The sequence below is a fragment of the Nicotiana attenuata genome, chromosome 8 (genome assembly GCF_001879085.1).
Source record: "Nicotiana attenuata strain UT chromosome 8, NIATTr2, whole genome shotgun sequence".
Lineage (NCBI taxonomy): Eukaryota > Viridiplantae > Streptophyta > Magnoliopsida > Solanales > Solanaceae > Nicotiana > Nicotiana attenuata.
Genome location: NC_031996.1, coordinates 42,545,851 through 42,617,939, shown reverse-complemented (window position 1 = coordinate 42,617,939; position 72,089 = coordinate 42,545,851). Strand labels below are relative to the sequence as shown.

Sequence of the window (72,089 nt, the reverse complement as noted above, 5' to 3'; positions counted from 1 at the left end):
ACTATATATTTTCTTTGCATCAAAATCCCACAACTTTGTTTATCACATAAAGTTACAACACTATCATCTTAGTGACAAAATGGTCACAATAATATAAACTTTCGAAAAAATTATATTTTTTTTTTTGCTGAAGTGATACCTCCCATCCTTCTTCACCTTAAAAAAACAAAAGCAAATAACCTTTGAAAAAAATAAACAAATCAAGACATCGACTATACACAATGAAATCTCCAAGAGGCATTTCAGCTCCGTGACAATTCTGGAAGTTTACAAACACGACAGTAGATTTGACTTCGAGTTCGAGCCCTGGGTATGAAAAAATCCTTGATAAGGAATGCTATACTCCGAATATTTTTTTGATTATAATCGGACTTCAATACCGGCACCGGTCACTTGGTGTGAAACAATAAAAAAAAATTGACCTTTGTCTCTTTATCCTATTAAAGAATTATTTTTTTAGAAAGAAAAATAATTTGATGTCATAGTCTCCTCAATTTAGGCACGCTACTATAATTAGTTCTGATTGGTCACAAGTTATCTGTTCACCATAAATTGCCACGTTGCACCAATTGTGACTTAACAAAGACCAACGTGCCACCTTATAAGGCAAATTATGAGTTGTGAGCACCTAATTAAGGTTATACTGTTTAATCATTCATCAACGACAATACTTTTGAAAGAGCATCGAAGAATATAGTCTAGGCGTCAAATGAAGTGAGTAAAAAAATTATGAAATTTCAAATTTAGTGGAGATAAATTATTTTGTATTATTTTTGTCTTAATTTTGTACTATCGAAAATAGTTTCTTTACCTTCAAAAGCTACGAGTAAGGTTGCGTGCATACTATCCTCCTCAGACCCCACTTGTGGATTACAATGAGTTTATTATTGGTGTTATTGTTGTTTAAGTTTTTGTGGACAAGGTTATCCTACATTTTTGTGGTGGAAGATAGCAAGTATCAAGTAAAATTAATTGAGGAACATATAAGCTGACACGGACAACATCGTTTTGGAAAAAAAGTAGTTTTAAGAGACAATAGAAAATTTCACCAAAGCTCTTCAATAACTTTAAAAATACCCAAAAATCTCATTTACTTTTGTAAGAAACTCTTTAAAAGTTAATAGATGTCATGGCATACTTAGGACACTTAAAGATGTGAAGGGACACCATATTACAAGGCAAATTCTGACCCTTAGCATGACCATTTTGGTAAATATAAATTATCCAATATATTCCATTATTTTTTATATCGAAAGGAAAACAAAACAACAATAAACAAATTAGCTAGAAATTGAGCGAGAGAAGGATATTCTAAAATTATCTTTCGCAACACGCGAATAAATGTTAGAAGACGCAAGCATATGCTATTCAAAACGAGGCTCTTGATTAAATGTCAATTGGCTAAGCCATCAGCTATCGAATTAACCTCCTTGTAGATATAAGCAATAAAAACCGCTCAGTTCTTAGCCAAGACAGTATCACCATTCCGATAATACATACCAGACTACAACACATGAATGACTCTAGAATAATCAATTTGCAAGGAAACTTGACACCACCCCCGTCCCAAGCTTCTTGAAGATCGCATTTTATATGACATTATTATAATCGGGACCCAAACAATTGTTTTTCTACCACAAGTTTCTTCAATATTTCCAAATTTTTAGATTTTAGAATTAAAAGTTATATGACTAAAAGTACACTTTGTATTGATGTTAGACAAGCTAGTAATATTTATCTCAAAGAAATCAAAGAATCCATTTCCAATTTTACAGACAAGATATAACGGACCAGTTTTTTAAACAAGTAGTGCTAAATGTATGAAATTTATTACTATTTATTACAATGAATAAATGCAACCTTTTGAGTGCCATAAGAACACAATTCTTTTACTAATATTAATTAAATTCAGTCAAAAGAGCTAGAGACCGTTTCTTTCTCAATCCAATTCCAACAGTGAATCAAATTGACCGTGACATTAATTTTTAATTATTTCTTCTTAAATATAGTAGATGTCATTTATCGAAAGCATTAAATAAACATGTTTAATTCAAATTTAAAATTTCCAATTCATTTTATTCGAAAATTTGAGGTAGAGGGAGACAAAAAGAGAATCGCTTTCGAAATTCTTTAAAGTCCAGATGTCGTGAATTGGCTTTGATTGGTCACAAATCATGGATGCCAGCGTATATAATACGGCAAAATTGTGTTATGAATATTTGTTCGTACTCAATATTTGTAAGCAATTTAGAAATATCAATTTTCTATATAATATTTCCCATTTTTGTGAGCTATTTTTTCAGTTAGAACATATTGTTAGAGGCATACCGAGGTAAACGAGGGAAAAGATTAAAAATATATCATTTCAATTTAAAAAATCAGGATATCATAAATTAATAATACCAATTATTACGCCAGTAAATTCGAGTCAATTATATATATTATCGCGGAACATGTTGCTCCATATAATTTCATCTTAGACCCATTCTATAATTTTTACATTTTTTAGTATAAATCTTAAATATACTAAAAGACTCTAGAAATTTTTTACATTTAAACATACTAACATAACTAAAACATAATCCCAAATTATATCTATCAATCATATAAATCTTTTACTTTCATTTTGTCATATTTTTTTATGATTCTGCATGGATTCTTAGATATTATAGGTATTCCTAACAATTTTCTATCATGTGATATTCGGTATATCGTGTTCCTTTTTAATATCTTCAATCGCCATAGTTTGTTACCACAAATTTTAAAGTCAGTGCCAGTGGCGAAGTTAGAAATTTCTTTAAGGGTGTTCAAATTTAAAAAAAAGTGAAAAAAAATTTACGACAAAGGGTGTTCAATATGTGTTATATACCCTAAAACCTAATATTTTACCTACTTACACAGTACAATTTTTCGACGAAGGGTGGTCAGTTGACCATCCTTACAAGCATGTGGCTTCGCCACTGCGCAGAACATGAGACCGAACCATCTCCAACGATCTTCTCTCATTTCATTTTTGATGTGTGTGGCTTGCAAATGCGAGATGTAATTATTTCTAATCTTGTATGGTCGTCGTATATTTATTTTGACATTTGTATCTCAAAGTCACCGTCTTGTGTAGGGTGTTCATGGTTCGGTTTGGATCATGTTTTCCCTAAAAAGAAACCAAACCAAGTAAGTCGGTTTTTCAAATATTAGAACCAAACCAAACCAATTAAGTTGGTTTTTTCTCGATTCGGTTTATATCGGTTTTTCGGTTTTTTTTGGTTATTTGTCGGTTTTTTCTTAAATATAAGACATACACTACCGAACACATATTCCGGCAATCACATTTTCAACATAACACTATCAAATCAATTGCCCTTTGAGAAATCTATTATTTACCAAGATATATTGACGATAATTGAATCAAATTGTGATGAATAATTTAAGGACTCAATTAAAAATATATAATTTTTTAACACGAAATGGATTCTTACACTTAACAAAAGAAAACTACCAATCAAACTAGAATGTAAAGGTAAAGAACTATACTAAAAGTGCAAACTATTAACATTTACCATCAAAATTTTTGAAACTTTGTATATATATATATATATATATATATATATATATATATAGGTGTAATAATAAATTTGAAATAGCTACTCCTATAGTCGGTTTTTTCGGGTTTTTTCTGATTAAAACCAAAACCAAACCAAATTTGGTTGGTTTTTAAAATTCAAAACCAAAACCAAACCAAACCAAAAAGTATCGTTTTTTTGGTCGGTTTGATTTGGTTTTCGGTTTGGTTCGGTTTTCGGGTTTTTATGTTGAACTTTAATGGCTCAACATTCATTAACATAAAATATTATTAACTTTTTTTTTTTTTACTATTCCATATAAGTTGCACATCTTTATTTTGAGCTATTATAGATTAACATGGAGAAATAAAATATTTTAACCTTTGTACTCTAAATGAGTCTTTACTAAGGAGGAAATGCGTAATCTTTTCAAATCTAAGGATAATATTTAAAATTAAAATATATTTTATAAGGCAAACACAGGTAAGCCAACGAGAAAGAATAATGAGGTACAGAGCACGTGTATCCACACGCATGTCAACATCCAATTAGCTGATCTGTTTCTTATACGTTTAGATGAAATAATAAAATAGGAAAGAAAATGATTATTTTCTTTTTTCATGAAAGAAAATGATTTCTGATTCTACGTTTTCTTTGCTTTAAAAAAAGGAAATAAGAAACATTAATTACATGATAAATAATAAAAAAAAAAAATTGACAATTGTGGGGCCGTGTAGCAGGTAGATCAGAAATTGTAGGGTCCTTTTGAACTTTCGCAGAAAATATGTTCCATAACTGTTCTGTTATAATGTTTGTCTTCTTCCATAAATACCCTTCTTCTTATTCCTAATTTCGGGTTTACACCACCGCCTTTCTTTTCATTGTGGTGTAAGATTATTTGAAGTTATTAATTAGGGCCAATTTAGCAAAAAAGATAAATAAAATAAAATAAAATGACATGTTTGACAGACGGGAGTGTCTCGTTTTCATGTCGATAGCATTACTATTAATTTCTTATTTTCATACCTTTACATTCATAAGTTTCTTTTACCTTATGTTCATCCTTTCGTTCGATTATTCTATCACCTCGTCTCTGTATCACCTTATCTTGTTGATATTACTATGTATTGTATCTGCTTCTTTCAATTTTATTTTGAGCCGGAAGTTTAACGAAAACAGTTTCTCTACCTTCATAAGGTAGGGATAAGGTCTGCGTACATTCTACCCCCTCCCCTTCCCTCTATTTTATGGGATTATACTGGATTTGTTATTGTTGTTGTTGTTTGATTCGTTACAAAATATATAAATAGAAATATTTTGAAAAATAAATTGAGCTTAATGTTCATTTTGAGAAAGCTAATTACATAAAAACAATATTGCCATATAAATATTTTGCATCACCACTAATATGTTAACATATAGATTTCGTTTAAATACGAACATTTATCCTTAAGCCTTTTTTATGCAATCATTTTCATAAATAACGAGAAACGTGGTAATCTTGAGCAGCTTCGTGTTAAAACTGAAATCCAGATTATGACGTGACATATTTGTTTAATCACTTAATATAAGACTAATTAAGGTTTTGGGTGAAAATCATTTACACCCGAAGTTTACTTTAAAAATCAAATTTCCTCCTCTACTTTGAACAATTGTCATTCTCCCCTTCATTTTCAATTGACATTTAAAATACCTATTTTACCCTCTATATTATCGACATTTATCTCTTTTTATTTTTTATTTTTTTCCCTTTTAGTGTCATGATATTTTTCTCTTTTATAATATTTATGTTATGAACTTACCTATATAATAATAAAATCTCATGTTCAAAATGAAAAATAAAATAAAAAATGGTAATCAAGCATATAAATGTAATGACATTAAATAATAAAAAGATGCACAGAATAATAATAAAATAATTTGCTCATATCAGTAATTTTATAAATGGCAATTAAATTTCAAAAATCTATTTACACAATCGAGAATAAAAGATGGTTTAGAACCTTATAAACATATACTCAATCTGTGTAATATAAAAGGTTATAATTATTAAAAGTAAAGGTAAACTTTATAATAAACTCATTAATGACTATCTATTTACCACTGAAAAAATGTAACCTAAATATATACTTAATGCGCGTTATATTAAAATAAAAGTCATAAAATATGGTATATTTTTGTGACAAATTATAAAAAGACTATTCTATTTATAATTTTAATAAATTTAAAGTATAATAAGATATAATACAATACAATTTATAGGTAAAATCATAAAAAATAAGTAGCATATAACAAAAGAATTACATAGAGGAGGAAATTAAAAATGACAAGGACAAAATAGATATTGTATAGGATAAAGGAGAGAGAATGATAATTGTTCAAAGTTTAGGAGGGAATTTGATATTTAAAGCAAAATTAGGGGGTGTAAATGATTTTCACTCTTAAGGTTTTATTAGTTAACATGTTAAGACGACTATAAATTAATTAAATCATGTGGAATATGACGCGTAACGTACATTATGGGGAAAATTGTATATTGTGTTCATCAATTTAAGAGCACAAGACAAGTAGTGTGGTGGACTGGTGTACCAATATTTTGCAATTCACTTTGTCTTCAATCATTTCTTACTATATTTATTAATTTCTCTGATAATTATGGGCCATATTTGCAAATATGAATTTACTAGATCTGGCCAGCTATGCATGATCAATAAATATTATATTTCTTTTTCTATAAATGTATTTATCATGATCTTGTTTCTTCATACAATCTTGCCTTCTCTTTTTCGTTTTTCTGCATGATCTTATTGCCTTTATATTGATATAACAATAATAACAATATACACAGTATATTTTCATAATATCAGGTCTCGATAGAGTGATATATACATAGATTTATCTCCTACTTTGTACAGATACAGATATCGTTTATGATAGACCCTTACCTTTATCGTTGATGTTAGTTCTAAATGTGACATAATATTTATTTTCTTTGAAAAAGAAGATGGCATTCTTACAATAAAAGTTTGTAAGAAATTAAAAAAAAGAAAAAGGAACCGCGTTACCTTTTTAATCTGGTTTTCAAATTATTAATTAGAATGTTATTTTAAGAAAAATTTAAAAAATAATTATTTGAATGCACACGAAAAGTTAGATACATTAAGCTTCGTACTTTAATTCCATTATATTTTTCTCGGATAAAAGGAATAATTTATTACCTTATTCAGGAAAAAAATGTGTCACATTGTCATTATAGCAATCACTACTAGAAATTCGCTAAATACCGATCAATTTTGGTCGGTTATGGCTAATTGTCGACCAAAACGCGGCCAAATACGCTTGGACGATATTTTGATGGTCGTTCTAATATACCGACCAAAGTTGGTTAGTGAATTTAATTTATGTTTTTTTATTAATTATTAAAATTTTAAAAAAAAAAGCGACCAAAGTTGGTCGGTAACTAAAAATATATATATTTTAAAAATAATTAGAATTTAACATTACCGACCAACGTTGGTCGGTAACCTCAATAGTGCAGGTAACATACCGGCCAAAGTTGGTCGGTAATGTTGAATTCTGGTAATTCCTTGTTCATTAACCGACTAACATTGGTCGGTAATAGTCAATTAATTTATTTTTTTAATAAATACCGACCAACTTTGGTCGGTAATTTGCAGTAATTTTTTTTTTTTTTTTGTTAAAAACCGACCAACTTTGGTCGGTTTTTCTGGGTTTAATATTGGCATAAAATGCCTGTTTTGGTAGTTACACCACCTGCCAGCATACCAATACAACAACAACTACAACAACAACAACACAACAAATATATCTATTTGTAAATTGATTCATCGACTTATAACTTACTTAGATGCATTATTGAATATTAAAATAAAACGTTTCATATATATATATATATATATATATAAAACACGCGCTTTGTTGTACTACCTTAACTACATATATAGCATGTTATAGTATATGTTAATGTATTCATTATTTGTATTACAAAAGTGTTAACGGATTACATTTATATTATTTAGATAGTAAATTAAAAAGTGATTCATAATTTTGATCAATGTTGACCTAATAACCGACCAACTTTGGTCGGTTATTTTCCAGAAAATAAAATATACCGACCAAAGTTGGTCGGTAAATGCTTTCCCTGCATTAACTGACCAACGTTGGTCGATAATTTGAAATGTAAATTCTTTAAATATTATGAAAATTGGGTCCACATTACGACCAAAGCCGGTCGGTAATGTGAAAGTTTCTTTGACTAAGCAAGTCTAACTAGTTCGGTCAACTTGTTGACCAATTTACCGACAAACTTTGGTCGGTATTTTTTTAAAAACAAATGTAAAATATTTTTTTCCAGTTTCCATCAAAGCTGGACGGTTTTTGGACTGACCAACATTGATCATAAAATTTTGATCGGTTTTTTGCGTATTCTAGTAGTGCACAAATTTTTTTCCCTATCAAATATATATGGATTGATACTCGATATTCCATTTGCGAATTAAATTCATTGTTTGAAGAACTAGCTAATGGTAAGTGATCGGATTTGAAAGTTCAAGATTCGAGAAATGAAAGAAAATACATAATACTTACTCCCTCTCCGTTCCAATTTATGTGAACCTGTTTAACTGGGCACGGAGTTTAAGAAAAAATGAAGACTTTTGGAATTTGTGGTCCTAAACAAGTTAAAAAGGGACCCAGAGTGTTTGTGTGGTTATAAAAGCTTCTCATTAAGGGAATAATTGTAAGTTTAAGCTAAACTGTTTCCAAATTTAGAAAGGGTTCATTCTTTTTGGAACGGACCAAAAAGGAAATAGGTTCACATAAACTGGAACGGAGGGTGTATGAGTTATGTCCTGTACAATAGATTGCCATCGAAAATCTGCTTTCTCCAAATATATTGTGTTGAAATTTTAGAAGAGAAACATCATGTTTTCACAATTTTTTTCAAAAGACTCCACACCATAATATCACTATATTTTATATATTTCGTTTTCTTTTCATCTTCCAATGTAAAATTTTTGTTCACATACGTTGTAATATGGTTAGTAATGAAACTCAATACTTTCTACTTTCCAATTTATTTTTGGGATAATGCATAAAATCCCCCATGAATTATACTCGAAATTGCCACGACATACCTTAATTTTGCGGGTGTCCTATTACCCCATAATTTTTTTCTCTCGTTCTTTGCACCTTTATTACTGACGTGGAGAGCTGCGTGAGAACATCTCTGATAGTAGCTTACATTATGCGATGTAAATGCTATTTATGCTCTAAATTAACCATACCTTATTGATGTTTTAAGTGTTAAACGATAACAAAATGCTCTAATTGAGGTTTTATGCTTTGCAGGAGCTACTCTGAGTTAGGAGGAGGATATAGAGTGTTTTGGGGTCAAAAATGAAGATACAAGGTCAGTCGAAAAGAGCCCGGATGAAAACGAGCAAGAAAAGGCGAAGAAAAGCTAGGCAACAGCCCACCGCGACTGCAGTCGGGCCGGGACTGGAACGCGGTAGAAGAAAGCAGAAAACAGAATGGTTGTAAATCACCGCGGTCGCGCCGCGGTTGTCCCGCGACCACGGTCGATCTGGAAAAAAGCCAAGAAGTTTAAGGGCTAAAGTGTAACGCGTGAGAAACTTATCCTAACACTATATAAACTCAACAAACTCGCCCAAGTCAAGGTTAAGCTTGTTTTTAGACTCAATGGGATGCAAGAACAAGTGTGAGAAGATCAAGACACCATTAGATTTTTTCATTCTTCTTCTTGTTATCATTATTTTGTGAACTATGAATTATTTTATGTTTTTATCTTCTTTTCCCATGAATAGATAAACATAAATCTAGGGTTGACGGAACCAATTTTTAGATGAAGTTTTGACTCAATTTTATTATAATCGAGCCCGGTTTATTATATGACTGTTCAACTATTTTTTGTACGGTGATCAATTGAATGGGCCCTCGATTAATTGTGTCTAATTGCCTTGTGTTGCTTGAGAAAGAATACTAGGTTAGATTGTTGTTGAACAACACCACTTTTGGGTAATTGAAGAGATTCATTACTTGAATTTAAAAGTGGTCTAGAGATAACGAAACTTTGGTGGGATAATTCAGAGCTGCATAAATTATCAGCTAGAGTAGTTCGAGAGAATGCTCTAGTAAATTATCGTAGTTGATCGAGAGATAATTGCGGTAACCCATAGCTCATAATCCTCATAGAGTATTACGGCGAGATTATAGCAAAAGAGTTAAGAATTAAGCTAGCAATTGGGGAAATCAATACCCTAGATCTTTTTACCATTGAATTATCTTTAATTTAGAATATTGTTAGTTTTAATATCTTTTTACATTAGTTAAACAAATCTCACTGTTTATTGATAAAAATCTTGCTACTGAAAATTGTTTGAACTTGTACTAGCATCACTAAGAGTTGTAATAGATAGGTTAGTTCCCTGAGGATTCGACTCCGAACTTGAAAAACTGGATTATATTTGCAACGACCACTTTGTCTTTTATAAAGCATAGTTGGGCGTGATCAAATATTGGCACCGTTGCCGGGGAATTAACGGTGTTATTTATTGCAACTTAGAAGTAGTGCTAGAATTATTAGTTTAGATCAATTTTCTACGGTGTTAAACAAATTTTCATTGAAATTCTCTCATTTGAACTCTTGTGTGATTCAGGTGTATGCCTAGAAATTCTTCGAGGACTGGTGAACTGTTTGAAGGACTCTCAGACCTCGAGAAAACATTCAGGGCATTAAACTGTGCCAACAAGAAGAACAAACAACCACAAGAAACACACCAACTACCAACTGAAATGGACAACAGGGAAAACATCAATGTGCCAAACGAAGCAGTAGTGACACCTCTTGTGCCAGAAGATGCACTTTATGATTGGGCACAGCCAACAGCTGACAACCTGGTCACCGCCATTGTTGTGCCCCAAATACAGGCGGAGACATTCCAAATCACCAACAACATGCAGCATCTTTTGCAGAATAATGGATTGTTCTCCGGGTCACACATTGAAGACCCTCAGCAACACTTGAAAAATTTTCTGTCAATTTGTGTGACCCAAAGGCTGCGAAATGTGACCCCAGAAGCCATCAAGTTGTTACTGTTTTCGTTCTCTGTGACTGGGGAAGCTTAGACTTGGCTGAATTCGCTCCAAATAAATTCCATTGCCACTTGGGAGGAATTAGTCAAGCAGTTCCTGAACAAGTTTTACCCTCCCAACAAGACTGCAAGACAGATTGATGAGATATTGCAGTTCAAGCAGCAGCCCACTGAGACCTTGTAGGAAACTTGGGAAAGATTCAAAGGGATGCTAGTGAAGTGTCCCCATCATGGTATTCCAGACCAGATGCTCGGCCAGAGATTCTACATGGGATTAGCAGACAATTTAAAGGCCAATGTAGATGCTTCAGCTGGGGGTGTATTCGTGAGCAAGACATTCACAGAGTGTAAAATCCTTCTTGACAAGATGGCCAGAATTCGGGATGGATGACGAGAGGTACGACCTTGTCACCAATAGTGCATTCAGTTCCTCTTGACCCAAATAATTCACATGCAGAGAACATAGCCACACTCATGACTCAGATAAGTATACTAACAAAGAAGATTGATGAGATGGGTACAAAGCAAGTGCATATAGTTGACCCAACAAATGGAGGATTGTGTACACCCTCCGTTAATCAGTCTTATGTGTGTTTATGGAGTGGAGAAGGTGACAACCAAGGGTTAAGAGAGGATATGAATTATGTCAACAATTTTGGGAGTCAGAGGCAAGGAGGACAACAATGGGCACCAACACCCAACCAGCAGTACAGACCGAACATGCCACAACCCGGAGGTATGCGACCCCAAGGCCAAATGGTGCCATATCAGAGACAACGGGGCTATCAATAGCAACCACAACAACAGCAGACATATCGGCCACCTCATCAACAAGACAACAATATGGTAGAAATCAGGGGTATGTTGCAACAACTCATTGGAACAAATGGTAAGATGTAGGAAAAGTTGGCAGCGCATGACTTAGCAATTAAGGGTATTGAAACTCAACCGGGGCAGCTGTCTATGGCCTTGAATAATTGCCCCCAGGGAACATTGCCAGCCGACACAAATATTAACCCCAAGGAACAAAATCCGAATCAGTTGATGGTAGTAAGTCTCCGGAATGGGAGAGATTTAGACAAGGAGCAAGAAGTTGCTCAATCCAGAAGAGAGACTACACCAGCCACTCCAGTTCCAATAGAGATAGATGAATAAGCAGAACTCACTGAAGTGGTGGTTGAACAGGCTCAGGTTGATAAGGGGAAGGCTAAAAAAAGTGAACTAGTTGCAGAACAGGTGGTGCCTCTTGTGCCACAAAATTCCAACAGAGAACAGCCAGCAAGAAGTGGACAAAGAGTGATGCCTGCACCATTCCCTCAGAGACTGGCAAAACAAAAGAAAGAAGATCAATACAGGAAATTCATGGAGATGCTTCGTCAGATTCAATTGAATATCCCTCTGATGGATGCTTTGAGGGAAATGCAAGGCTATGCAAAGATGATAAAAGATCTGATGCCACGGAAATTTGACTTTCAGGACCTGTCCACAGTAACTCTGACACAGACATGCAGCATAGTAGTGACACGACCCATGGCTCAAAAGATGTCTGATCCAGGTAGTTTCACTATTCCGTGTACTATTGGGAGTTATGCTTTTGCAAAAGCATTGTGTGACTTAGGAGCCATCATAAACTTGATGCCTTTGGCAATATATACAAAACTGGGCATTGGCAGAGCTAGACCGACTTCGATGCTGTTGTAACTGGCTGACCGTACGGTTAAAAGACCGACGGGGATTCTTGATGATCTGCTGGTACAAGTGGGGAAGTTTGTATTCCCTGCAGACTTTGTNCCATTCACTCGCACCATTATATCGGGAGACTTAACCAAGAACACTCAAGGCATAGCAATCACAAGGATTCACAAATAGTTCACATAGGCATCACATACCAAGTATTCGTACGCCAAACAAAGTGACTTTACAAAGGTCAAGGTTAGCCATACATACCTGGAGCTGAATTCCCTTCTTAACTTCTACTTTCGACTCACCAAATAGTCTAGCAACGTCAATCTAGTTCACAAGTTGACACATATAACTTAGAATTTAAGCTCACAATTACTACCCAAACTTATTTAGGTTATCAACCCTTCTTTTACAATTCTTTACTCCTACCCAATTCTTCTTACTGGATTTTGGTTTTAAAGGCCATGCATGTGTATTTCAACTTTGTTTTCAAGAATCAATGCATGATAATCCCCCTTTTTGTTTAAATATGAAAACCAATGAAAAAGGGTTGGAGATTTTACCTGCAAGAACGGAAGTGAAGATAATTACTTGAAATTTCCCGGGCCTGGGTGACTTTGAAAATCAAATTGGTGAAGATGAACTTTCTCTCTCAAGAACCCTCTCTTCCCTCTCTCTCATTTTGTTCAGAAAGTATGTTAAATGAGGGATTGGGGTGTTTTATTGAAAAGGGGGGCGGGTTTAAAATTTAGAATAATAGGAGCCCCGAGTCAGGTATGCGATCGCAAAGATGAAATGCGGTCCGCAGAATGGACCGCAAAAGTGCTCCAAAAATCTGATCCTACTGTTTGGGTTAGCGGCGGAAATGCGGTCCGCATACACGATTTGCGGTCGCATAATGCACCGCATTTTTGACCTCAAATTTGACTAGCACATGGACTCATTTTGCGATAGAAATGCGGTCTGCATATCAGTTATGCGATCGCATAATGGACCGCATTTTGACCTCAATTTTAACCAAACCACTGACTCAATCTGCGGTAGAAATGCGGTCCGCATACTTGATTTGCAATCACATTCTGGACCGCAAAATAGCACTTTTCTGGAAAACTTTGATTCTTTGATTTTTGAATGCTTAGATCAATACAAAGGGTCCGGACCGCGGCGAGCAAGCTCGCCGTGAAGAATTTTACACATTCCTAGCATATATCCGGAACTTAACACTATGAGCTACTAGGTTTTGAGCTCAAATTTTTACGGGGCCTTACACCTACGCACGTCAGTCAATGACCTGACTGCCAGAGTTGACACTTTGGCCACTCAAAATGCGAGGTCAGAGAAAAAGATCATGGGCTGGCTCCGGGCGCTAGGACGAGCGTGTCACCTCGATCCTGGCACCATCTCCGATCAGGACTGAGCACCAGGGAAGTCCCCTTACCTTACTTTGCTTTAATTTCTTTGACATGAGGACATGTCAAATCTTTAAGTGTGGTGTGGGGGATGATTGTTATTGTTGTTGTACAATTGTATAAATTTGTTTGGTGTTTTTGGTTGTTTTTAATTAACTTCGACTTGGCCCGAAGACGGACACCTCTCGACGAGTCTCTTGAGGGACTTAAGTCGAACAAAAAAAACAAAAAACAAAAAACAAAAAAAGATTTTCTTCTGTTAGGTAGTGTATTAACTCCCCCTTGATTTTTCTTTAAACCACAATTCTTTTCCAAGGGTTTCCATTTGAACCGGGTGTAGTTAGTTTTTTTTTCTTTTGTACTTTAGGAACTTTTGGGCGAGGAAAAATTAGAAATAGGATCCCTTGACTCCATGGTACCTTGAATAGAGATTGCTTTAGTGTGACACTTAGGCTCATTAGTTGACTCTAGCTAAAAAGCCTTAAATTGTGTGTTCTTGAGTTGGCTTAAGCACTTTGAGCAGAGTGTCGGATGGTCCTAACCGAATTGAGTCATGTGCCATGTGTGAGTGAGGCTTTGTGTATTCTATGCTAACACTCAATGCCTAGAACTTGCCCTGTGTGTGTACGAAGCGAAATGGTAGTCTTAATTGGTCTGAAAAATGATATAGGCATTTCCTTGTTGAACCTATCTACATATGTTTACCCACCGGAGTGTATATATCCTAGTTAACCCCTTTGAGCCTATAATCCTGTTTTCTTGGCAACCACATTACAAGCCTTACCCAAGTTTTGAAGTACCGATCTCTTTGAACTCTATCACCTCTTAGAAGCACTTGAATTATAATGAATATAGAAAAGTTAAAGTGTGGGCTGGTTGGTTGGGCTTTCGAGTGGAACCAAGAAGACATAAAAATAAAAGGTGTGCACTGTGTGATAAACAATATAGAAGCCACCGGAATCTTAAAAAAAAAGAAGAGAAAGAAGAGACTGAGCTGAATAATTTTTACAAGAATAAGTCTCAAAATGGTGGTGGTCTTCAAAAGAGAAAGTGTGCTTAAAGAAGTAGGGGGTTTAACTCAATGATGTAAATGTGGAATGAAGGTTTGATAAAGGTATGAGCTTAAAAGTGGAAAGTGTATTGAAGTGCTTAGGGAGGTGTAGTCACTATACCCATATATATCCTACCTGTCCCGCAACCAACATTACAACCAAATAAAGTCCTACTTGATTCTAGACCAAATGGACTCGATTAGTCGAGTATTACACTACGGGCAAGCCTATGGTGCGTTGTTTGTGGCATAAGAATTTATTTCTGAGGATGAGTGAAATTTACATGTTTGAATTCCTCAGTGTGTGAATTATAATGACATGACACAAGTCTCTTTTGTGGTGAGTAGCCACGTGATTCATAAAGGAAAGGTAAGTCTGGACCTCTGACTGAGAGTATGAAAGCCGGTTAGAGACATTACGTGGCTAGAGAGGGAGTCCACTCTTGAGGTTAGTACGTTACGCTAAGGCAGTCTATCTATGCGAATTATTCTTGGTATAAGGAGCAGGGAAGTGACCCTGAGATGATTAGGCTTATAGAGTGTGATTTTGTTGCTAGAGGACTAACAACAGTTTAAGTGTGGGGTGTTGATAGTAGCCTATATTATGCGATGTAGATGCTATTTATGCTCTAAATTAACCATATCTTATTGATGTTTTAAGTGATAAATGATAACAAAATGCTCTAATTGAGTTTTTTACGCTTTGCAGGAGCTACTCCGAGTTAAGAGGAGGATATAGAGTGTTTTGGGGTCAAAAATGAAGATACAAGGCCAATCGAGAAGAGCCCGGATGAAAATGAGCAAGAAAAGGCGAAGAAAAGCTAGGCAACAGCCCACCGCGACCGCGGTCGGGCCGGGGCTGGAACGCGGTGGAAGAAAGCAGAAAACAGAATGGGTGTATATCACCGCAGTCGCGCCGCGGTTGTCCCGCGACGGCAGTCGATCTGGAAAAAAGCCAAGAAGTTCAAGGGCTAAAGTGTAAAGCGTGAGAAACTTATCCTAACCCTATATAAACTCAACAAACTCGCCCAAGTCAAGGTTAAGCTTGTTTTTAGACTCAATTGGAGGCAAGAACAAGTGTGAGAAGATCAAGACACCATTAGAGTTTTTCATTCTTCTTCTTGTTATCATTATTTTGTGAACTATGAATTATTTTATGTTTTTATCTTCTTTTCCCATGAGTAGCTAAACATTTAACTTAGGGTTGATGGAACCAATTGTTAGATGAAGTTTTGACTCAATTTTGTTATAATCGAGCCAGGTTTATTATATGATTGTTCAACTATGTTTTGTATGGTGATCAATTGAATGGGCCCTCGATTAATCGTGTCTAATTGCCTTGTGTTGCTTGAGAAAGAATACTAGGTTAGATTGTTGTTGAACAACACCACTTTTGGGTAATTGAAGAGATTCATTACTTGAATTTAAAAGTGGGTTAGAGATAACGAAACTTTGATGGGATAATTCAGAGCTGCATAAATTATCAGCTAGAGTAGTTCGAGAGAATGCTCTAGTAAATTATCGTAGTTGATTGAGAGATAATAGCGGTAACCCATAGCTCATAATCCTCATAGAGTATTATGGCGAGATTATAGCAAAAGAGTTAAGAATTAAGCTAGCAATTAGGAAAATCAATACCCTAGATTTTTACCATTGAATTATCTTTAATTTAGAATATTGTTAGTTTTAATATTCTTTTACACTAGTTAAACAAATCTCACTGTTTATTGATAAAAATCTTGCATCTGGAAATCGTTTGAACTTGTACTAGCATCACTAAGAGTTGTAATAGATAGGTTAGTTCCCTAAGGATTCGACTCCGGACTTGAAAAACCGGATTATATTTGCAACGACCGCTTTGTCTTTTATATGGCATAGTTGGGCGTGATCAATCTCTTTCAAGCGCTTGAGAACTTAAAAAAAGTGCTCCAACCTATACGAAATGGCCACGTGTCAATTCCAAAGCTGATTTTCAAGAACCCCTCATAGTTTATCCCCATTTTATCACCCATTTTCAAGAGCTCCAAATCTAATTTTTGGTATCAAAATTCAACAAAAACTCGGCTAAATCCGTACTAATCAAGCTCAAATTTCAATTACAACTTCGCAACAACGTCATCATCATACCCCCAGTGATCAATTTGGCCAACAACCAAGAATTTTGACAAACTCATTTTTTTGTTCTTTAAGTTTTTTTAAGGTTCAACAATAGTGAATTCGATTTTTTTTTTTTTTTGAATCTCATCTATAACTATAGATTTCCAATGAATTTAGTACTTGAATCTCAACTTTAAAACTTCAACGACGTCCGAATATGCTCAAAACCTCTAATAATTTTTCAAGTTCATACAAAAATAATTATCCTTTTATTTTTTCTAAATATAAAATAGTATTTCCATCACATTTCGAATTAAAAAGAAAAGATAAAGGAAGAAAATGAAATAGATTTAAAAAAATACGAAATTACAAGTGGCAGCGTGTGTATTTCACTGCTTGCCAAATGTTTGGTCCTGTATGCCACATCAGCAATAAAGGTGCAAAGAATTACAGGAAAAAAAGAGTTTAGGGGGTAATATGGCCCCTGCAAAAGTAAGGTGTATAGTAGCAACTTCGGGTATAGTTCATGAATAATTTTATGCATTATCCCTTTATTTTTGTTGGCACATATATTTTACCTAAAAAAAGGTGTGACCCTCTTTTATTTTTAAACCAAAGTCCTGCACTAGAACTAGAAGTTAGGAAGCTTCATTATCCAGTCTCAATAAGCTCTTGTCTTATCATTGGAACATTTAAATATTAATCGATAATGTCAAATGATCACCTAATACCTTTAGTTAATTTATCTCATTAAAATAATTATTCTTTGGGACCAAAAACGAAATTTCACCTAATGCATTTGTGGTTTTGAAATGAGAATATAGTACTTAATTTCATCAATTTTAGTAAAAAATATATCTTCTTTTTTTCCCTCTTGGCCCCTCATCAAATGATAATGTTTTGTAACTTTTCTCAACCTTAGACGCCAAAACATCCCTCCTTGTCACTTGGTAATATTCTGTTCAAATGGCAGCAGACCACCTGTTTTAAAATTAATATAGTATAATATATATATGACGAATATGTATAAATTTTTTACAAGTCAAGTATAAAGTAATATTTTCATGAATTATTCCTTTTTGTTTGTTTACTAGTTAAAATATTAAGTTAACAGTACTTACTTCTAATAAAATATATTTGAATGGAGCTGACTTATAAAAAAAGAAAGAAAATTATATACTCGACTTCGGCAAATTCAAAATTGAACTATAGTTGATTGATTGATTTACAATCCTTTTCCAAAAAAAAAAAAAGAAAAAAAAGAGATGTTTAACCAATTCAACTTTACCATGGGTACTCGAGTTCATATTGTTTCCAATGTATCCATTTTCATTCGAATAGAAACTTAAGCTTTCAAAGAAATGCCAATCCATACCCTTCATATTCACAAAGTTAGAGTTTGTTGCCAAGATCTTTTGTGAAGTTTAAGTGGCGGTCTTAGGTTCGAGCTGATATGGCAAAATTTTTGTAAGGATACGTTTATGCAGCGCAAATTCGGATATAATCGAGTTTCAATGTGGATATCGGACACTAAATAGATAAAGTCAATCGAATAAAAGATTTTTGTCAAGCATGGACTATGTTTACTTTATATGATGAGAAATACTACAATATTTATTACATAATAAGGTTCTCTTAAAGTGTTTGCGCTAATTACTAAGACCAAAATTAAGACAAAAAGATAAAACTTGCAAAATAACAAAATTTATGAAAACAAAGATGTAACGTTTCGTACTTGTTTTACCCAAACAAACGGTAAAGGAAAGATATCGATAGGAGTATAAAATAGGAATATATACCATTAAAAATCTTTGCCACTAATTTCATAGATACCCAATAACTTAAAAAAACAAAAATAGCTAAATAGAATCTCTCAAATGCAGGAATATCTCTTTATAAGGATTTTTCCACAATCCGCTAATAGAATTATAGTCATAATTTACCATATGCTATAAACTGATTTATTTAACCATAAAAGAGAATTTAAGTTTTATGCAATGAAAGTATGGTTAAATTTGTTGTCATATAGCTTTCTTACTTTTTATTTATTAGGCTACGAATCTTCATCAGTTACTATAAACGGTTATATTTAAATTTTAGTTTTATGGATTAAATGATGTAATTTTTTTTTACACAAACCTAATAAATTAACTAGTTAAATAGCTTGTTTGGCCAAGTTTTTAAAATGCTTATTTTAAAAAGTGCTTTTTAGACAAGTACTTTTGGTGAGAAACATTTTATGTTTGACTAACAGCTTGTTCGGATGGTTGTTACATATTGTATTATATCGTATTGTTATTCAAATACAATATTTGTTTTGATTGTTATTTAAATTTATCGTATCGTACCGTTAAATTCGTCGTTACGTAACGATGAAAATGTGTCACTTTATGTAACGACCGATTTGGTGTGGTTGCATGTTACCTTGTCTTTTTCGCTCAATCTCACCCTTCATTATTATTAAATAGTTTTATTTTATCATTTACCCTACCTTTTTATGTACTGTATCATAATTTTTCTTTATAATATTGCAAGTTTATTCATCATATTACTGGTGTGTGATACCATGAAACGACGGCAAAACGACACAATCCATCCAAACATTATATTCATCAAACGATACAGTACAGTACAATACAATACGATACGATACGATACGATACATTATGAAACGACATGTAACAACCATCCAAACAAGATGTAATCAATTTGAAAAATACTTTTGAGCAGTAATTAGTGTTTGACCATGCTTTAAGAAGTAATTTTAAGTGTATTTCCTCTAAACAGTTTTTCAAAAAAGTATTTTTGAAAAAAAGCTATTTTTTTTGCTTCTCAAAAAGTGTTTTTGCTTATACTCAAAAGTATTTTTCCCTTCTAAAAGCTTTCAAAATCTGAAAAAATATTCCAGCATAAAATAATGGAGTTCGAATTTTTTTATATGTGAACTTCCAGCATAATATACTGGAGTTCCATAACACATGTGCTCCAATTTCCAGTATATTATGCTGGAATTTTCCGTGTGCTGGAGTTGGCACAATATGCTGGAAGTTCATACACAAGTGCACCAATCTCCAGTATATTATGCGGGAACTTTCCGTATTGCAGTAAAATATTAGCTATTTTTCAATAACTTTACAAACGTTGACTATTTTTCAATTACCAGTCCGAAAATGGCTAGCGGTACTATTTTCACTATAATAAGTGTGTGTTTGATTTTCACTACCCTCATTTTCCTCTTTCAATCCGCTATGTAATTTATTTAAAAAGAATCTGTAGACTGAAAATGGCAAACTGGGGCTAGTGCTTAGCTGTTAAGGTAGCAAAGCAATGGCATTTCCGAAGTTTAAGGCAAAAGGAAAGGTGAAATTTGTAACGATGAGAGTGGATCTCAACGGGAGTCCAGCTCACACTCAAATTCACCTTTCGCTTCACTTTGAATGCTAAAACTCTCTGTCTCTCTCTCTCTCTCTCTCACACACACACACAGTGACTCTCTTTCTCTCTCTTTGGGGAACTCTTCACTTCACTTTCACTGCTCCCATACAAACAAAACAAGCAGCCATCAACATCTGCTCCATCATCATCCACCATTACCCCATTCACAGCTAATAGCTAAACTTTCGAACCAAAATAAATTGGAATTGAAAAACGCCAGTGAAAGCTACTTATACACTAATTTTGCTTTACTTTACTCATATTTTTATCATTCACAGATTGTCCAGAAATAGTTGCATCATTTCAATTGTGGAAATTTCTCCTGAATTTTACCTTCTTTGGTTAGTCTTAAACCCTCCTTTTCTTAATCCTTTTTTGAACTTGTTTAGTCTTTAGTTAGTATATATAAATGTGTTGTATACAGTTGATGTTTCACCTTTTTTTTTTTTTGTGTGTGATCAATTTGTTTTTTGAGTGTATCTTAGTGAATTGAGGGTTTAAATTGAGTATATAGTATTTAAATAGTGATCTGCAGGTGGGTTTTCTTTGATTCTGTATTGAAAATGATTGTATGAATGTTGTCAGTAGATGTTGGACTATGTAGTGTAGTGTGTGAGAATTCTGTGTGTACATTGTAGAAAGAATTGAATTTTCAAACTTTGATCTTCAGCCCTATTCATTGAATCTTGCATATATAAGATATAAAGGCAGCAGCTTTATTATTGATTTCTGACTGAATCTTCAAGAGTTACTTTTCAATTTGTTTTGGATTGATGTTTAGTTGTTGGCGCTCTAAGATGAACAGTGTCTTTTTTGCTGATGATTGTTTGAGTAGTTTTTTCCTGGTTGAGGAGAATTAGTTTTGAGAAATGTTGATGTTAGAAACAAGTATCATTATTACCACAACTTCACAATACAAAGGGTAGTCTTTAAAGCAGAGTACACCATAATTATTGTGCAATTTGGTTTACTCTCGAAGTATGAAATGTCAGTTAGTTTAGTTACTTTCAGTTTGTAATTGTAGACTTTCTGATTATTCTCCCTTTGGTCAATAGTAATTGCAACACATTGTGATTTGGAAATGCAGGACATCAGGGGCTTATGTAATTTTTCTCAGGGTGGAGGTACTAAAGATTAGTCCTGTTTTGGGCCAAAAGAGAGAAAATTGAACAGATAAACAGCATTTGTGGAGATAGTGTATTTACATTGCTGGCATTGACTTTACTGTGCTCGTGAGCTGAAACTCTCTTTTGTGCTGAAATGAAGCAAATTGGATGAGATAAAAACTGATTGAGACGATTGAGCTTGTGTATTGTCTGCATTTCTGGCTTTACCAACACAACTGTTCTGAGTCCAATTTCATGCTTTGAGATTATAAGTCTATTTTGCCTTGGGCGGTGATGCGTCCAATGCTAAAGAAATGCTTTCTCAACTGGTGCATTTTATCTGGTCAGCTCTTCATAATTGTGCTTTCCGTTGGTTTAGGGGAGTATAGAGGTGAGCCTGTTGCATTTGAGAAGCGAATAGATCATTATTCTGGATCACCTCTGATTCATTTGTCCGAAATCAATATCACGTCCTATTATCAAGAATCAAGAATTCAAGTTTTGACTAACAATTCAGTCTCTTGTGAGGACCTTGAAGGAGTTGGATCATTTGATACCACTTGCTTGCTGAATTCAAACCTGTACATAAATTCTGACTTGTATGTGTTAGGTACTGGAAACTTGGAGATACTTCCCCAGGTTTCTATTTACTGTCCGATAGAAGGCTGCATTATAAGTTTCAATTTGTCTGGCAATGTTAAAGTTGGGCAAGATGCAACTGTGGTAGCTGGTTCTGTTATTTTTTCTGCTCTTAGTCTGACGTTGGGACACAATTCTTCTATAAATACTACTTCATTGGGAGGAGCACCACCTTCTCAGACTAGTGGGACGCCAGTTGGGTATGATGGCGCTGGTGGAGGGCATGGTGGACGAGGTGCATCCTGCCTGAAAACTAACAAGACAAATAATTGGGGTGGTGACGTTTATGCTTGGTCTTCTCTGTCAAAGCCATGGTCTTATGGAAGCAAGGGTGGTGGCACCTCTCGTGAACACAAGTTTGGAGGAAGTGGAGGTGGACGTGTTTATCTTGATATGAAAGATCTCCTTTATATAAATGGATCCATACACGCAGACGGGGGAGATGGAGGATCAAATGGTGGTGGGGGTTCCGGTGGAAGCATTTTTATTCATGCTCAAAAGCTGTGAGTAACTTTCTGCTTGGACTTGCAGTATAAATCAGCACTTGTTTGTTTCCTTAATACTGCGTCCAAGACTTACTTCTATAACTTTTCTCAAGCAATCGAACATTCAAAGCCCATGCATAACCATATAGTCTGGATATTGAATTTGAGGCTGCAAATTGCTAAAGCTATTGACTGAAAAGTATGCATTAATAGTTACCATCCCTCTTCTTAATTTTTAAAATGTGATAGCAATATATTTGTATTTAAGGTTTTTGTTTTTAGCTGCTTGTGCATTGTATGTCTGCTAACTAACAATTTTTGCAGACATTAAATGCGTGTGCATTAAGCTTCTCATCTTTCTACTGGATATGCTTTACTATGCTCTATACCGTAGCCTAGGTGCTGTTTCGGAAATACACCTTGGACCTAACACAACCGAAAAAACTAGCTAATGAGGTGAGGATTGTGCAAGTCCCTATCAGTTGTTGCGTATTCGTTCAACCAACTTAGAACACTTAACACACTCCGTACGCCTAGGGCTGGACAGTTGGAACGTGAACCTTGCTATGGTACCATGTAATAAGTTCCCTTGAACTTAAAGTCCCTCCAATGAAGGATCATAATCCACAATGAGTACGACTAAAACAAGCTAATTATAAGTTATAACCGGTTCTTTAATACAACATATCAAATCGAGTGGCTCCTTCGCAACTATGTGGCTCAGATCCTCCAAGAATGTTGCCGCACTCGTGTCTGATCCTCCAAAAATGAATAATTTTAGGAGGATTTGAGACCCCTCTCCTCCCCCCGGGTTGGGAAGACATTTTTGAAGGATCTGAGCAACATAGATTGACAACTCTATTGACTCAGAATCCAGTGGTGATCACTCTCCTCGTGCACAGGAAGTGGAAGATTCTTCGGACATACTTGAACCCTATCGCTCGAAAAATGAAATCATGTTATAAAGAAAAAATGTACTTAACCTTCCAATGTATGCTTGAGTTATAATGACTGACGAGGAAAAATAATAAAAGCATCTATTGGGCAGTAAACAGCTTTCAGTTGTGAATAATTCCTTGAGGTTTTGGTAATTGGTATAGCTGCTTCAAACAAAAAATAACAGAATCTGTTCGAGTCCATAAGAAGTTAGTATCTGTTTGAGGGCTGTGGCTGAAGTATCTCACCTATTCCTTGAAGATAGGAAGATAAATGGTTAAGAGTGATAAGGTTGGTCAAGACATTAAAGTTAGTTAAGAGTATTATTCAAAAAAAGAAAATTGGTTGTGTTAAAGGTGCAATAGCTGGTGGTCTAAAAAGTTGAAGGGTACCTCGTGTTTGGTCCATTGAATGTGCTTCTATTCGGCACCACAATCAGAGTGTGCTGTGATAAAAAAGTCAATTTTGAAGCTTGAGCTCGTCCTAGCAAGAAAAAGATTGAGATGCAGGTTTTAATGAAACCACTTCCCAAAACTGAAATCGGGCAAATTCTCCTTCCTTAAAGACCAAAATTCTTGTTCTGCAGAACATGAGGATGAAGTCATCTACCAGGACTTAGATTGTAAGACGTGAGAATCAGAAAAAAAAAACCTTCTATTGCTGGAGGTCAATCATGTATTCACTTTGTCATTGGGTGCCCAAGCTACGTGAAGCAGTGTGTAGTTTCGGAGTAACATTGGAAGCTGAAGCATCAGTCTGAATATTTGCTCTCCCAGGCTTAGCAATTTCTGTAGCATCTATTAATTCTGTCGTTGGAAACTGTCAGACTTACAGCTAGTCTTGCTTTGCAGGGCAGAGAAAAAGCTATTTCAGTTTCCAACACAATGTTCTCCTTAGTTGTTTGAAGTAGTATGAACAGTATGACTTTTAGAAAACGGAAGATACATGAATTGGTGCAAATGCTTTATAGCATAAATTATGATAAGGTAAGCAATTTTATTTAATATGGCACCGTATAGATGCATATGGGTATGACAAAAACAGTGTGTATATCCCATTACTAAATTCGGCATACTGACATCCCTTTTGTATAAATGAAGGGAACTAGCAAAAACTAAATACTCTAAATGACTTTTAAACACTTTAAGTTTCAGGCAGGAATAAGAACTCCTTGAAGCCTTCTTTGGTTCCTCTTCGTCAACAAGACCACAAAATAAAGCCATGGACCGATGGTTATTATGTCTTCTTAATGGACTTATTGTCTTCCTTCCATGCCAACTTATAAAATCAGGCCTGAGTCTCTTTGACAGTGGTACTTCATCTAAATAAATTCAGGAACAAGTCCTGCACTTCCTTAGCTGTTGCACAATGTAAGATCAAGATTATTGGTGTTCCATATCCCTTCGCTCATGTATCACCTTTACTGAATCCGTTTTTCCTCAAACTATCCTGTGTAAGGTAGGATCCATGCAGTGCTATTCCATCCAAAACAGAAAGCTCTGTGAATTTCTCTTCATTCCAAAGCAATTTTCACGCAAATGCACATCCATTATTAGAACCCCTTGAACTCCTCATAATATTGTATTCATATTGCATGTTTCCTTATTTATGTTCTGGGATGTTTGTTCTTTCTTGAAATTTTTATCTGGTTACAGTGATAAGCTGTTTATTAAGGTTGTTTGCTGGTTAAAGTATTGAATCTCTGAATCCCCTCATCAAGAAATTAAGAATCTTAGGGGTTGTTGGTTACCGGGATAAGAACATTAGTCCCGGTATAAAATTTGGGTTTATAGTTATCCCATGTTTGGTTGTGGGTATTAGCTAATACCGGTATAAATTTTATACCAAAATGGTGGTATTGGCTATCCGTTTGGTGATACTCCTTCTCATCCTCCTCCTCCTCCTCCGTGGTGGTGGTGGTGGTATTAGCTACTATCCCATATATGAGTTGGGATGGGTAATCCCATGGGATATCTCATAACTGAACCAAATGACCCCTTAATTTATTTTATATTGGCCACGTTTATTTACCAATTGAGACATCAACATTCTCCCTCTCGTGTACATGAGAATATGTTGATGTGCAGTGGAGTGAGGCTTGAAAGCAAGAATTGTACTTGCTCTACTGTCATATTAAAATGTGGATATTTGGGGACTTAAAAGTCTAAGCTATTAGATAGGCGCATTATTTAATTTAATTAGGTATGTAACTTAAGTAATTCGTTTGTCTGACAATGTTCTCTCACAGATTCACTGTCATATTAAAAGGGTACTTCTCTTTCTCTTTTCACCTAGATGATGGTATCTAGTAAAACTTTTCTAGTTAACCCCACCTTGCATCTGATTTTGCATAGTCAATTTGCAAGTTCTTTTAATCATCGCATAACCTTTCTCATCTCCCATTCAACCTTTTCATTTATTTAATATCTTCTCCTTATGATGGATTAAGTACTGATAGCTAATAATTGCATCAGAGATTCATGTGTACTCAATTTTTGGCATTGTTAGTTTGTTACTTTAGCATCTGTCGTTTCCCCCCTGTTTTCTTGCTTAGACTATGATTAGTTGTTCCCAGTTGTCACTTTGTTTGTTTTTTAATTGGAGTCTGTAAGAACCTAAATATCCGAAAGTGCTGCTTTTTCTCATTCTATTGTACAATTTGAATAGCTAGTAACAGTACTTGCCCTGTATCTAACTTCAATACTGGATACCTGGACAGGAAAGGATTTGGAGAAATAAGCGCAGCTGGTGGGAGCGGATGGGGTGGAGGCGGGGGTGGAAGAATCTCATTGAACTGTTACAGCAGACAAGAAGATGTAAAAGTTACCGTGCATGGTTTGTGTTGATCATACTTGTTTTTGGCACATTCTACTAATCTGCAATATTTTAACTGCTAAGCTTTTCAATGTTGTGTGGATAAATGGGTTCTCTATCTGATGCACGCTCTACAATCTTATGTTGCTTTCTCCTACTCACAAGAATAGGATTCAGGCTTTCCAAACAAAAAGTGGGTCAAGAAAGGGAAATGGTGTATAGATTAGGGTTCAGTGTTTTCTAAACTCTTAAAGCCATCACAAAATGTTGTCTTTGGTATTAAAAAAATAGTTTTATCATTCAAATGCATTCATATAGATAAACGAACCTACTCTTCCCTCCCTTTATATATGGAACTTAATGGAACTAGTTCCGCGGAATACCTTGACAACCTATAGACCCTCTGACCTATTAATTTGTGGGTAGCTTGAGAAGAACTGTGGGAATTCCAGAAGTACCTAAGCTGTTCAGAAAATTTTCATGGGTCCTGCTGCAACGCCCAATGGAAGTGAGAAACAAAAAACTCTGTTTCCATATTTCAAAGGTTCATTGCAGTTCCCTCCATACTTTTATACGTGTCTCAGTCCACAACCTACATTGGCAATGCTGAATGTACGTAATCTCTCACCCCCTATGTTAATATGATCTTGAACCTGTTGAGTGGGTGTGAGGGAACTTTTAAGTTTAATGGAGGAAAATGGGTATTATTCCCACTGACAGTAAAGTTACCCTTGTCCTAGTGTTTGATGCCTCTTGTCCACTTTTGTGATGTCTCTTTAAGCTAAATAATCTATATTTGGTCGTTTGGCAGGTGGCTGGAGTGTTGGTTGTCCTCAGAATGCCGGGGCCGCAGGTACTTTCTATGATGCATATGTACTGAGTTTACGGGTGGACAATGACAATATAACAACAGAAACAGAAACTCCTCTGCTGGATTTTTCTACTTCCCCTCTCTGGACAAATGTTTACGTCGAGAACAATGCTAAAGTTTTGGTCCCTCTACTTTGGTCACGAGTTCAGGTCTGTATATTGTTCTTCCCAAGGTTATCTATTATTTGTGTGTGATGTTGAAAACGTGGACTCGGATTTAAATGATTCTTCGTATCCGATGACTTCCCAGAGTCACATCATTCTTGCTATATCACTAGTTACAAGTATTCTAACTTTCAAGCAAATGATTGTTTTTCTTTTGGTGAACAATGTATTAATTCTGTTCATAATTTCTTTAAAAAGGTGAGGGGCCAAATTAGTTTACTTTATGGAAGCAGCATCATCTTTGGGTTGTCTAATTATCCAGTCTCTGAATTTGAGCTTGTAGCAGAGGAACTTCTAATGAGTGATTCAATAATAAAGGTAAAGCTTCATGAGAGGATCTTATATGCTCTCTAAAATTTCATAGTTTCCCTTTTCTCTCAGTAGTCACTGGCTAGCAAGTTGTTGGACAAGTTCTGTGACCCCTCCTATTTAATTGCTAATATTCTATTTCTTTTCTAAAAAAATCTTGTTGAGATACACAAACTGTATTAACTGTCCTCCTCTCCCTGCTTCAAATCTGACAATACTGTATTGAAGGTTTATGGTGCACTTAGAGTATCTGTGAAGATGTTACTCATGTTGCAATCTGAAATCCAAGTAGATGGTGGAGGAAGCACAGTTGTTACTACGTCTGTCCTTGAAGTCAGGAATCTTGTTGTTCTGAAGGTAATTATTAGAGGTCTACCTGATACATTGATACTGACATAGTTAGATTCCTGGTAAATTAGCATAAACACTTCCGTACATTCCTCTTTTGCAGGGAAAGTCTGTTATCAGTTCAAATGCAAACTTGGCTTTATATGGTCAGGGACTTCTAAGGTTGACTGGTGATGGTGATGCAATCATAGGCCAGAGGCTTTCCTTGTCACTATTCTATAATATTACGGTAAGATGTTGATATTTGAAACATCTTGTGCCAAAATTAAGAGGGAGTAAAAGATGAGAAAGGAGAATCTTCATAAAACATAAATAACATGGGTAAACCGGCATTTTCTTAAGACTTGGAGCTTGACAAAACATACCATCGTGGTGGAATTTGTGCAATTTCTTGTTCCAATTGGACTTTAGTATGAGAAAGCAAGTGCTTTTTTTCTCCAACATTTTCCTTGGATTTAATTGCCTTCTCAGTACTGTTGTTTCCCCCCAAGCTCTGAAGGCTTTCTATTTTTATTTTGATTGTTATACTTCTGCGTAATTCTTTTATAATCATTTAATTGTTAGGTTGGCCCAGGATCTCTACTTCAAGCCCCCTTGGATGACAACAGAAGTAGAAGCAAGTATGATGTCTTACTTGCTCTGCTGTATTGTTTTGTGTGCAATTTATTTTTGTTGTTTCATTTGTCGCATTTTAACCTCCTTGACTCCAAATAGGGTGACTGAATCTCTGTGCGATAGCACGAGCTGTCCAATGGATTTGATTACTCCACCTGATGATTGCCATGTCAATTACACGCTGTCCTTTTCGCTACAAGTAAGAGAAACTTATATTGTACTTTATCTACTGCCAATAATGTGTGTGGCTTAGATGTATGATTATACATTAAAAATGTATCTAAAAAATGCATCTTTTTATTGATTCGAGATTCCCCCTTTTCTTGCATGATTGAGTTATAACTCATAGAAGATTGATTGGAGAGATGACCATGAATTAGAAGGTAGAGCTATGAAATGGAACAAAATTATTGAGAGGATTCACACTTCCTTTACTTCTTTAAAATATATTTCTTTTTGGATTATGTCAATATTTCATATTTTTGTTACACCCAAGGGTGTGGCAATGAAGTGGGTAATAACCTCGGAGACCTTCAAATTCCAGAAGAGACAAAACATAGCTAGGTAATTTCTTTCCATCTGCGTAAGCTTTGGTGGTTAGAGCTATTTAGTACTACCGAGGTGTGCACAAGCTGGACAGCACTATACACACACACAGTCACACACACACACATATACAGCAACAATTCAGTCCCATACAAGTTGGGGTCGGCCATATGAATTCTCTTTCCCTTCATTTAACTCAACTCATATACACACACACATATATATTTAATATTTTTGTTGTTCTGGTATATCACACAGTTTTCATCTGTTACTCTGCTTGATAAAGCTAACAATGGTCATTTGGGATAGATGCCCTGTTTAGGCTCATAGAAAAAGCCAGCTGAATTCTGTTATGCTTTTGCCCTCTTCGATTTCTTAGGCCCCCAAAAAAGTTGCACATTTCTTGAGATTGATTGTTCATTTCCTTGTCTTAGTATATTAATATTTAGGATTATAGAAAATGGGTTAAATGAATGTTAGTGATGCTTTCACACTCCTTGATTATTTCCTGTCCCTAGGAAATGAATATTAATCATTTCCTTGTCTTGCTTGGGGCTAATTTTCATTTTCTTGTCTGCTAATGGCAGATTTGTCGAGTGGAGGACATTCTTGTCACGGGCATCATCAGGGGTAGCATTATTCATGTTCACAGAGCCAGAACTGTCATTGTGGACAATGATGGGGCCATAACTGCCTCTGAATTAGGTCATGACGTTCAAGCATTATTGGCATTTGCCAGTGATTTTTCATTTTTCGGCTTTCTTTTTTCTTGGGCGCTTCAGATTATTTGACTCTGCTCCTGTGCTGAGCCCCCGAGAGCAGGAGAGAGGATTCTAAAATGTCTCATCTTGTGGTTCACTTTCAGGTTGCAGTAAAGGTGTTGGCATGGGAAACTACTCAAATGGAGCAGGTGGTGGTGCTGGACATGGAGGAAGAGGTGGTTCGGGATTTTTCAATGGGAGGCTGAGTGAAGGTGGTCAAAGATACGGCAGTGCTGATCTTCCCTGCGAGTTGGGCAGTGGGAGTGAAGGTCCAGGCCAGTCCTACGGACCTGTTATTGGAGGGGGGATAATTGGTAACATATTTTACTTATTACTAAGCTTATCTTATGCTTTATGGACGCTGGTATATCAGCACATTCTTCTACATTTTTTTTTCATCAAATTAACAAATTCTTTTTTGTTCACTTTTTCTTGGTTTCTGAATCACTAGTTTACTGTTTATCTGCTAGGTCATGTGCAGCGAAATTGAATTATGATGCTTAGATAGTGGACTCCAGAATTCCAGCTTAATTTATTTTGGGTTATAAGTGCTGGGGGTGGAGAGTAGGTTAGGTGTCACTTATCAGTAATCTATTTGAAGAACCCAAGTGGTGGAATGCGTCAAATATCTGGTTGAGATCGACGACTAAAATAGAATGCAATGAGAAATTAATGTATAGCTAAAAATAGTTTTACTCCGCAAATCCCACATTATCCTTTGCAGATTAATGGGTATTAAGTACTTCTCCACTTGTCTTTTCCCTCTTCAATCAAGAAAATAAGTTCTTCGCATGCTAGTGTTATGGGACTTTTCAAGTTTTTTTTTTTTTAATGTATATGGGTTTCCATACTAGTTATGTGGTGTAGTTGGTGTCTGCCTTGGCGGATTATGCGATGTTTAAGTTGGTGATTCTATAGAAGGCATCCCAATGTCATACTCTGAACTTGGGGCTCTTAACAGTGAGACAATGTAGTCAGATTCCAGCATGAATCCTTCTTGGACTGTTTTCGAAGAATGGGTTCCCAGTAATATATTTCAACTTCTTATTGCTTTCTAATTTTGTATTTCAAGTTCAAATACACCAAATTTTGCTAAATTTGTTGTCTGCAGACTCCAACTATTCTCTCTATCTGTTTTAGTTGGTTAAAAAAAGCATGTAGACTTATGGTCCCAACAATAGATTAGATAGAAAAGAAAGGGTAAGAATGGATGGTTAATCCTCCATTTTAAGAGTAATTAGCAGTTCAGGTTACTACCTAATCAAGTTCTTGCCTAGGCTGGTTAATACCAGGGGGAATCACAGGGTTTAGCACCATTTTCTCTAGTAATCCCTGCATATTCACTTATATAATGTTGCCAAGTGTATGTTTTCTTTTTTAATAGTTTGTTAATGGAGACTAATAAAAAGTAATAATGCACAAATGTGTATAAAGTTCTCAGAAATGACTGAGATGTGTATGGTCTGTTATTCACAAGCTTATTTTTTGAGTGTTATTTTCGTCTTTGCAGTGTTGGGATCCAGCCAGTGGCCTCTTTTCAAACTTGATGTTTACGGAACCATGAGGGCTGATGGTCAAAGTTGTCGTACCCCAAGCAGAAACAGTAATGGTACTCTTGCTGGTGGAGTTGGTGGTGGTTCTGGAGGAACAATTCTACTTTTTCTTCAAGCTCTTGCCCTTATGGACAACTCAGCTATATCAGTTGTTGGAGGCTGTGGTGGCCCACTGGGTGGAGGTGGTGGTGGTGGTGGCAGAGTTCATTTTCATTGGTCTAAGATAAACATGGGTGAGGAGTATGTCCCTCTTGCAACTGTAAATGGAACCATTGACCATAGGTAGGTTGTGTTCATGGGTACTTGTGCAATTTACAGTTTGTATTTCTTAAGTTCTTTAGTCTTCACGTGAATTATTTGCCGGATGTTCCGTTTCCTTAGCTTTTCCTTTTTCTTTTGAGTATGCATGTCGTATCTAGATGTTTGATTAGAGATTCATTTAAAAAAAAAAATTCCTTTTTCTCCTTAGACACTTTGTTTTAGTTGTGCTTTTGTTAAATATTCCTGGTTCTTATCCCATCAGAGGTACGTGAAGAAAAGGAGCTGACATACCCTTTCATATCCTATAGAACGACTATTCTTTGATCTTGCAACTTTTACTAGTCTTCCTCTTGCAGGAACTGAGTTCCATAAATTTGCATTAAGATTCTCGTCCTGCAACCAATAATTTCTGTAGATCCTTTTCACAGGCTGCATCCTTATTTAGTTCCCATCTTCGAAATACTTTCAAATGACAAATATGAGATACTCATATTTTCTCGAGGCCTATATTTAAAGCTGCCTGGACTATCTGTAAAAATGAAAATCAGCAGATGTCGCTTACAATAGTCCCGCCTTTAAGTAAATTGCTTTCATATCCAACCAAGAGTTTCCTATTTATTGGCCAAGTTTCTGCTCATACACATTTGCCTGATAGTTGGTAGAGCTCTATGTTTGGTAGGGTGAAAAGAGGAGTGTCAGAGGGGTGGGATTAAATGTGGAGGATCATGTTTTATTCCCTTTATTAATAAGTCATAAAATTGCAAAAGTGGAGCAAAGTAAAATTTGAGGGGTTGGTGTACCCCTCCAAGTCATCTTTTTCAATCCTTTCAAAAAAAAAAAAAGAATATGGGAATGAGGAAATATCAATTTACTTACAGGTAGTATATCATCAGTACTTCACATTGAGAATTAAAACGTAAATCATTTTATCATATTTTACAGAATTAGACCAGATATGTACTCTCTTAATTCAGCCTTCCCCTCCCCTTAGGTGGAGTAAATTGTAGCCATCCAAATATTGTCATTAAGATAAATGCATTTGACATGCATTGTCAATATTCATCAGTTTCTCGATAAGTTGATGTCTTTGCAAGGTTGTACTTCAGAATAAATTTTTTGAGTTGAATGAATTATTTACTCTAGGACGCTCGGAAATATAACGTGCTTGGTTTCTTGACTTGTAACTTTTTGGAATCATCTTGGTGCAGTATTAAAAATATAAATTTTTAACCTATAAAGATTGTAATGTTCTTCAATAAGTAGCATGATTTTGTCAAAAAAGCTATCTTAATGAATATAAGAGAGGTGAGTCTTAAACCGGCCAAGAAAAGAGACGTGTCTTGAGTATTACTCCCTCTCTCCCGCTTTATGTGACACGATTCAGAGTACGAGGGTCAAACTATCTAGTTTTCGGTGTAAAGTTGGATGTAGAATCTTCAAGTTTTTTGAAATAAAATTTATATATTTAGAAACTACGTAAAAGTACTATGAGTCACAATAATTAATAATCCAAATCATTCAAAAGGTAAATGAAAAAATTGCGGTCAAAGAAAATTCCTTTGATTCTCCAAATATTAACTGTGCCACATAAAGTTGGACAGAGGGAGTAATGCAACTCCTTTTTACAGTATACCTGACTACTCATTTTTCTAAAGGTGGAAGATGTTGATACTACCTGGTGATAGGTTTTTCTGGCTGTCCTGATCAGCCAAATGCTCTTTCCTGCTACAGTGTCCTCCAATTTTAACTGGTTTTTATATAAATGTTATGATCAACCGATCAAAAGAGAAGTGATGTTATGATTTAAAAAGCTGCGTATGATAAGTTTGCAGATTTTGCTTCAGTAAATAGTCTGTTGGCATTAAACTGGTGTATTTCTCAATTTATTACAGTGGAGGTACAGGTGATGGTGGTGGTCTTCGTGGAGAGAAAGGCACAGTAACTGGAAGGAAGTGTCCTAAGGGCTTGTATGGTACATTCTGTACGGTAATTTTCATACTACATTGTTTTGTTATTGCTTTACCCTATATTTTTTAATCAATACCTTTTACCCTATCTGTTGCTTACTTACAATTTTTACTCTTAATAAATTAATTGATCGGTAGATGAACCAAGTGTGACCTGTTAGCCCATAAGTAAGTACTGTGACGAAGCGGCTGTTGCTCACCCGGCACGATCCTACAAAGTCACAATTCACCCAACACGATCATCCGGGGTGAACAAGAATTGGGGATCGGATGCGGGCATTCCCGCCGAGAATTGTGCCTTACCCTATTATATTTCTCCTGAGGATATAGATCTTGTTTGGCCAGTGAAGAATGTTTTGGCATCTTGAAGCGCTTGACCATGAATTTATGACTTGGCTTATAGTCCTTTTCGACCTTTCCTTTAGGATCCAAAGCCTTCATTGATCTTCTCTCTTAAGTCCAGTTGATGAAGGCCCCTAATCTACAAAATGGTTCTCTCTGGACATGTTAGTGCCTTGAAGAGGTTGGAATCCTGCAGCTCGTAAAGTGTAGATCGGACCAAGTGCAAATGTGAAGTGTTATCAAAATTATTCAGCTTTATCTTACAGTTCTCAGTAGCAATCTGTTGTCATAATATTGTTGCGATTATTCCATTAGTATCCCCTATGAAAATTAGATATTTTCCATCCGGTCAATTGTGATTATATCTATCTTCCCCATTAAATTTAATCAGGAATGCCCTACTGGAACATACAAAGATGCTGAAGGATCAGACCCTTCCCTGTGTATTCCCTGTTCCATGGAGCTCCTTCCTAGACGTGCTTATTTCATTCATAGGCGAGGTAATGGTGTTGTCTTCTTCAGTTTCTTTTTTTAAATGATTACTTGATATAATGTTGCTTGCTTTCTCAAATATTTTGTGAGTATGCTGTATTGAAGTTGATTAACAGGCTCAACTGCTGCTGCAGGAGGAGTAACTGAATCACCTTGCCCCTATAAATGTATCACTGATAAGTATAGGATGCCAAACTGCTATACACCTTTGGAGGAGCTCATATACACATTTGGAGGCCCATGGCCTTTTTCACTGTTGCTGTCGTGTATCGTTGTGCTGCTGGCTCTTTTATTAAGTACATTGCGAATCAAACTAGTAGGATCAGAGAGTTCTTATAACACTTCAAATTCAATGGACCATCACAGTCATCACCATTTCCCTCATCTCCTATCCTTGTCCGAGGTACAAAACTCGGAGCATTTGTATGTTCTTTTATCTTTTGTCAAAATCTCAAAAGTTGTATGTTCGCTTGGTAATGTTCTTCATCTTCTAATTTATTTTCTTAATTTCAAGGTCCGAGGTGCTAGAACAGACGAAACTCAGAGTCATGTCCACAGGATGTATTTTATGGGCCCCAATACCTTCCGTGGACCCTGGCATCTTCCTTACTCACCCCCTGATGCCATTATTGAGATTGTGTAAGAATTAATATGTACTTGATTCTGAATAATCGTAAATATGAAACTCCTATTAGGCCATATTCCTATTATAGGTATCAATCAATGATCACTCAACATACTTAGTATATCACTTGAGCTGATACATATATCTCTCGTAAGATGAACTTTATTCTGAAGCTCTGAGAGTATTTTGACTTGTTAGCGAGCCATATCAGATAGGGAATACTCAATAGCTCCCGTCACTAACTCAGCATTTCTTTGTTGACATGAAATTGCAGGTATGAAGATGCTTTTAACAGATTCATAGATGAGATCAATTCAGTTGCTGCATATGATTGGTGGGAGGGTTCAGTGCATAGCATACTTTCCGTCGTTGCATATCCTTGCGCATGGTCTTGGAAACAATGGCGGAGGAGAAGCAAAATTCATCGCCTTCAGGAGTATGTTAAGTCAGAATATGATCATTCTTGTTTACGGTCATGCCGTTCACGTGCTTTATACAAAGGAATGAAGGTTTGTCTATTAACTTTATTTTTATAGTAGCCTTTATTGTGACTATCTCAAGTTTGATGTGGTGGATTTTGGTTTTCTTTGCATTCTTGTTAAGAATGTTTTCTCGTCCTTCTCAAGTCTCTGTGCGGAGTATCAGATTCTTATTGCATCTTGTGTTTTGGACAAAATGCGAACTTTTTTTAGTAAGAGGTTAAGGCCCCCAGCCCTCTAAATTTAAAAAAAAGGATAAGGAACTGGACGGGCTGGGAGAGTATACTGGATATGGTAGATTTGAAGCATCCATTTGTTTGTGGCTTTAAACCTCCATCATGTTAATACTTTACAGGAAGTAGGTTGTAGGACTTCTTGGAGCATCTAATTCAGATAATCAAGTTTTAGTTTTTCAAAGAACTTAGCATGAAATAAAGATCTGTTGATTTAATACTTGTAGATGTGCTATGTCATGGAAACCTCAGTCCTCCCAATTTGGTGGACAGGATTTGCATTTTAGCTGCAAATTATGTTGCATGATTTAATGAGTGTGTTACAGGTTGGAGCAACACCTGACTTGATGGTTGCTTATATTGATTTCTTCCTCGGTGGTGATGAGAAACGTTTAGACATAGTAGCAAGTATACAGAAGAGATTCCCCATGTGCATTATCTTCGGTGGTGATGGAAGTTACATGTCACCATATAATCTTCACAGCGACACGTTATTGACAAATCTCCTTGCTCAGGTCTGTTGACATTCTTGTGCGTTGATTTTGTATTAGCAGTTGCCACAATCTGGTTTCTTGATTGTTAAGACAAGAAATCTTATTTGTTTCCAGCATGTGCCTTCAACTGTTTGGAATCGGCTGGTAGCTGGTTTGAATGCCCAGTTGAGAACTGTGAGGCATGGGTCAATCCGCTCTGCGCTCCTACCTGTCTTGAATTGGGTTAGAAGTCATGGAAACCCCCAGCTTGAGTTTCATGGTGTTAAGATCGAGCTTGGGTGGTTCCAAGCAACCGCTAGTGGGTACTACCAATTGGGTATTTTGGTGCTGGCTGGTGATCATTCTCTCTATGATCTCCCACAATCTGAAGTCTCGGAAAGCTGTGATGACTTCTCTAGGTAGTCTTGATGAGACCCTGAATATTGCTCTTTTTTTCCTGTCGATTACTGTAGAAGCTTCCTCTCTACTTAAATCTTTGCAACGCTCTTTCTGAAACTTCCTAAATTGTTCTAAATCTTTTGGATTTATATGTTCCCACCTTGAAGTTTCATGTAAGTGCTGTCTTAACTTAGACCATATGCTACCACTTGGAAAGTATTGCAAACTTTGTTCTTGGGTGTGAAAGATGCATTAGATGATGCCGAAAGAATTTGGATAGCTGACTCTTGAAAGGAGATGGATCTGAGTAGTAAAGCGCCGTGCTTTGTCTATAATTTGTTATATTTTATAAAAAAGATGCTTCTGTGTGTACGCTCTGATTTATGCATTGTGCATATGACAAGGAATTTCTGGTTACAGTCTTACAGATGCTAGGCTTCTTCCGCTATCATACTAACAAATTTCAAAAGCATTGAAATGAAAGACTGACTTCTGTTATAACATCCTTGATTGTATGTCTTACAGGAACGTTGCAACAATAGTAAGGAGGAGTCTTAAGCAACCTCTAGAAACCCAGCAATGTGCAAGTCATGCATTATCCCGCAAAAAGATTACTGGTGGAATGAATGGTGGTCTCATTAATGATACTACTGTGAAATCCCTGGATGTTAGAAGGGATTATATCTTCCCATTTTCTTTGCTATTGCACAATACCCGCCCAGTTGGTCGTCAGGTACTGTGAAGTTATAAAATTTGAGAATTTGATTTAATCATTAATCTAACCTTGCATCTTATTACGTGTTTCAGGACACTGTACAGCTGCTGATCACTATCTTACTATTGGCAGATCTATTTGTTACCCTTCTTACTTTAGTTTTATTCTACTGGGTATCTCTTGGGACTTTTCTAGCTGTACTTCTTGTCCTTCCTCTATCTTTGCTTTCGCCTTTTCCAGCCGGTTTGAATGCCTTGTTCAGCAAAGGTCCAAAGAGAGCTAGTCTTGCTCGAGTATACGCACTATGGAATGCCACCTCATTGTCTAATGTTGTAAGTTTCTCTATGGATGCGTTACACTTTGCATGCTTCATTATCAAATTTTGCATGGATCGACTTCATCCGGAATTTAACTGAGATGTCATATAATGATACTATCTGATGACATGATGATGTCATTCTACAATAGAACTGTTCTAGAACTTCTGGTGAAAATGAATTTTGGGTGGGCAAAAACTTCTGGACTAAGACTTGAACTAAGTTAAACTTATTAAAGATGAGTCCCATTAAGTTTTGACAACACATAGTGAGATCAAAAAAGAGATGTAGATGCTATTTTTATTGATTGTTCATCACAGTCACGAGATAAATCTACAAATCCTCTTACATCCTAACAAAGAGAAACCTCAACTATACTTGTAGATTAGGCCTTTTTAACTAACGGATGTCATGAAATGTATGTGTTGGAACACTAGGTCCGGTATTTATTAGGAGTGTTTTTAGTTTTTTTATAGACTTATATGTCTGTTTATGGTTAATTGTAATTTAAGAACCTCTAGTGTACACTATGTACACTAGGTCCGGTATTTATTAGGAGCGTTTTTAGTTTTTTTGTAGACTTATATGTCTGTTTATGGTTAATTGTAATTTAAGAACCTCTAGTTTTAATTAACACCTTAATTTTTTTAGAATAATTATTTAGTATTGGATAATAGACCAGAATAGAGTGGAATGGATGGAATTCACATAGCTGACTTCAACTAGTTTGTGTTTGAGATGTTGCTTATTGAATGATTGACTGAAAAAAAATGGTCAAGATTCCTGTTATTTGCTACTCAATTGGTTTCTTGGATTACCAAGATTGGAACTTCATAGTTATGTGAGTTAATTATCTTCATATAGCATTTCCTCATATAAATGGACTGAAGAGAGCTTAATTTTGATACATTCACTGGAGTTGCCTCAATTAAGCGTCAAGAAAAAGGCAGGGGCGGACTTACATTCATGCAAGTGTGTTATCCGACACCGTGTTGCTTGAAATTTCCACTAAATTACCAAACAGCCAATGAGCCAGTGGTCACATAATATCCTTGCCCTCTTAATGGTTCCAAGTTCAATTCTTAACAGATGCACCATCTTTTCTTTTATAATCTCAAACTGACACTAAGCAAAGCCCCATCTATTCAGCAAAGTTTATTCAGTGAAATTCAGAAAAATATGTATTAAATAAAACCATACAAACGTGGCTTAGTAAAGAGCATTTTAGAAAAAGTTAATAATAATAATATGAAAAATTGTTAGCTATATTTTTTTTTTTCTTGTGATTCGCTTGTATCTTCGAAAACAATTACATTAATGTAGTTGACGTGGCTTAGTAAAGAGCATTTTAGAAAAAGTTAATAATAATAATATGAAAAATTGTTAGCTATATTTTTTTTTTCTTGTGATTCGCTTGTATCTTCGAAAACAATTACATTAATGTAGTTGATGTGTTTTATCAAGATGATCTTATTATAGTAAAGTTTCATTGGTTTAGTTTTTAAAATGTCGACACCGGTTATCCAAAATCCTGCATACGCCCCTAGAAAAAGGTGACCTAGGTCACACGTTCTAGCCCCACACCATGCAAAGCAAAGCCTGGTATATAAGTGGAGAAGGGTAGAGGGGCGGGCCCATTATTCACCGAGTTTCGAAGGCTGCGGTTGGTCCAAAGGATCGGCCCCAGACGGATTTCTCGGTCATCAAAAAAAAAAAACAATTGTTGTCTGTTTCCATGTAAGGGGCAAAAAAAAAAAATTAAAAACAATTTTTTTTTCTTTTGGTTGAAACTTTATGAAGGTGTCCAATTCTAGAATGAGAAAAGTAGTTGAATCAAGAATGAAGTAATTTCGAACTTTGAGGATGAGTACGTATGATTAGACCGAAATGATAGGCTGATTGTAGATGCTGACGCACAGGAGTCCCGGTGATCAGATCTGGAACTTATTTTTCTTGTTTGACAGAATCTCTTTTGACTTCCTGCAGGCTGTTGCCTTTATATGTGGTTTAATCCACTATGGAATTTCTGCATTGAAGCCCCCTGATGAGGCAAGCATGTGGGGTTTGAAAAGGTGAGAATTTTGATATTACTATGTCCAAAGCTTGTCTCACTCCTCACTTCATCCAGTCAATGCGTGGGAGATAAAAAAAAAATTGAATCTAAAGCGAGGAATATTTGTATCAGTTCCCAAATGAGAACCAGTGAGAGCTTATAAGAATGAAACTGCAGTCGTTTCATATAACATGGTTAAACATCAGTGTCTGAGGTGGAATAGTGGCAAAAAAACACAGCTGAAATCAATATATTCACTTATAGTCCATTTTCAGCTATATTTATCAACTACAACGTCATTCTAAAACTAGTTAGCAAATGTATTACTATTGTCAGGGAAGATGACAAATGGTGGCTTTTTCCTACGATCCTGCTGCTATTTAAGTCGGTTCAAGCTCGATTTGTTGATTGGCATATAGCAAATTTAGAAGTTCAAGATTTTTCTCTCTTCAGTCCGGATCCTGATACATTTTGGGCCTATGAAGCTGCTTCTTGACATGAAGAATATAATACGTTGGATAGGATGGAGAAATTGTGCAAATTTTTGGCATAGCACTTCTTGGAATTTTGACCTGTATATATGTCCAAATCAGTACAAAAGCATTGGTATACATGTGCAGTGTTCTTTGATGTAATTAGGGTTTGAAGAGAACAGAGATGATAGGTTTAGAGAGTGGATTTTTTCATTGAGTTTTTTCTCCTTGTAGAGGAGAATGTATAGGTGATTTACAGATAATTTTGAGAGAGCAGAGATGGATTAGGAGCAAATATTTCTTCGTTTAACTTAATGTTACTCCTAAAAATAGTGAAGCGTAATGCAATTTTGTTCTCCTTAATTCTGCTTGTAAAATGGTGCAAATCTGATCAAAGATCTCTAAAATATCTCCTTTTTGGGTTTTTTTTTGGGGGTGGGGGTGGGCGGGGGGGGGGGCGTCTGATTCCTTTTATTTGGACAAGATTTAAGTTATGTACATTGATAGTGTAAATATTTCTTACACCACAAATAACCATATTTTAGATTTGGTGAGATTAGGTTGAACACCCTGACTTACCTTTGTATCTTAATTTTCTTGTTTGATATCCTATGTGGTTAGAACAGGATAATGGCCATTGTGCAAAGCTCAATCTCAAAAGCTAATTCTAAGTTATGAGAATTTGTCCGAGACCATAAGAGGACTTTCAACCCATGCACTTAACCAACATGGAATTTAAAACCTTCGTGTGTTGGACATCTGTAACGTAAAATAATATAATATGGATGGCCATATATTGAGTAGCCAAACATCAAGATTGAACTGATTCCTCTATAATAGAGAAAATGACTCTCTATGGCCCCTCAAAAATTTAATATTTCATATTTTTCTCTATTGATTCGAAATGTCCCTTCGGCCCAAACATATTACATCTAATAGCCTGAAAAGTCTATTTTGTATATTTTTTGTAGAGAAATTTTCAGAATGTTTTAATGATTATTAGCTTGCTATAGCTACCATTTACTAAATTACTTCCTATAGCTATGTTTTCAGTTGTTATAGACTGTATTCAATGTATTTTTGCTACTGTATTCATGAATACAGTAGCAAAACTCGGCGGAAAATAGGGGAGTCCAGCTAATTCGACTATATTCGCGAGCTGTATTCATGAATAGTAACGGAATTTACGAAAAAAAGGTCTTCAGCTGTATAAAAACGGTAAGTGAATCAATTAACGCGATAGACTCCTAATATAACTCAACAAACTTAATTATAACACACAAAATTTGTATTTCCAGTTATAGAGAAGATTCTCAACCGAAAAACACCCCAAAAACAGAGCAATCTGCAGAGATTCAATCCATCCTTTCTTTTTTTAGTGGTATCTTTAAATAGATTTATATATTGAAATTATATAATTACATTGAATACAGTTAGATACATAAAAATACGTAGAATACATGAAGTATTGTAGGTCATCTATAGTGCAAATACATATGAATACATACTGCAAATACATTTGAATACATAAATTATATTAATTAAAAGACATGAATACATTCTACAAATACATTGAATACATACTGCTGAATATATACTGCTGGACAAAACAATGAAACAAAGTGAAGCTTTGAAATTATTTAATTACATTGAATACAGTTAAATACAGTAAATATATTGAAAAAGTAGAAAAAAGTAAAGACAGTGGATACAATGAAATACATAGAATACAGCGAGATACATTGAAATACAATGAAAAAAAAGGTAACAGACTCATCAAGTTCCTCAGCCCCAAACTCCGTTCCCAATCCACCGGTATCCAGGCCGCCGCCATGTGGGGCGTCGCTGTCGGTTAAATGAAGACAGTTGTTGAAGAAGCACCAATTTAAAGGATCAAACGGAAACTAGAGATAGAACTTCTTTAGATCTCACAAGGCAAACATGAACAATCAATGCAAAATCTAAGAAAAATTTAGAATGTGTAACGCAACCGTGTGAAAGAAATCGCCGGTCGAGGGAGGGGATTAGGGGTGACACAACAAGGAAGGGGGAAAGTGGTCTCCGGCTGGATCTGTCGTTGGCGGAACACAGCCCCTGCTAGGGTTTCTAAAAGCAGGGGAAGAAAAAACAGGAAAAAAAGGAAGAAAGAGGAAAGAGAAAGGAGGAGAGAGGGAAGAGAGAGGGAGAGAGAAAAATAATACACGACGCATTTAATGGCTTAAAGGAGGAGGTGACCATAAATAGATATTTTGCAATAAAAATTAAAAGGTAGCTATAGGAGATGATTTTATATATTATTTATAATAAATAAGGTATCAACCTTTGCTATATGAGGTAAAATTTCCTTTTTTGTATAGTAGCAGTCTATTTTGTATATATTTTTTATAGTGACGGTCTATTTACTATATTTGTTGTATAGTGATAGTCTATTGTATAGTGACAATCTATTTTATATAGTGACATCTATTTTGTATATTTTTTGTTTAGTGGAAGTCTTTTTGATATATATATATTGTTTAGTGACATCTATTTTGTAAATATTTTGTATGGTGACCGTTTTTTTGTATATATTTTGTTTAGTGACATCTATTTTTGTATATTTTTTGTATAGCGACAATCTATTTAGTATATAAATTATATAGTAACAGTCTATTTAGTATATAAATTGTATATTGGTAGTCTATTTGTATATGTTTTTGTATAGTGACAGTCTTTTTGTATATTGAATGGCTGCAAGTTTGTAAAACCAGTCATTAGATAATTGATGCGATGCATCTTACTGTGATTTTTAATTATTTATTGTTTGTTATTGTAACGAATGGAGTATACTCCACGGATCCTATGTTTGAACTTATGTATTATTATATAAATAAAATTTCCAGTTTCTAAAAAAAAAAGGAGTATACTCCACAATTCTTAAAAGGAAAGATGCAAAACAAGTAAAAACAGAAAATTGATTTATTTTTTTTGGCAACTAAAAAATTTTCATTATCAATAGAATACTGTATAGTAAAACGCCCTGCAATGTATAGTGAATTTTTTCTGTCTAACCATATCTTGACTAAAAATAATATCTATTAAGTGCATGTAATATCAATCTTACTACAGGAACTATCAAATTGAGAAAGTAAAGGCTGATATTTATGATGGGTTATGATAATTGTTTGGATGGTGGAGCTGGGTGTAGCAAAGAGGCAGAATGAAAAAGATAAGGTGGGTTAGCAAATATTTTGTTGTAGCCAATACAATAAGTTTTTGACTATAACTTGCAATCAAATATAATGGGCTAGCGGTTGTCTTAAGTTAGTGCCGAACGGCCAATTATGTCACAACTTCATTATAATACCACGTTAAGATAATGGACTTTGAGCCTAAGGAGACGAAATAAAAATGACTAAATAGGAGTAATATTTTTTATTTGGTCCAATAAATAGGCGATATGAAAAGTGCAAAGAGAATACTATTTTCACAAAAATAATAATAGGTCCATTCATTATCTATCTATAATTAAAAGTAGAAGAAAAAGCAGTCTCATTGAGCCAAGTGGCATCGTTCCAATATGCCACTGGCACTTTAACACAAATAAACTATCTTTTTAATAAAAAAAACTTTTTGAATTTTAAATTTTGAACTAATTGGTTGGTCTATTTGAATTAATAAATATAGATATCTTACAATTATCTATAATAAAAAAAACGGAAAAGAAAAATTACTCATCCAAATTGGGAGTAGTGTCAAGTTGGAGTTTAAAAATTATTTTAAAATAAAAAAATATAAAAAAAAACTACCAATTCAAATTGCAGAGCAGTTTCTCCCTAATATATAAAAGTCATCTCCATAAGCCAAAGTGGCATCCTTACAATTAGCCACATATAACATCTTAACTAATAACTAATTCAACCATATGATTTAACTAGAAAAAGGCACATACAACTTTTTCTTAATTAATTCATAATAAATAACTAAATCAAAATATTGAAAATTTATTATATAATGCTTAAAAATAATTATAAGAAAACACAATAGATTTAAAATATAATAATTAAAAACATATGTATTAATATTTTAGACTAATTTAAAGTTATAACTTAAAATAAAATGTGATATTCTGATTATATAATTATATATTAATATAAAAAACTAATTAAAACTTCGTAATAGGGGTAAAAATATATAAAAAGAAAAATGGTGTCAAAGTATTTACACTATGAATTAATTTAAGAATAAATATATTAAATAATTAAATAATACTCAAAAATATAATTATTAATTAATAACTAATTCAACCATATGGCGTAACCAGAAAAAGCCAAATATAACTTTTTTCTTGATTAATTAATAATAAATAACTAAATTAAAACATTGGAAATTTCACTATATAATACTTAAATATTTTATTAATAAATTTAAATAATTTAATAATTTCGAGTATTAATTTAAACTAATATACTATTTATATCAAGATTAAAAAATCACACATCAATCTATATTATATTAAAGGATATAAATAGATAATGATATTAAATAAAGAGGAAAGTTAATGAAGGCACATGAAAACAGGAAATACTATATTATTAGGTAACGTAATAGCAATAATTGAAAGTTCAAAAATATTTAATATTAGAAATAGAAGGAAAAGATGATTTAAACTTGAGATTAAATAAAAATTATGATAAAAACGCCCAAACTATGAATAGGACCACAAAATTAAAGTTTTACTAGATAAATAAAAATAAAAATTGGATAGCAAATTAAAATTTTAAGAATACAATAAATTTCTCATGTAGGTAATTTAGTAACGAAAAATAAAATTTAAATTTGTATCTTGAAACTAAAAGAGTAATAAAATTTAATTGCACGTGATATAGAAATAATTATAAGAAAATATAATAGATTTAAAATGTAATAATTTAAATACTTATGTATTAATAATTTATACTAATTGAGAGTTGTAACTTAAAATAAAACGTAATAGTTTGATTATATAATAACATATTAATATAAAAAACTAATTAAAATTTCATAATAGGGGTAGAAATAGATAAAAAGGAAAAAAGATAGTGTGAGAATATTTATGCTTTGAATTAATTTAAGGATAAACATATTAAATTATTAAATAATACTCAAAAAAATTATTGATAGATTTAAATGACAAAAAAGCTATGAGTAAGAGGATAAAAATATTAAAATACATTAAATTTTAGGTATAAAAATTTTACATTTACATATGATTATCAAAAGGGTAATAAGCAAGATATTAAATCAATTGGTAAGCTAATAAAAGATCACATAAAAATATAACAATATTAAGTAATAAAGTGCAACAACTATAAGCAAAAATTAGATAGAGATTTTTTTTTTGACGAAAATATAGAAGGATAGGACTTATTCGACTTTGAGGTAAAAACATAAAGTGGTAATAAGAATTTTTTTAAACAATATGTTCAAATAAGACATATTACAACGTGATATGTTTAGTATTTTTTAATATTTATCAAAGAATAAAATGCTAGTACTAAGATCAAAGGGTTGAGTTGCTACAAATTTTTTTAAAAAAAATGTTGATGTTATTCGGTACGAGATATGAGAAACAATTTTATGTCCTTCTTCTTAACTGATATCTAATAATTATATGTATTTTTTATTTGGAAGGTTTAAATTTTAATGTAATTTGCATATAATCAAAATCATAATTTGATATTTCACCGCGCATCGCGCGACTACAAATACTAGTTTATTTTTAATACACTAAGGGGTCGTCTGGTAGAGTGTATAAGAATAATGCTGAATATGGTGTATTATAATGCTGGTGTTACTTATGCTTGCATTAGTTATGCCGACATATTTCTTATCTATTGTTTGGTTTGATGTATTAAAGCATTGCACGTTTTCTAAATGAATTATTTATTTACAAAAATACCCTTATAACTAGTCCATCACTTTATTTTTTTAAAAGAACATATATTGAGGATTATTTTTATATGAAAAAGGTTTTAAAAAAATTATTTGATTTGTCTACATATATGTAGTTTAGAACTGAATATTTATTTATAAAAAGGAAAATGCTAAGTATTTATTTATTTACTAGAGATATAATTTTATTTCATACTTTTTTGGATTATTTCAAACTTGCATTAATATAATAGTATATATTAATCAAGCATAAATTTCGAAGGACAATTTTTTCTTTAACTAAGCTATTGCATGCATTAAAACTCATTGCAATATTAATACCATGGTTTCTTATGCATTAATTATGCAAAGGATAATACCAAATAAGATGTATAACTAATGCTTGCATAACTAATGCATAGGTTCAAAAAACGTACCAAACAAGATATTATTAATACACAAAGGTAATGCACTCATTATTTTATCTAATGCATCCTACCAAACGACCCCTAAATCATCAAATAATATCGGTAAATCTAAATTAAACGTAAAACCGTGTCAAAAGTCAAAATAAAGGAACTTCCATTTATTTTTTAAGCTAGGGGAGTTCTCTTTGGAGTTTGAACAGCCTAGTTAGGTCAATCCTGAAAACTACCGGTCATTTAAAAACATTTACTAATAGCGTATGTCATATAAAAGTCGTAGCAGTTAATTAATAACAATATCAGAGTGGCGCAGCGGAAGCGTGGTGGGCCCATAACCCACAGGTCCCAGGATCGAAACCTGGCTCTGATAGTGTTATTCTTGAGGCAAAGGTTTTCAACCTCTCTCTGTACTTTTTTTCTTTCCTCCTTTTTTTGTGGCTTTTATGACACAAAATTAGTTCTTCAGGCAGAAAACTAAAAACCAAGTGAATACATGAATCAAAGCAGTCATATTCAGCCAAAATTCTCAATTAGACTCGTCCTTGAATCTTTTCAGCTGTGGTTATTATGTTCATAGCTCACAGGCTTTAGGTCACAGGTTCAAATTCAAAAAATAATATTCTAGTTGATACACTCTTTCGTAACAGAATAAATCGGCCAAAACCGACAAGTTGTCGCTTTTGAAGCTTGGCTCTAGCCGATAGACTACCGTTAAACTTTGGCTACAACGAAGTTCTTACCAAGCGCAAGGTCTCTCCGCCAATCCATCTACTTGGGAAGCAAATAGGCATACACTATTGCTTTCAGCTCAAACAATATCATTAAATTCATAATTTTTTTAACCATGATTTATAAATTACTATATACGTCGAGACTAGTCTGTTAGGATTTAGACTTGTGATGCTCTGTTATTTCCTTCTATGGGTTTTATTGATGATACTGATAGTTGCCTCTTTTCGTCTTCGTCTTTAGGAAACGGCCTCTCTACCCCTCGAAGTAGGGGTAAGATCTGTGCACACACTACCCTCCCAGACCCCACTAGTGGATCGTCGTTGCATATACGTCTGCTACTGCACAAGGCTATAGAGAGCGCGGTCCGTAATACCTACAAGGCTATAGACAGCGTGGTACATAATACCTCATAACTTAAGCTCCTGGATTTTAACTGCCTTAATCCCACCTTCCACTTTAATGCATCCATGTTCCCTCCCACAATCGCTCATCGTTCACTCAACTACCTAATGAAATTTCTGCTCTTGCAAAACAAAGGAAGGTGAGAATAAAGTATGGCTATTAATTGGTGAAGTTGAAGGCTAACTACTGAAACTATATTTGGAAACCATTATTTTCTCCAAAAGAAAAGAGCAAGCCGAACAAAATAGTGGTTTGAAGTTTTTTCTCAGAATCTACCAACATTAACTAAAAAAGTAAATCGCGAATTACATATGAATGCTTGGAAAAGCAAGCAGCAAAGTGTCTGACCTTGCTGAATTAAATAAAAACTTAATACAGAGCGTGAATTGTGACAAATATTTAAAAGGAAAAAGAAAAAGAATATAATCACTTATAAATACAGAGCTGAATAAGAGCGAAGAATAATACACGGTACTGTTAAGTATGTTATTGGATATTTCGTCATCTGTTAATCGTGTTAACATTTCCTTTTAGGCATGAACTCTGGCCGCTGATCTACATGCCCGAACTGTTTGTTCGCAGAGTTTCTCACTGTTAGCTAAAGGAAGTCTGTTAAGTATCATAATTTCGAGTGCTGTCTCCAAGGGCAACCTCCTTCAAACGCTTGATCTAGTACATCTTCCATTCGTTTAGCAAGTATTATCTGTTAAGCAAAAAGATAAATTAAATACACACACGACACACTTCTACCTAGCTCACTCCATCCGTAGTATCGTGACCCCGTAATGATATGTATCGTTACTAAAACATACCATCTGAGAGAAAATTAATCTGTCTGGAAAATCAACAAGTATTGTAATTCGTCTTTGAGAAGAAGATGTCTTTTAAAAGTCAATTTTAAAAAGGATTTTTATGTATAACAAATGAAAATTCCACAAAGACTTGTACTTATCGCAAACAAATTACCTCAAGACTTGAAAGCACAGTTGCTGGGATTTCAACCAAATCCTTCAAGTTTCTCTCTGGCAGTATAACACGTTTAATTCCATACCTATGGGCAGCCAAAACCTGCAGAGTTCATCATAGCGAATGACACTAGTCAAAATAAGACCTCTCATAATCTAATATCGAGTACTGAATTACACCTTAGTGCAGTAGTGCGTGAAACTAGAAAAGAAGCCATATGCCAATACTCACTAGCAACCTAAGTTGCTTGGACTCGGGTGCGAGTGTCCAATACGGCTGCGGATCTAGAGGTCGGATCCTTCATGATCTAAATCTTAAGATTCGGGGATACGAGTCCAGGAATAGATACGTCATACGAGTGCAGGAATTCAGCTAAAAATAATTCCAATATGTACAAATTATGAGATATTATGTGAAAAACGTACAAGGTATTCCGAGAAGGAGAAAATATTGATCAAGAGGAGAATCCAAGGAGATAAAAGAAAAAGGACTAACATAGAAATTTTTCTATACAAGGTATCCCATTTTCTTCGATTTCACCCTAACTTTTGTTTTGATTTCAGAAATCATTGTATGTCCCGAATTTCTCGGCCAATTTTGGTCAAAATACCCAATCGATTGATCAGATCCATTACGGGTCCCACACCCACAGCCGCGTCCTGTCGACACCGGTGCGGCACCGAAAGTGAAAAGTCTAAGCAACTTAGTAGTTATCCCATATATTCCACAGCAAGTGCCTATGTGGATATTCCTATTTCGATCCTTCTAGTCTTTTTGGAATTTTATTTTAATTATTAAGGTAGTTTTGTAGGGTAAACAACAGGGAGACGATAAATATAGACATGCTGCCATGGCTTAGATAGGCAAAGCGATCCCATATAAGATCCACAAAATGGCCCACTTTTATCTTTTGAGGAAACACCGTACTGACAAGGTTAACTAATGAAGTTGCCTCTTTGAAATCAGCAAAGTTAGAGAAGGCACAGTAAGATTACACATAAGCCTGAAGCCACATCCCAAGAGCAATTTCCACATGTATTACTCTGACTCAATGATGGCTATAAGGAGGGAATCCAATTCTTCACTTAATATCCAATAACAGTGATGACATTGGTTAATCTGAATGGTTTATTAATCTGTGCTAGAGACGCACGAAACAGCAGCTTATATTCTCCGCTCTGAGATTTTGCTATACTGATATGCCACCAAAAAATTTCAGCCATAAGCCCATAATTACCAGGACCCCAGATGACCCAGCAAGAGTGAGGGGTACACAATCATAATAACCAGCAAAGGGAACGACTGTTTTGCACTGCCCATTGTTCTCCAAACTCAACCCTCCCCCAGCCCAGCCCCTCCAAGAAAGCACTATTCCGGCAAACTCATATGACACTTCTTTCTGTTATGCAACGTCTAAACATGTTTGACATTATTCCACACAAATTAAAACTAAGATTTGATGGTTTCTTTATCAAACTACCTTCAAGGTAACTGTTTTAACATTTAATATCACCCCTATTATAAAAGTCATGTTCTAATAAATAATATTAGAAGTCAAATAGCATCTTACACTATCTCTCATTAACTCATATAAAAGGGACATAGGTGAGTAATACATAATGGTGATATCGAACATATTATTTAGGAACAGGGCGTAAGAGAAGAAACCTAAATAATAGTAAGGTTTTGCTATAGTTTTTCACAGAACAGTTCCTAACATCCTGCTTAACTGAGCCTCGTCATATTATAATGAGCTACAACATATCCTCTTGTGTTTGATTTCTTTTTTGTGTACCATGAGATCCTATTTGTGTAGATGATTGGGTACCTTCCGTAGGGAATCATATTTTGATGTAGATACCCTATTTTTTGGTATACGGCTTGTATACAGGAACTTTCCCAACATTTATAAAATTATTTACCTTATCAAAAAATAGGTATGATTTAGCACCGGTATTTCCCACATATTTAACTCTCTATCTGGGTTATCAGTTGCTTCACGCCTCTATGGAATCACAAAGAAGATTATTGGCGCTCTTTCTCAATATCTATCCATATTTAATGCTTGCTTCAATGAATTCATCACGTTGTGTAATTTTCAACTTCTTTTCCTCTTCACCAGTAGCATTTAGGTCTGCTGCAGACATGTGGGTGTTCTCAGGCACAGTCAAAAGATATCTAACTCCACGAGCACCAAAAACGGTGATTGTGGTGGAGCAAAAGCACCGATGAGACATCCACTAATATTTGGAGTTTGGGTGGAAAAATATTGTGCAAAAGTGTTAGCATACCTTATCCTTGACGCCACCAACAGGCAAGACCATACCCCTGAGAGTCATCTCTCCGGTCATTGCTGTGTCTGCTCTTACTCTTCTTTTACTGAACAATGAAACCAGTGATGTAACCAGGGTTACACCAGCTGAAGGTCCGTCCTTAGGTACAGCTCCAGCGGGAAAATGAATGTGAATATCTCGGCCCTCTAGAAGATTTGTTTCTTCAGAAATAGCTAATTTTAGTTCTGTGGCTCTTGCACGTACCTATAAATAGAAACAGAAGATTTCATTCAACAAGGGAGTAAGAACTGCTTAGATCTACAAGACTACAACTATCAAGTTTTTAGCCGATTCAATAAACTGTAACGTCAAAGCAGATGCATGAGGAATTACACTCCTTGATAGCCAAACCCATGTACCACATACTAGAAAGTTACCCTTGTAACACAAACCTAAAATAGATGGATCGGAAACTTTAGGGATCAGGTCGGATTTAACATATTCTACAGGTCCAAGTGTGTGCAAATTCAGCATGAACCCCCTCTCTCTATCACCTATTTCCACTTTTTCGGGCAGCAAAGAGAAGAACCTTAATTCTGATTTCATCCAAAGGATAATATCCAAAGCGTAACCATTAATGCAATAATAGATGTGGGGAAACATTTTTCTTGTTAGCTTTGCAGGCATAGAACATGTAAAGTTAACCAAAAATGGTATTAATGGTAAAACTATGTGTTGATTAGCATGATTCAAGGAGACTTGATTTAGGAGTATTGATTAGCATGATTTCAGGAGATTTGATTATATTTAGGAGATTTGATTTGATAGGATAGCTGGATTGATTGTACAGATTTATTTTATTTCCTTAATTAGCATTAGGAGCTTTGTATAAATTGTAAATATACAAGAAGTTTTCTTCTTCTCACAATCTACACTATGTTTCTTGGAAGTAAGAATTTCTTCCGGATCATGGGAACGAAGAATATATATTAGTTTGGTACCAAGATTCCTATTTGTCAATGCTGGAACAAAATATCAGTGAAAGGTGATATGCATCTCTTCAAAGAGAAAAAGGAGAGAAAAACTACAACAACAACATACCCAATGTAATCCCACAAATGGGATCTGGGGAGAGAGAAAAACTAAAACATGCAAATTTATTATGTACTCAATTCAAGATATATATATTTTTTTTTTGAAAAATGAATCAATTCAAGATAATTTTTCCTTCTTCACGATATTTGAATAACAGTATCAGTTCCATTCAAGTGAAGGACTAGAGTCCTCCATGATGTTCTGGAGCAAGTTCTTTAACGAAGTTTCTACTTGTGCAATGAAGTTCAGAAAGATCATATACTATGGACAAAGACATTAATCATTTTATTCTCAAAGGTAATCATGAAAAGGATTCACAACACCAAGTTCGTTGTATTATTTAGTTTCCTCAACAAAACAAAGAGCGGGAGAGAAAGTTACCCATGTCAATGCAATCTGTGCAGATTCTTTGATAACATCCCCAAGTTGGCCAGTGAGATGAAGATCACCTTTCCCCACCATTGCTGTGGCCTCAACAAATTGAACCTCTCCACCAAATTGTGTCCACACCAAGCCAACAGATACACCAGGATTGGCAACTCGTTCTGCTGTTTCTCTGTCATCATACCTAGGCGGCTGCACCACAAATCACTACGTTAATCTCATATATCCAAAGACATAATTTCTGGTTTCAATTAGGTATGAAGTAATGGAGAAACATTTATGGTCATGATGGGCCACATTAGAGGTAACGTGTGTCCAAGTATTTCAAGCAGCACTTAATCATAAAACTGCTTTATAATTACTGTTAAAAAAATGGACTTTAGGCCTAGCTCAATCACAAAAGCTAGCTTATGAGGTGAAGCCTGAGGATTGTCCAAAACCATACAATGAGACAACAAATCATTTCCTCTATCAATGTGGGAGACTTAACACCCCTGCGCTAGCCCAGGACTGGAAACCTAGAGCATGGACAATATAACATTGGTGAAACCACGAATAAGGATAAATCTGGCTCTGATACCATGATATGAAGATGGACCTCGGGGACTGACTCGATCCCAAAGGCTAGCTTATGATGTGAGGATTGTCCAAGACCATATAAGAAGACAACAGACCATTTCCTCTACCAATGTTGGACTTGAGAGATACTGCAGATATCATTAAATTTAAATAACTAAGAGGGACTGAAAAGAATACTTACACCAAGCACCTTTTCCAGCATAGGTTCATCAACTACCATAGGTGAGGAAACCCTAAACTCATTGGAGATATCATGATTATTGACACCCATAGGGATAACTTCCATTTCAACCTCAGCACTCTCAGCAAGTTTGCCATCCAACAGTGGTGAAGAAAGGCGTTGCACATCTTTGGCAAAGGGCACTACATGTTCTTGTTCTGCAACTTTTACAGCCGCTGCACGTGCTAAGGCAGATAAATTCCTTTCTAGATTACGTACACCTGCTTCCCTTGTGTACCTTTGGATTACAAGTTTCACCATAGCCTACCATAACCATAAACCAATACAAAAATCATGCAAGTTGTCAGGTTTACAAGAAAAACGTTATGCAGAATATGTGGGTCGAACCCCACCTCCCTCCAAAAAAGATAGAAAAGAAAGAAAAATCTCTCAAGATAATGAGCACGTGGCTGAGGGTATAAAAGATAGACAAGGAAAGCCCTCGATTACCTAAACACACCAAAAAGAACAAAGATCACAGGAAATGGCAATCATTTCACCGTATTCTGTTATTGTATAGTTTTCCATATACACATTACTACATGGCTGACGTCCTGTGAAGAGTGTAAATTTTGTAAACCTTTGTGGAAGATCATCATGCTAAAAAGATGTAAGCGCATTGGACAATTGAGAAATGAAAAAATATGACCACAGAAAAATATCCTTAAAGCCACCCATGTCATAATCTTTGTAATAGTCAATATATTAGCATTTTGTTTGGATAATATAGATTTAACAAACAAAATATGACCTTAATATGATCTAACAACAAAGATGTAAATAACTGTTTTTTATTAAACAAGACCATCTAAGATATCATATGCAGACATTTCCTTTACAAATATTTACTACTATTCCATGCTAGTTGAAACCAGTATGCAATCATTAGACGCAGTTAACGAAACACAAAGCATGCTACGACAATGTTTCTAACAATTTCAGTACCTCAGGTATTTGAAGGAAGTCAGAACTTAGACCATGCTGATCAAGAACTCGAGGAATTAAATGCCTAATTGCTATCTTAAGCTTTTCTTCTGGTGTATATCCAGGCAACTCGATGACTTCCATTCTGTCCAAGAGTGGGGGAGGAATTGGCTGCGTTCTGTTTGCGGTTGCAACAAAAATAACCTTTGATAGGTCGAACGGAACATTCAAATAGCTAAATTTGAATTAAGGAATCACTTCAAACACACATGTAATCTCAAGTTTGTGATATTATTAAAGTAATGAATCGATTAGCAAATACCTACGCAACAGCGTTTTCAGCAGTTGGCGCTACTGACAGTAAGTAGCTCCATACGAAACTTATCAAATACGAAAGAAGAAATGTGATGATAACCAGGAAAGATTAGCCATCGATATCTGTGGTTGCTAATTAACAGGCAAAAGAACATTCCAAGGACCAACTTAATCCTAACCATGATACTTACTGGAAAATGCATTACTTAGACAAAATTCAAAAGATGCTTGAAAGAGAAGAGAAGTGAAAACACAAATGTATCATAGCCACAACCATTTGGATACAAATAAATAACAAAGAAAATACAATAACAAATATGAAAAGGATACTGATCATTGAATGCTTTATTCTGTTCGGGATCAAGAACCTCCAGTAGTGCTGAAGCAGGATCTCCCCTCACATCAGATCCAGTCTTATCAATCTCATCCAGCAGCATAACTGGATTGCGAACACCTACTCTCTGAAAGTTAAAACCTTAAATTACTCTTCAACAGAGAGAAGCCAGTAACTATCCTTCAACTCTCGTGTTTTAATAGTAGAAAGACAATGTATCACTTATACAAAATTAGTGTAGAGTAGAGATATAGCTTTACCACGAAACACTTTTTCAGCTAAACAATGTAAACATCCGTGGTTTTGATTTTCTAAAGTACATCATATCTTTGCTGCATTCAAACTCTCAGTAAAGAACCAAAGAGCAAGAAGCTAGTTACTTTGTTATCTTGTTAAGAACAGAGAAGTTGCTGGACAGAATACAGGGGATTTGTACGAATGCAGCAGTCAAGAGAAGCAGTTTCAGTATTTAGGGGCCAAAGGTTAACATGAAAGTCCCGGACATTAGAACCAAAGCCTAAGCTTGTTTGGGTTTGCTAATTATAGACACTGTTCCTTATACACTGAAACTAACAGAACTCCAGCTCTAGATGGAACAGGCAATTCCTTGACAACTAAGAAGGAGCATACAATAGGAGTAACAGAAGAAGGTCAAATGCAAAAGACATCATTTATTTCCTATGCTAGACAGATCCTTCAACAAAACCCTGTGGGACCCGTATCGATCAGACACAATTTGGTGCCATTGTGGAATACGCACCAGTTGTTCAATTCACTAAGGGTGCATAGACTACAACTATGGACAAGAAGCATAGATTATTTAGAGTTTGGGCTTAAATATATGTGTTTATACACACATGACTGTGTTAGAAACTTTTACTATTCTATAAGATAACTCTTCTTATATAAATGCTATTCTGTAAGACAACTAAATTAAATAAAATATCAGGTACTTACAAAATCTATTTACTGAAGTTTCGATTCAATGACTTTACAATTAACTATAACTGTGTGCATGTGTATTCAAATTTTATTCCTATCCGTATCCCCAAATCCTAAGATTTAGGTGATAATGAATCCTTCTGGATCCACACGATACACCCATATCGAACACCCACGTGTTCACGCAACATGGCTTATCCTAAAACTGTTGTGAGTTTAAACTGTATTCAAGATATGGCAAGCAGTAGATACAAGATGAAATGACAGAAAGAGATCATCAAAACTCGCAGAAGCTTAAGTCTGCACCTTTAAGCCATCAATTAGACGCCCCGGCATGCTACCAATATATGTTCTCCTATGCCCTCTGATATCGGCCTCATCCTTGACACCACCAAGGGAGATGCGTATAAACTTTCGGCCTAAAGCAGCAGCAATAGATGAAGCCAAAGATGTCTTCCCGACACCTGGTGGGCCAACAAAGCACAACACTGGACCTCTCGCATCTGGTTTGAGCTGCATTTAATGTTCAATTGCATCAGATTATTTTAAATAATCAGGCAGATTTTAACATGATGAAAAGACCAGAAAAGAGCCCAACCTTCCGAACAGCTAGATATTCGATTATCCGTTGCTTGACCTTCAATAAACCATAATGGTCAGCATCAAGACGCTCCTTTGCAGCTTTTAAGTCCAATTCAAGTTCTTGACTGGCGTTCTCCCATGGAAGATCAGCAAGTAGCTCCAGATAGACGCGGGAGCTATTATATCCAGGTTGTTGAGGCTGCATTTTCTTCAGTCTCCTGTTATAAGAATTTTGAGTCAACATTAAAGATTAGAAATTAAATGGACCACTCCACCAAGAACCCAAGCACTCAACATGATCTGCTACACCGGGTTAATTATAATTAAGCACAAAACAATTCTAAAAGATCAAGCAGTTAACAACACAAGTTAATTGCGAAAAGAAAAACAAATTAAGCAACACCTAACATGTGCCAAGATGGCAGTGCTAGTTAGAGACAGCAACAAAAATATCTTGACAGAGAAAAAGGTAATGAAGTATAACCTCCAGTACAACATAAATTAGTCTCAATGTAGCATCCATTGAAGTGGAGCCAGCCGCAAACATCCTTACTTCATGAAGTAAACACTTCTGTCTATCATCAATTAGTTGGCCATTTGTCAGAGTATATCGCTGATACTATCAGCCATGATTAGGATGATTATCAAATGAGTTGTTTTGATCAGAGTCCAAGTGTAGCACGGTTTTACAAGACAGACACATTAATGACAGCATCTCAGGAGATAAAAGAGAGATACCAAAAGGAAACACAAATATTTGACATACTTAGGTCAATTAAACCTAGGTCCATGAGTAGAGGTGAGCAACCTTCTATTTCAAAGATGGTAAAAAGACTTCATAGAATCTGAGTCAACAATCTAATAACTGCGGAAGGCATCACCAAAAAAAAAAAAAAATTACATCACAAAATTCATTCTCTCCGGTGAATAATTAGCAAGTGATTCCCCACATAAATATTTTCTTACCAAAACTCCCTTAATGAAAGCTACTTTTGCTGGACAAAAATGACGATCGCCACATATGGGGGGGGGGGGGGAATGAGGATTTTATTCACAAGAAGATAGCAGCAGCATCCTCCAAGGTAATCCATAGTACACAGATTTCCTCCGCAAATCCACTCTTGCATGTGGGTGAGGACCTGCCCTTCTTTACTTCGCACTTCTTGTCCTCCTTCCTCTTTCCCTTTCATTTTCTTTCTCTTCTCTCTCCTTTTCCGCCGTTTCCTACTTTCCTTTGCTATTTTATTCACTCTCCTTTTTCCTTATTTTGACAAAGCAATGAGGATGGTCCCCACATGTGTAAATCTCATGGAAGGCATTTTGAGTTTCAAACATTGTACCTTAGTTCCCTCACAGCATGTTTCCAGATACTTGCAGGCATTCCTGCTCCTTGCATCTTCCTTTCCAAGGCAACCAAATCATCTTCTTCATCATCATTGTCACCAAGTTCCTCCTTTATGGCCTTCATCTGTAAGATGAATAAGAATTACAAAATAGAAGCAACATAAGTAACAAAAGGAGATCAGTTTCCATAAGAACCATCTATTCCTGTCCTCAAAAGGGTTAGGAGAAAGACTTCGATCATATAGACCTCAATGTATTGAGGAAGATGAACCAAGCTTTGAGCCAATATGAGAAGGGATACAGAAGAAAGGACGACAAAAAGAATAAGCATATTAAGACCTAACCTAATAGTACGTCAGCAGGCATAGTAGCACATAACGTAAAATTCGCAAGAAACTCCGGTAGCACTGGCAGAGCAAAGGCGAACAAGCATGGAGTAAACAGACAGCCCTTAGGCTTTGAAAGGTATTCTTCTTATCCTTGCTTTAAAGTTTTAGGAAAGTAACACAATAATAGACTTTCAACCAGCCCCATAACCCAATGCTAAAGTCCTCTGGTGTTGACAATTGAATAAGGTGTCTGACAGCAAACACTCCCACTATTCCTACAGTGTCCCTTATCATATAGCAAAATGTGGAAAAGCTTATATTCAACTCTCAAAATATCAAAGAAAATATCAAAAGACACAGATAAAGAAACCTGCTGTCGCAACAGAAATTCTTTCTGAGACTTTGATAACTGCCCCTCAACCTTTTGGGTAATCTTCTCTGCCACCCGAATTGACTACACAAGCAAAAAAGGAAGATGACTCAAGTACTTGAAATCAAAAGCAACACCGTCAAACACAAATGCGCAACCAAGTAGGTACCTGTAAATGCCTATCAACTAGCTCACTAGCTTTTGAAAGCCTTACTTTAACATCAACAGAATCCAGCATGGATAACTGCTCCTCAAAGCTAATCTCAAAACTAGCTACAAAAATATCAGCCAATTTATGGACAGGAACCGTCTCCAGAAGAACCTTTGTTCTTCCACCAGTCTTCTGTTTCTGTTGAAGAAAGATCAGACAAACATAATTACTAAGATTAGATGGATCATCAGCTACCCTGCTTTTCAACTTAGACACAAAAGCTGGTTGCAGATTCCTTCCATGTCAATAGAACTCATTCGAATATTTTTCATGCTATTATATAAGTAGATGCATTGAAGGGGAGCCTTGGCGTAATTAGTAAAGTTGCTGCCATGTGACCAGGAGGTCACGGGTTCGAGGTGTGGAAACAGCCTCTTGCACTTCGAAATGCAGGGTAAGGCTGCGTACAATAGACCCTTGTGGTCCGACCCTTCCCCGGACCCCGCGCATAGCGGGAGCTTAGCGTACCGGGCTGCCCTTCTATATTAGTAGATGCATCAGCCATCTAAAAGATAGAGAGAACATCCTTGCAAATTGTGGTAATATGCATTCTTAAAATTTTACTGACATTAAGAAGACTTCATTTACATTTTAGGTTTAGAGAATCACCCATCGTGCATAAACCTTTCACGGAAAAGAAGTAATTTCTAGCTTATAATAACAAACAGTAACAGTTTTCACATGCCACACAGCTAATAATACATATTTCTTCTTCATTTGAGGTATGTACAACGTACTTGCAACAAATCATCTTGTTTCTCGGGATGCAGCGAGTTTTCTATAGTTAATCCGGTTTTGCTAATATGTCTATTATCAGGGGTAGGGGAAGAAGAACAAAATGAGGGGAAGAAACATTGGATGCAGGCTCTATCCCCTGTTAACAGGGCAGAATTACACATCTTCTAATCCACCCAAAATAAAAATCATTTCCCAACCGTAAGCGCTGGGAAATTATTAAAGACTTTTTAGCCATTACAAAGAGGTAATAGTGCTACAAGGAAATTCAGCAGAGCAGAGAAGTCATTGTAAAGAAAAGTTAGCCTCAAATTTCACCTGCTCAAGAATGGAAATGAGCTCCATCGCAGTGGCTTTAAACTGACGAGACAATGCTATGAATTCTTGGTCTTGCTCAATCAACTCCATCTCTGATCATGACAATAAAAATTCTAGCAATTCAGAAGTCTTGACAAGGTCCTCATATATTATTATTTTCAACATTAGCACCAACCTCCACCCCTAGTCTCTTGGTATCCACACACCCATCCCCGCCCCCTCTCCCCCTCATACACTGGGGTAAAAAATAAAAGGAGAAGGGCTATGATTTTACCTATCCAGATCCTACGTATGTCCAGTCATCTAAAGAAGAATAACAGAACTCTTACCAGCCTTGGTCATATCAAGAGACGTGATCCGTGCTGTATAGTATGTTCCTCTGGTACTAAGCTCCTGCACATTGAATCGGCATAAGCCCTCTAGTACAACTATGTATGTAACTCTGCCACTTGGTTTCTCAACTCCTCTTGAGAGATGTAAAGCTCGGGCTGCAACTCCCCTGAGTTGAGATAAAATGATAAACTTCACAAATGCCTTAATAAACATGTAAAAAAGAACTGATAGTGAACATACTAATTGGTGACATAACTGAATGAACTATTCATCAAAACATAATAGTCAATACCCACGCTGCTAAACGTTATATCACCAAATCTACATCAAATGGCACAGAACAGGCCAGGGCATCTATGTCAATGCAACGACAAAGGAATGCATCACGATGTGTGTACCTATTATGCCAGTGAATAACTTCCTGTTGATTTTTTGAATCATGCTTGTGAGTATCTGATATACCAGGCTGATTTTTCAAGCCTCGTTCAGCTGATTCTACACCCGCACCTGCAGTATTTGCAACAAGTAAATTCAACAGGAAATAACTATACTATTCTTTCCAGTTTCCATCCAATTTACTCGTACAACTGCCCTTTCTAGTCCATCCTAATTTGTTTGACCCATTTCAACACAAAACCAATGTTTCCACCTCAAAATTACTACTTTAATTCACTTTTGCATTCCCGGGGACACCTTTTTCTACCCTCTTTACCATTTTACAAAATAACATTTTTTTTTTGTCGAAAGGAAATATTTTTTTTCAACCAAGTAATCAATATGTACAACTAGATCAATTTGACTCTAGAGCTAGATCAACAAAAATAACCAAAAGAGTAAACTCTAAGGCTGAATTTGCTAAGCTTTCAGTAGCCAAGAAATATATTTGACAATAACGTCAAATATATGTCTCGTTATAAGAATTCTTAGAGCATGAGGCTTTTTCTTCCTTTCTTTTTCTTCCTAATTTGGAACATAGACAATAACATTCAGAATAAGCAAGATCACCTGAAGATGTTGCAGTACCCGAAGTGGCTGTCGCAGCTGAATCTCTAACTGGTAATATTCCAATCAGTCCCTTCTCTTCCCTCTGCCATAACTCCTGCTCCACCAATTTTACACTGCAACACACACATATTTATAATTAAGAAAAATAGAAACATTACTCCCTATACTTTGATCTTTTCTCTTCGCCACAATCATTTACACAATGTGCTGCGCAATATCAGCTAAAAATAATACTCTACTAACCAAGTGGTTATAGTGTATCACATCCAAACAATTAAGTAAAATTAAGCCAGTGATCTTTCCACATATAATACTCCCTCCGTCCCAATTTATATAGTGATGTTAGACTGGGCATGGAGTTTCTAAAACAAGCCATAGACTCCCATTAAGGATAAACATGAGATGTTCAAAGTTAAATGGTTTCTAAAAATAGAAAGATATCATTCTTTTTGGGACGCACTAGAAAGGAAAGTGTGTAACAGAGTAGCTGAGAACTGTAATTCTTCAGTCGATCAATTCGAACCATCCTATCTGCTAAAGTTAACAACTTGAAAGGAATCAAAAATATAAAAATAAAAACAAAATACAACAAAACACAAGTCAAACCTAAAAACATCAATCCTCAAATTCTACAACTTCAAAAAGGTCAACTACATAGCAAAGTCAACGAAACCTGTTAATCCTCGCGCCAATTCACAAAAAAAGTAACTACCTTTCGTATCTCTAGTACACTCAAACAAATCATTCCAGCTAAATACATGCTAAGATAATTAATAAAACAATATATATCAGAATAACTGTAAATTACCACAGTAAAAAGATAAATTTCTCTAGAAATTTACCTGCTAGGAGAAGTGCAACGAATTCGAATAATCGCACCAGGTAACAACACTTTGTTCCTGAATGGAAGAATCGCTAAACGACTCGGAAGTTCTACCGATTCCCCCATAGTTTCAAAACCTCAGCTTTATTTTTATTCTTCTTTTGATTATTGCTTGAGAAATTGCTAGTTTATATAGGGACGAAAATTTACAGGAGAATAAATAAGAAGAGAAAAAAAGAGAGGTCTGAAACAATTTTATAAAACGACGACGGCGATTTCCGTATTTTTCTTTCTTTTTTATTTATTGTCCTTTTCGTTTTTTGTTTTTTTTTTCCTTTTCTCGCTCCTCATGATTCATTGCCTTGTTTTTTATTGGATTATTTTATTTTAATTGGATCTTGTTAGTGACAACTAACCATGATTCGTGAGAAAAGAAAGAAACTTAATTGGAAAGTTATCTTGGTAAGTTTTTTAATTGCAATGGAACTCCTCTTGATCTTGTAATGGTTTTAAAAGTGATACTATTAGTTACCACTACGTTTTAATTTAACTGTTGCTTTAGCTCTTTTTACGTCATTAAAAAATATATATAATATATAATTTACCATATTAAATATTTTTTGAGAATTAAGCATATTATAAAGAACTACTATTTCTTTAATATTATAGGGGTTGGAAACAATTAATAAATTTACTTAAATTTCTAAAGTGATAATTATTTCGAAAAACATTTTGAGTTAAAATGACATTTGAAATGGGATAGAGGGAGTAGGTAACAAGCTACTGTGATAAAAAAAAATGATTATCATCTTAAGCACTTGCATATTAAATGTGCTCATTTAACTTCAACAGAAGATTTTAATTATACAAGGTGTTCAACTTATGTGCATTAATAGTGTAATTTATACAATTAAATTACTTATAAGGTAATTAATATAATATTTTTAATAAAATTAATTGGTAATCTTAATAAATAACTAACCTATTATTACAAATAAAAGGTTTCACACTATCATTTTATAATTTATATTTCTCTAGCTTTTATACATTGTCATAAGGAATTTATTTATCAGCTGATCACTGTTACCTAGTATAAAATACTATTTATCTTATTTTCAAAATTATGAATTTTACAAATAAAGGCTTAAGTGTAATATATTTTTAATAGTGTAAATATATTTTATATATGACGATTCATAAAACTTAACTCTATTTTTTTACAAATTGCTAAGGGATGAGACAAGTCAAGTAGTCAAGCACTACTTGTCCTACTTGGACGTTTGCTTGATGACTAATTGACTAATCTTAGCCAAGTAAAAACTAAAAAGATTAATGCATGTAGAGTTGCTTCAACTCTGGGGTACATGAACCAGAAAGAGCCGTTGTATTCTTTTTCCAAAAATAAAATGATATCTATGCTAGCTTGTCATTAGATAAGTCTTTTCTTAAATAGTACAAGTATTTTAATAGTTGAACATTAGTCGTTATGACACTTTCATCAAAATATTGTTCCTTTTATTTTTCAGGATTCAAAAATTTCAAGCATAATACGTAATAGTTAGATTTCACAAATTTTTCGGTCTTTCTTAGTTGTCCTTTCCACTTTTCGGAAATCAAACAAACAGTAATTTTTCGTATAAAGAAATATGCTAATATTGTCATTATGCGTGGAAAACTATAACTTAGAGTTATCGTAGTACTTATTGGGGGTGTGCATTCGAATCGATTTATCGATAAATCGAATCGATTATTTGTTATCGGTTTATCGATTTCGATTTCGATTTCGAAATTTTCCTTATCGAGTTATCGATTTCGATTTCGATTTTGTCCTCTTCGGTTATCGGTTTATCGGTAAACCGATAAGATATACTAAAAGCGACAAGTTGGTTGGAGTAGGGAAGGACGAGAGAATCCGCATGAAGCTGTGCATGAGAAGTTTGAAAGGAGATGCATTATCTTGGTACATCAGCCAAGATCCCAAGAAGTGGTCAAGCTGGGTAAGCATGGCATCTGACTTTATGGACAGATTCAGGTTTAATACGGAGAATGCACCAGACATGTACTTTTTTTTTTGTACCCTTGTTTTATAATACCCTTTCCTTTACCCTAAGTCCCTAACCCTATTATTTCCTCTACCACATTTAAGGAATGATCATATTTAAAGCTCAAGGGAATGAAGTTCAAATTAATGGAAAACAAAATTAGTCGTGATGATGTATTTTTTTTTTATACCGTTGGAGTGTTGGTGGCATACATTTGATCCCTTACTTTAGTTTCGTTGCATGTGCTTGTTGACATAATTTTTATGTTATAAATGGTGTTCGTCTTATTTTAGCTTCTTTTTGTCCATATTAGTTAGGCGTGTTTATAGCGATATACTTTCCGTGGAATCCCGCAAATTTTCTTATTGGTGTAATCGATAACCGAATCGATAAGCCCCAAAATCGATAAATCAAAATCGAAATAATTGGAACTTTATTGAAACGATAACGATAAGCATATGTACAAATCGATAATCGATAAGTAATTATCGATAAGGGTCAAAATCGAATGCACACCAATGGTACTTATCTTATATATTGAAGATATAAAGTTTTATTTTAATTAAATTAATCCATAGTGGATATAACAGGTGGATCAAGAGCAAAAATTGATTAAAATCCTTAGCCTTATGGAGTACTGAAAAGAACTTCCAGGTCATCATGTAGAGCTCCCTCACTCTAATTAAATTTTATCCTTTAAAGTGTGTCGTTTTAGTTCGTGTTATAAGGGATATAATCTTTCTGTTATGCCGCGTTTGATATAATTGTGATATTATTTTTATACGATACTCTACGTAGAATAACAATCATGAGATAACTAATTATTTTACAAACTAAACAACCGCTTTAAAGTTTATGTATCTTAGCTTACTACTGGAAGTGAACTTGAGTAGATTTTTTTTAGGCAAATATACCACTAGGCTGATTGCCAAGTGGTGTTTTTTATTAAGATAATCAAAAATAAAATAATATGTGTTTGGAGGTCTTATAAAATGTAAGTGCGTAAAAAATGAAAGTACATGGAACCTAATATCGAAGTCTTGTGTGACACAATTATTTGATAGTACAAAAAGATCTAATAACCATAAATCTTGAATCAATCTAACTGACTTCAAAACTTGAGCAGATTTAAGATGAATATTTTAGTTTTTGATATCTATTTTCGTAGCTAGTCTCATTAATTAACCAATTCGGATTCATGCCTGGACAATCGATCACGAAATCCATTCTTCTGGTGAGGAGATTGGTGGAGCAGTATAGGGAAAGGAAGAAGGATTCGCATATGGTATTTATTGACCTAGGAAAAGCATACGACAGGTCCCTAGGGAGGTTTTATGCTAATGTTTGGAGGCAAAAAGTGTACATGTAGCATACATTAGGGCGACTAAGGACATGTATAATGGAGCCAAGACCCGGGTTAGGACAGTAGGAGGTGACTCGGGACACTTTCCTGACGTGATGGGGTTACACCAAGGTTCAGCTCTTCGTCCGTTTTTATTTGCCTTAGTATTCGATGTATTGACGCACCACATCCAAGGGGAGGCGTCGTGGTCCATGTTATTTGCAGATGATATAATACTGATTGACGAGACGCGAGGCGGGGTCAACACTAGGCTGGAGGTTTGGAGACAGACCCTGGAGCCTTAAGGTTTCAAGTTGAACACGACTAAGGCAAAGTACTTGGAGTGCAAGTTCAGCAACATCACCCAAGAAGCTGACGTGGAAGTGAGGCTGGATTTACAAGTTATCCCTAAGAGAGGCAGCTTCAAGTACCTTGGATCAGTAATCCAAGGCAATGAAGAGATCGACGATGATGTCACATACCGTATTGGAGCGGCGTGGATGAAATAGAGGCTTGAATCCGGTGTTTTGTATGATAAAAACGTGACACCAAAACTTAAAGGAAGTTCTACAAGGTGGTGGTTAGACCAACTATATTGTATGGAGAAAGTGTTGGCCAGTCAAAAACACTCGTGTCCAAAAGATGAAGGTTGTGGAGATGAGGATGCTGAGATGGATTTGTAGGCATACCAGGAGATACATGATTAGGAATGGAGATATTCGGGAAAAGGTTGGCGTAGCATCCGTCGATGACAAGATGCGGGAAGCGAGGTTGAGATGGTTTGAGCATGTGATGAGGAGGTGTCCGGACGCTCCAGTGAGGGGGTGTGAGAGATTGGCGATGGCAAGGTCTAAGGAAAGGCAGAGGTAAGCCGAAGAAGTATTGAGGTGAGGTGATTAGACAGGACATGGCGCATCTTCAGCTCACCGAGGACATGACCCGTGATAGGCGTACGTGGAGGGTGGGGGATTAGGGTAGAAGGCTAGTAGGCAGTGCACGTTCCCATTTTCCTTTCACTAGTGGTTGCATATTTTAGTATTTTCCATATGCTTAAAATTCTATTATTACCTGGTATCGCATGTGTTTTGGTTGCTCTAGTTCCTCGTTGTTGTTAATGTTTTCCTGACTTTTACACTACTATATCTTTTTTCTCTATACTGTTGTGATTTGCATGCTTGCTTGGTGTCGAGGGTCTAACGAAAACAACCTCTCTACCTGCATAAAGTAGAGGTAAGGTTGTGTACATAATACCCTCCCCAGACCCCTATTCGTGGGATACAATGTTTTTTTTGTTGTTGTTGGAGATATGGATAATTGGTAAAGTTGTCAAAAAAAAACTCAATGTAAAATAAAAGTATCTAGGTCAAGTGTGTTAATAATAAACACTATTAACCTTTAGTCATAAAAATTGAAGGTCTTCAATTTTTTCTTAAATTACAGTATATGAGATCTCCATTGATTTTTGCTAGAACAAATCTGAATAATAAACCCCGATTTACACGATGAAACCTGAAATATATTTCGTATGCCCTCATATTTTGCCACTTGTCACTTTTTTCATGATTTAACTAAAATTAGAGATTGTAATGTACATTGCAATTTTGCGCCTTTTAAATTATTAAGAGAAATAAAGTCTTTATGTATAAACAAATTAGTTAGAGAAGGGTAAATTAATTACAAAAACCAGCCATTTTTTGGTACGTAACATACTTTTGTGGCACTCAAAGAAAAGGTAAGAGTGATCAACGAAATGATAAATTGATAATACATACAGGGAATATAAATGAGTTTTCTTCTTTAAACTTGTCATCTAAAAGAAGTTTTCACTACTTCATTGTTTGTAACTTTCAAATATACACCACCCAAGGATGTGGTGCAGTGGATGAGACTGCTCCTCCCTTAACTAGAGGTCTCGAGTTTGAGCCCTGGTATGGAAAAATCCTTGGTAGGGAGCTTTTCCCCCCGAATGGAGCCCTACACGGCGCGAATCCGGATATAGTCGGGCCAATGCGAGTACCAGACACCGGGTGGAAAACCAAAAAAAAAAAAACTTTCAAATATACAATTATTACGTTGAAATGCTTAGTCTTCTTTTTCTTTTAATTCAAATGTCCTCTAAAAATGAAATATTTATTCAACTTGAACAATGAAATAAGATTGAAGATAAACTATATAAATTAAATAAATTAAAACATAGGGAGATGTATACTAATGGATAAGGAAACTAACATACACTACAAATATCAAACTCCTTATCCGTAAAATATCTTCCGAAACAGTAATATAGTCTACATATCGAATCCAGTTAGATAGCATGGAGGACTTTTCTTTATCAGTAATTTATGACTAATTTAAATTTACGCCGTAAAAGGTTATAAAAGAAAAAACCCGCTGAACAAAAAAGAATTTCTTTTCCAAATCTCAAAACTATAATGGATATTAAATCAGTTTATCTTTTGTATATTATCATGTAAAGAAAATTCCGTTAACAAATTACCTTACAGATAACTATACATACTTGCATTTGTAGAAGCAGTAGTAAGAAAATTAACTTCGTATAGCCGGTTTGGCCAAACTGCAAAAATCAACTTATTTTGAGAAGTATTTTTGTTCAAAATGACTTTTCTCAAAAGTATTTTTGGTGAGAAGTAGTTTGTGTTTGGTTAATTAATTTGAAACACACTTATGAGCAGCAATTAGTGTTTAGCCAAATTTTAAAAATCTGCTTCTAAGTGTATTTTCTCAAAAATACTTTTAAAAAAGGAATATTTTTGGAGAGAAACTATTTTTTCTGCTTCTCCTAAAACACTTTTTTTTTCCAAAAGTTTGATCAAACAATTCAACTTTAAAAATAAAAATTACTTTTTTAGAATTAGAGAAACTGGCCAAACAGGCCGGTAATTTCATTCATTTAGAAGCAGTAGTAAAAAAAAAAAAGTAACTTTTTTTGCAACTGAATAAATTCATCCATTATGTAAACATCATGTGTATACTCCATTAGTTAACTCCTGATTAAATAATTAAACAAAAAATGGTTCCAAGAAAAAGGGAATAGAGCTCAAAAGTAGTTATGAGCCGTTGGATCTCCGGATAAGATGGGGGATGGTGAACTCTTTCAGATGATGACACGTGTCATCCAATTATAACATTAGGTGTTACTCGAATGTTGTAAGGGACCAACTTCGTTGTCTACATATTACGAGGTGGTCCCACATTTTAAATTCGGCAGCCAAAGTGGGCCCCAAATAATGTGGCGATACGTGTCATAGTGGATAGGGCTGGCTTAGTCAATAGCCACCTCACGAATGCTACATCTTACACGTTTCGTTAAAATTTTCCATGCAGAAAAAATTTGTGCATTTGACTGTTTGGTATATGCTAATTAAAGAAACTGTGAAACAAATCGTGATCATTATACTTTAGGTATCGTTACTATTTTGCTTTTATTATTTTTATTTTTTAATATTTTTATCGTTTCAATTAAGCGAGAGTTTAACGAAAACAATATCTCTACCTTATCAGATATAGGTAATATCTGCATACACATTATTCTTCTTAAACTCCACTTGTGCGATTAGACTGTGTTTCTTGTTGTTGTTGTTTTGTTGTATCTTAATTATTTATTTATTTTTGTATTTTTCAAATCTGTTTTGAGAATACTTTATTTTAGCGGAGAGTCTATCAAAAATAGTGTCTCTACTTCACACAAATTAGGCATAAGATTTGTGTTCATTCTCTCCCTGCCCACTTATAAGATCACACCGAGTATATTATTACTATGTGATAACAAAACTAATACTTTGACGTATATGCTAACTAATTGCGAAAACAATGTGCATTTAATAAGTATATGCCAACTAAAGAAAGTCACATCTTCATTTTCAAATCATAGATAGAATAATATTCATATGGTATATAAAGTAAACCTAACAAACCTAATTGGTTCTCAATTTTTCCTATCTACCCATTTTGTATATTGGACTCTTTGGCAAACACGTTTACATGATTTAAACCACTCTCCGATTGCAAACGTAACATTTTGACGCAGTTGCTGACATTAAAACAAAAGTTCACGTTTGCTATAATTCTTTAATATTGAAAAAGGCAATTTTATTAGAATTTATTATTTTGCTAAGCATGTTATTAGACTAGCGCTATATATGTTATAGGGGTAATTATATAATTAACAATTAAAGTGACCAGGAATTTCTTTTAGCTTACCTCAAAAAATTTACTCCTTCTAGTACTAATACGATCAATTTTTTCCTTGTTAAATGAACTGTTTATTGTTATCTTACTTCAATTTTCATTCGTTTTAAAAATTCATTTCCATTCGGTGATTAAAATTTCTATATCTAACGTAAAAATAATGCAAGTTAATGTTCTATTGTCATGTTAGATTTTTATTTTGGGGTCAAATTAAAGTATTTTATTTACCAAAAATGTGAGATATTTATAGCTCCAAGAAACCATAAATATCTCGCACCAGACTGGGCAAACAAGCCCCATTTCAACGTCCATCAGCTAAGACTTCTGTTTAACTCAAAAAGATTTTGAACCCTTTTTGAATAAATCAATCAAAGAGAATGAAGAGGTAAATTTTAGTCAAGGCTAATAACCTCAAGATCTATAAACGAATAATTATTTAACTCAAATAGATATTGAACCCTTTTTGAATAAATCAATCAAAGAGAATGAAGAGGTAAATCTTAGTCAAGGCTAATAACCTCCAGATCTATAAACGAATCGGAAAATAATGCACGAAATGAAACAGGGATAGATCAATCTCATTGATATTTTTCATTTCTTCATTCATTAATTGATGAAGATCACTGTTTTTTGTCTTCCATGGGAAGACTCCTCTTTTTAAGAAGATTACAGAGGAGAAAGAGAGAGAAGAAAAAAAAACCCCTCCCCATGGGAAGACTTCTCCCCTATATATAGTTATGGAATTCTCACTATGGGTCAATACAAATTCGCACGACGTCCGCTTTCGTCGTTTCCTGAGTGTTGTTCTTTGTCACGGCGGGCATTATGGGTACGGGGTTTTGGAGCAAACCATGTCGTCTTTCACTATCTCGTCGCTTGGACGGGATCTTGGCCAGGCCGACTGCAGCGATCAGATTTTGACCAATACAGTTAGTCCCTCCGTCTACCGGGGTCACCTCTTGTCGGGCCTGGTAGGCGGATTACTGAGCGAGACTCCATCCATATCCCTACTAGTGGTTTTTCTTTCATTCAATCATCACTTGTTTGACAGATTAAACTAGGCTCCACTTTAGAGATAGGTTTTGGATTTATGATTGTTATATATCTAAGAGAAATCTAATCACCTACCCCTTGGGTATGGTCTCTAGATTCTAGCAATGTGACGGCATCTTTTCGATATCCTCGAACCATTTCTGTCATTTCGGAACTTGAACATCATTTGTCCTAAAGCGTTGTTTACGGTTACCTTCCATTATGACACACGTTCCCAGGGGGTTGAACCGTTTTATGCCCTATCAAATTAATTGACGACTCTTGGGTTTCGTGCTCGAAAAATTTATGTCTCTTATAAATAGGACTGCACCATACGATTTGACACATTCTTTGCCTTTGCTTAAGAAAACTTTGCGAATCCTCTTCCCTCCCGATACTTCGGATTTTTCGATTTCCTCTAGTTGGCCAGGAATTTTTGTCTTTCCTTTTCTTTATCATCTTGCTTTATCAAATTGATTCAAATGGCTGGCGATTCTTCTTGCGCTGACCTTTCTGCCACAACTCCGATGCCGGAAAATGATGTTTTGGCCACTGGAGGAGCAGAAGTGGTAGAGGATGAGGAGGTCCCAACGGTGGCTGAAATCTTGCCTCGCCCTGGAAAAGCGTGGAGCGATTTTCACAGCCCCGCCGGGGAGGAGCCGGAACTTGCTCCGTCCGTCATAACTGAGGAGGGAATCGCAGAGTTGAAGGCTAGGTAGGGGATCCCTCGCCATGTTGAAATACTGCCGGCGGTGGGGGACGACATAGTCCATTTTGACCGCCCAGGGTATTGCGCGTTCTACGCCTACCCCTTTATCGTCGGATACACGCTTCCTCTCCCTCCCTTGGTGGTAGATTTTTGCCGCTTTTACGAGGTATGCCCAGCGCAACTTTCGTCGTACCTATACAAATTGTTCCTTATGCTGCTTAAGTTTGCAGAGCTTGCTGGTCGTGAGATCACTTTGGGGCATATGCTCAATATTTTTGCCCCTCAACTCATTCGTGGCACGATGATTCACATGCGCCACCGAGGGTCGAAGAGTCTCGTGGTGAAGATGGACGATAGAGCCAACCGTCGCTTCTACGAGAATTACTTTTATGTGCGGACCGAACACCTTGTGGCGGATCCTTCGGGGTTCCCTGAGAAATGGAACTTCGCCCGTAAGTTTCTATGCCTTTTGTCGGAATAATGCTTGACCACTTTTTATTTGGGTAATACTAAGCTGTGTTTTTATAGCCGCGAAGCTACCTCCTGCACCTATTGATGGTATCCGCGAGTGGGTGAGCGTCATTCTTCCTCATACGGTGGGTGTCCGTACATGGTCGTCTTTTTATGAGAAATATGGACGCAAGCCCCTTACTGGTGAGTAATATTGCCTTTGTTCGCTACTCCTTCTCCTTCTCTTTTTACTTGGTTTCTTATGTGATATTTATCGATGCGGTGTTGATACTCAATTTTTCCCTGTATTTTTAAATATGCAAAATACCCTCAAAATAGCCTATATAGGCATATATGAGTACATCCCAAGGTTTTATTATTTTTTCTTAATTTTTCAAAGATGTTTAAACCATTTACTGCCCTATTTT

At 35.2% G+C, this 72,089-nt stretch overlaps 2 protein-coding genes and 1 non-coding gene across 3 annotated transcripts; 2 read left to right on the top strand and 1 right to left on the bottom strand.

Annotated features, from left to right (window-relative positions):
• Nucleotides 20,366-40,721, top strand: LOC109231339. The gene is made up of 23 exons (XM_019396973.1): nucleotides 20,366-20,709; nucleotides 21,456-22,616; nucleotides 26,254-26,369; nucleotides 27,160-27,368; nucleotides 27,582-27,701; nucleotides 27,921-28,049; nucleotides 28,144-28,269; nucleotides 28,605-28,660; nucleotides 28,755-28,854; nucleotides 29,789-29,906; nucleotides 30,067-30,276; nucleotides 31,473-31,797; nucleotides 33,669-33,762; nucleotides 34,477-34,585; nucleotides 34,712-34,980; nucleotides 35,092-35,216; nucleotides 35,477-35,711; nucleotides 36,241-36,429; nucleotides 36,523-36,806; nucleotides 37,312-37,519; nucleotides 37,594-37,833; nucleotides 39,805-39,890; nucleotides 40,208-40,721. Exons 2-23 carry the CDS (start codon nucleotides 21,769-21,771, stop codon nucleotides 40,365-40,367), a joined length of 4,356 nt encoding a protein of 1,451 aa, XP_019252518.1. The 5' UTR covers nucleotides 20,366-20,709; nucleotides 21,456-21,768; the 3' UTR covers nucleotides 40,368-40,721.
• On the top strand, nucleotides 46,960-47,031 carry TRNAM-CAU. The gene has a single exon. It is a non-coding gene; the product is annotated as a tRNA-Met (tRNA).
• LOC109231338 (lon protease homolog 2, peroxisomal) lies at nucleotides 48,044-62,102 on the bottom strand. The gene is made up of 17 exons (XM_019396972.1): nucleotides 61,897-62,102; nucleotides 61,055-61,167; nucleotides 60,448-60,556; nucleotides 60,046-60,215; nucleotides 59,717-59,808; nucleotides 58,622-58,801; nucleotides 58,453-58,536; nucleotides 57,750-57,877; nucleotides 56,426-56,627; nucleotides 56,134-56,340; nucleotides 54,882-55,012; nucleotides 54,258-54,471; nucleotides 53,274-53,576; nucleotides 52,511-52,705; nucleotides 51,053-51,298; nucleotides 48,762-48,863; nucleotides 48,044-48,498 (listed from the first exon to the last, which is right to left on the bottom strand). The coding sequence occupies exons 1-17, from the start codon at nucleotides 62,001-62,003 to the stop codon at nucleotides 48,415-48,417; spliced, it is 2,667 nt and encodes an 888-aa protein (XP_019252517.1). The 5' UTR covers nucleotides 62,004-62,102; the 3' UTR covers nucleotides 48,044-48,414.

Bases quoted from the DNA above. Each gene is read 5' to 3' on its own strand.
- LOC109231338 (XM_019396972.1), bottom strand. From the start codon at position 62,003: ATGGGGGAATCGGTAGAACTTCCGAGTCGTTTAGCGATTCTTCCATTC. The intron at 59,809-60,045 runs GTAAGAGTTCTG...TGTCATGATCAG, and splicing joins TCTTGATATGACCAAGGCTG to AGATGGAGTTGATTGAGCAA. The intron at 56,628-57,749 runs GTACAATGTTTG...TTCTTATAACAG, and splicing joins CATGCTGTGAGGGAACTAAG to GAGACTGAAGAAAATGCAGC.
- LOC109231339 (XM_019396973.1), top strand. From the start codon at position 21,769: ATGCGTCCAATGCTAAAGAAATGCTTTCTCAACTGGTGCATTTTATCT. The intron at 28,661-28,754 runs GTATGATGTCTT...GACTCCAAATAG, and splicing joins GACAACAGAAGTAGAAGCAA to GGTGACTGAATCTCTGTGCG. The intron at 39,891-40,207 runs GTGAGAATTTTG...TACTATTGTCAG, and splicing joins AGCATGTGGGGTTTGAAAAG to GGAAGATGACAAATGGTGGC.